The sequence below is a fragment of the Saccopteryx bilineata genome, chromosome 1, assembly GCF_036850765.1.
Source record: "Saccopteryx bilineata isolate mSacBil1 chromosome 1, mSacBil1_pri_phased_curated, whole genome shotgun sequence".
Classification (NCBI taxonomy): Eukaryota; Metazoa; Chordata; class Mammalia; order Chiroptera; family Emballonuridae; genus Saccopteryx; species Saccopteryx bilineata.
The window spans coordinates 352,304,818-352,371,478 of NC_089490.1; the positions used below are offsets into that span (position 1 = coordinate 352,304,818).

The 66,661-nt window shown below is 43.2% G+C and overlaps 4 protein-coding genes across 12 annotated transcripts in view; 3 read left to right on the forward strand and 1 right to left on the reverse strand.

Annotated features, from left to right (window-relative positions):
• The first annotated feature begins 21,984 nt into the window (after positions 1 to 21,984).
• On the forward strand, positions 21,985 to 22,947 carry OR52W1 (olfactory receptor family 52 subfamily W member 1). Its single transcript, XM_066253806.1, has one exon. It carries the CDS (start codon positions 21,985 to 21,987, stop codon positions 22,945 to 22,947), a length of 963 nt encoding a protein of 320 aa, XP_066109903.1.
• Positions 22,948 to 27,207: 4,260 nt separating this feature from the next.
• Positions 27,208 to 31,852, forward strand: C1H11orf42 (chromosome 1 C11orf42 homolog). Its single transcript, XM_066253807.1, has 3 exons — positions 27,208 to 27,279; positions 30,671 to 31,469; positions 31,722 to 31,852. The coding sequence occupies exons 1-3, from the start codon at positions 27,208 to 27,210 to the stop codon at positions 31,850 to 31,852; spliced, it is 1,002 nt and encodes a 333-aa protein (XP_066109904.1).
• A 317-nt stretch (positions 31,853 to 32,169) lies between these two features.
• FHIP1B (FHF complex subunit HOOK interacting protein 1B) lies at positions 32,170 to 57,856 on the reverse strand. 9 transcript variants are annotated; one of them, XM_066250810.1, is made up of 13 exons: positions 57,761 to 57,848; positions 53,554 to 53,664; positions 45,892 to 46,220; positions 45,121 to 45,759; positions 44,611 to 44,769; positions 44,333 to 44,419; positions 43,924 to 44,124; positions 39,897 to 39,976; positions 39,499 to 39,704; positions 38,340 to 39,119; positions 35,339 to 35,517; positions 35,019 to 35,181; positions 32,170 to 32,695 (listed from the first exon to the last, which is right to left on the reverse strand). In XM_066250810.1, exons 3-13 carry the CDS (start codon positions 46,027 to 46,029, stop codon positions 32,334 to 32,336), a joined length of 2,994 nt encoding a protein of 997 aa, XP_066106907.1. In that variant the 5' UTR covers positions 46,030 to 46,220; positions 53,554 to 53,664; positions 57,761 to 57,848; the 3' UTR covers positions 32,170 to 32,333. The 9 variants fall into 9 exon arrangements, with proteins under 9 accessions (XP_066106907.1, XP_066106912.1, XP_066106910.1 ...); XM_066250815.1 differs by lacking the exon at positions 53,554 to 53,664 and having other exon boundaries at positions 39,541 to 39,704; positions 43,957 to 44,124; positions 57,750 to 57,856; XM_066250813.1 differs by lacking the exon at positions 53,554 to 53,664 and having other exon boundaries at positions 43,957 to 44,124; positions 57,750 to 57,856.
• Positions 57,857 to 62,978: 5,122 nt separating this feature from the next.
• CNGA4 (cyclic nucleotide gated channel subunit alpha 4) overlaps positions 62,979 to 66,661 on the forward strand; it is a 6,181-nt gene continuing 2,498 nt past the window's right edge. Inside the window, exons 1-5 of the mRNA XM_066253809.1 lie at positions 62,979 to 63,128; positions 63,261 to 63,362; positions 63,540 to 63,646; positions 63,959 to 64,604; positions 66,318 to 66,661. The exon at positions 66,318 to 66,661 is cut by the window's right edge and continues 6 nt beyond it. Coding sequence (XP_066109906.1) covers positions 63,067 to 63,128; positions 63,261 to 63,362; positions 63,540 to 63,646; positions 63,959 to 64,604; positions 66,318 to 66,661 — 1,261 coding nt within the window. The 5' untranslated portion in view covers positions 62,979 to 63,066. The remainder of the gene's footprint in view (positions 63,129 to 63,260; positions 63,363 to 63,539; positions 63,647 to 63,958; positions 64,605 to 66,317) is intronic.

Consider the following 66,661-nt stretch of genomic DNA (forward strand, 5'->3'; position numbering starts at 1 on the left):
TTTAATACAAGCATACCTATGAGACCTGTTTAATATTGCTGACCCTCAAAAACATTGTAAATAAATGTTATTAAATTTAAAAAACAGATTATATTAAAATAATAATATCCCAACTACAGGAGTTACTCAGATTACAACAGTCTTGACATAAACACTTCAAGTTTACGACACTGACTCCCATAGAAACTTAAAGGAATTGAGACAAGGGTGTTTTGACTTATGCTTCTAGCATTATATACTTACAGAGGACATGGGTGAGCTAGTTTGGTTGCACATGGCAGAAGAATATGTAGTAATGTGGCATATGAGTAAGGGAGTTGGCATCCCCCAGTAGCTTACCTATGCCATTTTGAACAGTTAAAAGTGCAATTGTTCCATTTGTGTTAGGCTACACCAAAATTCGGGTTACATCACTGTATTAGAAATGGAACTGTGTTGTAACCAAAAGACCCCCTGTATATGCTGTTAACTGGAAATTCACTCGAATCGAATGACATAAGTAGGTTGAAAATAAAAGGGTGGGGAAAAAATAAAAAAAATATATACCATGCAAACATTAAAAAAAAAAGCAGAAGTGACTACATTAATATCAGCTAAAGTAGACTTCAAAGCAAACAAAATTCCTAGTAACAAAAAGACAGAGTACATACTGATAAAAGGATGAATTCACCAGAAAAATATAATGATCCTAAGTATATACACCCTAAACAAAAGAACCTCAAAATACATGATGAAAAAAAATGAAAGAACTATACAGAAAAAATACAAATCACAACTATAATTTAGGACTTCAACAGCCTCCTCAGTGTGGAAATTCTAGCTAAGCAACGGATAGAACTACCGGACAGAATATCAACAAGGATATAAAAGCACTGACCAACACCATCAACCAACAGGATCTGATTAATATATAGAAGACTCCACCCAACAACAGCAGAATATACATTTTTTCCCACACACATTTATTTACCAAGATATACCTTACCCTGACCATAAAACAAGCCTCAGTAAATAAATAAAAATTTAAGGCAGAGGTCTAATATATATCATTTTAGATACATATACAATTACACATATATAGTTAGAACAAATGCTTAAAAAAACAAAGTGTACAGTTTGGTCTTTTTTTATATATGTAGCTGACATATAATAAAAACATGAAAAGATGGATACCGAAATGGTAGCAGTGAGTAGGCTTTCTCAGAGGGGCTATCAGGAGTGCTATTTTTCCCTTTGACTTACTTCTACATTCTAATTTTTTCTACAAGAGTACATAATTTGTACTACAAAAATTTTGACGTTTAAGCTTTAGAATCACAAATGTATTCAACTGAAATTTATTGTTAATTCAGGCTATTGTTTTTAAAGTTCTCCTTAATGTATGTGGTAAAACATTTAAGTCAAAGGAAGTATGAGAGCATAATTATATTGACTACTGACTTGGTCACATTATTTATTACTTGATTTATCACTTTATACTACTATTCATTTTCTCACTTAATATTGCTATTTATTGTAGAAACTGGAAAATGTTCTCTGGGGTCACAAACATAAAAATTTTTAAAGATAAAAGTTTAAAAACACTACATTTTAGAAAATTCAATTTTATTTTTTAAGGAAAATGAAACTTGTCACAATACCATTAATATTTTTATTTTAATTAAGCACTATGTAACAGCAACATTATCATGTGTGAGTCCCAAAAAGAAACATGCTTACATCATTGAAATTTATTGGTTTACATAGAAAAAGTTGGGGAAGTTAAAACAGTATAACAATTATTATTATTAATAATTATAGTAATTATTATTATTATCATTAACACTAAATTAATAATGGTTGTGACTTCTTTTGTTGGGATTATAGTGGTTCTATTTTTATCTTATGTAATTTTTCTATATTTCTAAGCAGTCCTGAACAAATTTAAAATACACATTTTAAAAATTCTTAAAATGTGTGATGTTTAATTTTTTTATGTCAATGTGATTGGGCTAAGGGATGCCCATATACCTGGTAAAACCATTATTTCTGGATGTGTCTGTGAAGATATTTCCAAAAGAATTAAAATTTGAATCAGTAGACTGAATAAAAAAGATTTCTCTCAGCAACGCAGGTGGGCATCAGCCAATTCAGTTAAAAGCCTGAATAAAACAAAAAAGTGGAGGAAGGGAAAATTCAGTCTCTCTGAGTTGAGACATTCATCTTCATCTGCCCTCACATCAGCAGTCCTAATTCTCAGGTTTTCAAACTCAGGTCAGGACTTAAACTATCAGCCCCTGGATTCTCAGGCCTTCAGACTCAGAGCAAATTACACCACTGTCTTTCCTGGTTCTCCACAGATCATGGAACTTCTCTACGTCCATAAACATGAGTCAATTCCTATAATAAATCCCATCATTATAGATGAGATAGATGATAGATGATGATAGATGATAGATAGATAGATAGATAGATAGATAGATAGATAGATAATGAATATTTTCAATAAATAATGTTGGGAAAATATATACATTCAAAGAATGAATTTGGACTCTTAGATAATACACAAAATCAACTCAAAGTAGATTAAAGACTTACATGTAAGACCTGAAAACATAAATTCCTAGAAGAACATACATGGTGACCCCTTTACACTGATCTTGGCAATGAATTTTTTAATATGACACCAAAAGTATGAGCAACAATTGTAAAAATTAACAAATTGGATTATATCAAATGAAAAGGCTCTGCACAACAAAGAAAACAATCAACACAATAGAAAGGTGACCTATGGAGAAAATATTAGCAAACCATGTATCTGATAAAGGGTTAATATGAATATATATAAGAAACTCATACAATTCAATAACAACAAAAAATCAACTCAATTAAAAAATGGACAAGTAGACATTTCTCTAGGGAAGACATCAAACAGCCAACAGGTATGTGGCAAGATATACAACATCACTAGTCATTAGAGAAGTGCAAATCAAAAACACACTGAAATATCACCTCGTGCCTGTCAAGATGGCTATTGTATAAAAAAAAAATAATAGATGTTGGCAATTTTGTGAAAAAAAAGGAACTCTGGTACACTGTTGGCAAAAATGTAAATTGGTACAGCCATTATTACAATTTTATGGAGGTTTCTCATAAAATTAAAATTAGAACTACCATTTGATCCAGCAATCCCACTTCGGGACATTGATCCAAAGAAATCAAAGTCAGGATTTCAAACATATATTTCCATATCACTGCAGCATTATTCACAATAGCCAAGATGTGGAAACAACCTAATTGTTCACAACAGATGAAAGGATAAAGAAAATGTGGTAAATACATACAAGAAAATATTATTAAGCCTTAAAAAGGAATGAAATGCTTCCATTTACAACAACATGGATGGTTATTATGCTAAGTGAAATAAGCAGACACAGAAAGACAAACACTTTGTGATCTCATTTATATTTAATCTATATAAATTATTATATTTAATCTATATAAATTTATATTTAATCTATATAAATAATCTATATAAATACCAAAATAATCAAACTCATAGAGCAGAGTGTAGAATAGTGGTTGCTAATGGCTGCAGTAAAGGTAAATGGGGAAGGCAATAGTCAAAAGATACAAAGTTTCAGTTATGCAAAATAAATTTTTTCTGGAGATATACTATTCAGTATAGTGCCTATAGCTAACAATACTGTCTCCTATACTTAAATTTTTCTAAGAGTATAAATCTTCTGTTAAATTTTTTTGTTGTTTTTTTCCGAAGTTAGAAGCGGGGAGGCAGTCAGACTCCCACGTGCCAGACCGGAATCCACTCAGCATGCCCACCAGGGGGCGATGCTCAGCTCATCTGGGGTGTTACTCCGTTGCGGCCAAAACCATTCTAGCGCCTGAGGCAGAGGCCATGGAGCCATCCTCAGCGCCCCAGCCAACTTCGCTCCAATGGAGCCTTGGCTGTGGGAGGGGAAGAGAGAGATGGAGAGGAAGGAGAGGAGGAAGGGTGGAGGAAGGGTGATTTTTTTATCACTAAAAAAATAATAATATTATTATTCATAAAGTGGATTAGAGAAAATTTTAAGAGAAGCTTGATGTGATCTTGAGGGTGGTGAAAGTTTCAATGAGTTTACCACAGGTCCTCAGGTTATGACATAGTTCTGTTCCTATGACAGTTATGTAACCTACCCTAACACAAATGGAACACTTGTATTTTTAACAGATCAAATGGTATAGGTAAGCATACTGGGGGATGCCAACTCTCTTACTCACATGCCACATTACTGCATATTCTTCCACCATGCACAACCAAACTAGTTTACCCACATGGTCCGTAAGTACAATACTAATGGCATAAGCTGAAACACTCACATCTCAATTTTTTTAAGTGTTTATGGGAGTGAGTGTTATAAACTCTCAACATCATATGTCAAGAGTGTCATAACCCAAGGACTCCGTGTATACTTATACTCGAAGTCATCAAGTTATATACATTAAATGTTTTTATCATGTCAATTATACCTCAATAAAGTGGTAATAAAAATGCCATATAATTCACAATCACTTCCAAATAATGAAATACTTATGTAAACTAAAAACATAGAATCTATATGCTGAATATTACAAATGCTAGTAAAAAATCAAAGAAGACCTAAACAAATGGAGAGACATACTGTATTTGTGATTGAAGATACAACACATTAAAGAAAACAGTTTTCCCAAAATTGGCCTATAAACATAAAGCAATCCTATCAAAGTTCCAGAAAGAATATCTTTTTATACATAGCTTATTCTAAAATTTACATGGAAAGACACAAAATCTAGAATAGCTAAAAGGGGGAAAAAATGAAGAATAACACATGAAGAATTACTTTAGCTGAGGCTACATCCTACTATATAGCTACAGTATTCAAAACAGTACAGTATTAGCAGAGGGACAGACATTCAGATCAATATAACAGCATATAGAACTCAGAAATAGATCCACATAAAAATGTTCAACTAATTTTTTACAAAGGTGAAAAAGCAGCTTAACAGACAATGACAATAGCTTTTTTAACAAATGATGCTGGACCAATTGGTTGTTCATATGCGAAACAGTGTATCTTGAATTAAACCCCACACCTTATACAAAGCTTTACTCAAAATGGATCACAGACAAGTGAAAAACATAAAACTAGAGAATTTTGAGGGGAAAGCAAGGAAGAAAAATTTTTGGAATCTAGGTTTATGCCAAGAGTTCTCTAACTTGACACCAAAAGCTCCATCTGTAAAAGGGGAAAACATGATAGGTTGAACTTTGTCAAAAGTTAAAACTTGCTCTCTAAAAAACCCTATAAAAAGACAATTTACAGACTGAGAAATAACCACACGTTCAACAGAAGACTAGTATCTAAAAATATATAAAGAACTCTCAAAACAACATTAAAAATAACAATCTAATTAGAAATTGGCAAAAGACACTTCACTGAAAAAAGATATATAGAGGGCACATAAGTGTATGAAAAATGTCCAATGCCACCAGCTATGAAAGGAATACAAATTAAGACTACAGTGAGATATCAATACCTACTTCTTGAACAGCTGAAAATAGAAAATAATGACAACACCAAACACTGACAAGAATGCATGGAAAATCATTCATACATTGTTGATATGTCCTCTCTGGAAAAATTTGGCAGTTTCTTATGAAACTAAACATGCAGAGCTTCTGGTCAAGATGGCAGCATAAGAAAATGCAGTACTCGCATCCCCCCACAACACATAAAAATTACAACTACAGAAAAACCATCATTCAGAAACCCCTGAAATCTAGCTGAACAGAGTCCTATAACTAAAGATATAAAGGAGAAATCATGTCAGGACTAGTAGGATGGGCAAAGACACAGAATGGACTGGTCCCACACCTATGTGTGGCAGACAAAAATTGGGAAGAATATCTAGACTGCAGCGGTCCCTCCTGAGAAGTTGAGGGGTCCCTGCCCCACACCATGCCCCCAGTTCAGGGTTCCAGTGCTGGGAAGAGACATTCCCATAACTTCTTGCTGTGAAAATCATCAGAGATTGTGTCTGAGACAGAAAGCTGCTTGAGTCCCAGGTATTCCTCTTAAAGAGCCAGTACATGGACTTACTCATATTCACTCACTCTGAGCTCCAGCACTGGATTAGCAGCTCATAGGTGCTTCTGACATACAAAGAGGAACTGAATTGTCTGGCATCAGAGCGAGTCCTAAAGGGCAGCTTTCTCCCAGGCAGAAGTGCTGGCAGAGGCCATTATTCCCTTGCTGAGCCCCTCCCCCTGCAGATCCAGCAGGCAGGCAGCATTACTGAGTCTCCATCAACCTGGCTAAAACTGTTTGTTTCACCCTGCTTATTCCCTGAGACCCCACCCCACCCAACTTGCATACCCATCCAACCTGTTTCCAGTGGTTTTTCTATACAATCGGCCTGTCTTGGCTCATGCTGTGGACTTTTCTAAAATCTGGCCTCAGCATGCCCTATACCTCTTGCTAAGTGGCCCCAGGCCCCACATTAGCAGCAGCTAGCCTTGGTTTGCAGTTTAGCCTCTCCTGGCTACCTCCAAATCCAGCACAGGTAGAAGTCATCTGCAGGTTGCTTTGTAGATCCTAGTAGGGCACAGTCAGCAGCAGCTGACCTTGACCTGCACCTCTTGGAGATTTCAGAGTCAAAGCACCAGCCAACCACTTCCACAAGCAACACAGTCAAGGGGCAAACTCAGCAGGCACCAGAGCCCTGCTGAAGCTAGTCCTACTCTGTAGGATCAACTCCTGCACAGATGATCCTCCACAGTGGTTTCAACCAGTCATCCCAGCTGTTGCCACATCAGCAGCAAGTTTGTCTCAACTACAACAGGAGGGAGTACACAGCCCATGGGGGTGGGGAGATGCATCTCAAATGTCAACTTTGGTGAACAAGAAGCTAAGTCACTGGGCCCTACAGGACACCCACTACATTAGGCCACTCTACCAGGACTGGGAGATATAGCAGTTCTACCTAATACATAAAAACAAACACAAGAGGGCAGCCAAAATGAGGAGACAAAGAAATATCCCAAGTGGGGGGGTGGTGGTGGTGGAAGACAACAGTCCAGAAAAAGAACAAAACAAAATGGACACAAGCAACCTACCAGATGCAGAGTTCAAAACACTGGTTTTAAGGATGTGCAATGAACTTTTGGGAAGAATAGAGAAACTTAGAACTAAAGATATGAAACGTAAAAACAAAGATAGAAGGACATTAGAGTAATAGCAGTGTAAGAGATAACCTTGGTCTCTCCCCTTGAAATTTCAACAAGTTAAAGAGCTATAACTCAGCAAAGGAACCTGAACTGGGCTCACAGGCATGCCTGAAAGTTCCATGCACGCAATCGACTAAAGGTGGAAAGGGTAAAAAAAAAACCAGGGGGCAGAAGATAATAAGCACTCAAAGTCAGGCTCCAGAGAAGGGAGAGGCAGCCCAGACTGCCTGGGCTTTCATCTGCCAGGGCTCTAGAGAGGGGTAAAACCTGGAGTGAGTGGGTCTCTTTCTGCCAGGAGGAGTGGAGAGATTGGAGGGAATTTGGTGTGATACTGAACCAAAGCAGCAGAACATGGGGTCACCGCCAGTGTTCGCATGGTCTGCCCACAGCCCACTCTAAGACAGAGACACAAAAATACAAAGTGTGACCCAGCTGCCCAGATACCACCTTCCTCCCCTCCTGGGTACAGAAAGTGACAGAGACATACCCCACAGCTGAAAAACAGGTGCTCTGTGTCTGGTCCCCTGCTCTGCTATGATGCAGGGAGAGGAATCCCGAGGTCTGAGATTGCCATTGCTAAAGCCATAAAGCCCCCACAACAAGTCCCATCCACCATCACGATTGCAGCTCCACCTCCACCTTTGCCACAGTGGCTTCTCAGGAGAGTTCAGCCTGAGATTTTACAGAGCTAAAACTTTTTATCCAACACCACATACTGGAAAAAGGTAAAAAAAAAAAACCTCTGGAAAATTTTTTGTTCTAAACGTTTTTGTTTGGTTTGTTTTTGATTATTGATTTCCTTTGTTTTTGTGGGGTTTTTTCTTTAATTTTTATTTTAATTTTATTTTATTTTTAAATTTATTTTTATCTCTATTTTTTGTGTTCTTGTTTTTTGCTTGATTTGTTAACAGTACCATTCTCAAATGCCCTCAAGGAAGAAAAAAAGGAATACCATGACTACCCAAAAAAGAGACGCAGTTCAGAGAGAAAATGAAAAATCTCCAGAAAGCAATCTCAATCACTTGGAAACCTAGGAGTTAAATGATAAAGAATTCAAAATTGAAGTTCTGAAAATACTCAATGTGATATGAGAAAACACTGATAGGCAACTTACTGAGCTCAGAAAACAAAATGAGTACCTCACCAAGTAGACTAAAATTTTAAAAACAGAGATGAAGAACTCAATACATGAATTGAAAAACAAGCTTGCAAGTTTAGCTAATAGAACTGGCCAGATAGAAGAAAGAATCAGTGACATCGAAGACAGGCAACTAGAGGTTATACAGAGGGAAGAAGAGAGAAACTCAAGAGTTTTAAAAAATGAGTGAAATACAAATCAAAACTACAATGAGATACCACCTCACACCTGTTAAATTAGCTATATTATCAACAAGACAGGTAATAACAAGTGTTGGAGAGGATGTGGAGAAAAAGGAACCCTCATCCACTGTTGGTGGGAATGTAAAGTAGTACAACCATTATGGAAGAAAGTATAGTGGTTCCTCAAAAAATTAAAAATAGAACAACCATATGAACCAGCAATCCCACTACTGGGTATATACCCCCAAAACTCAAAAACATTGGTACATAAAGACACATGCAGCCCCATGTTCATTGCAGCATTGTTTACAGTGCCAAGACATGGAAACAACCAAAAAGCCCTTCAATAGATAACTGGATAAAGAAGATGTGGTACAGGAGAGAGGACCTGAAGATGGCAGCAGAGTAGGCAGATGCACAGACTCCCAGCTCACACCACCAAACTGGATTATAAACTAATTTATGAACAATCAGCGTGGAAAACCAAATCTGGACTATAAGAACAGCTCTCAAAAACCAAGGAGCAAAGAATAAGCCATAACAAACCTGGTAGGGAGCGCCTGAATCTCCCCTGCTTACAGGAACGGGGGGGGGGGGGTGAGGCTGGACTCTCACTCCAAGGAAAAGAGGAGTAAATACTGCTCACAGCCACTTGCCTGGTGACCAGGGAATGAGGTGTGTTGAGAGGGCCCGATTCTCTTCCAAAAAGAAAGGAGAGAGAGAGAGAGACGGATGGTGAGGTGGAAAGAAATGCAGGTGACGACCAGAAAAGCTGACTCATTCAGTGCTGGAGGCGGCCATAACTGGGGGAGGGGCTGATCCTTCCACAAAGCAAAATACAAAAGTACTTCCAGGTCACAGAGATACAGACATCTCTCCAGCTCCAATCAGTGCAACAAGACACAGCTGAAAACAAGAAGTGGGGAGGAGGGGCATTAACTCAGGTCTCCATGGAGATCTGAGATATACCTCCCCCTACTGAAGCTGAGAAAGCAACCCGCCCCCAGAGAGATTAACTAACAGAAGAGGACTTCAGAGCTCAGGTCACACTCACCGCATTCCTGGATAGTTTCAAATAAGCCCTGTGCTGAAATCAGCAAACAAGACAATCACCTGTTAAGAAAACAAACAAACCAAGACTTCAAAGCAGCCCAAATCTGAATGTGGATTACAAATAATAGCTGATGCCAACCCAAGAAGACCTAGAAATAACACAATTGAAAACTGGAGGCAGACAACACCAAGCCTAGACTCAACCAGCTCTACAAACAAAACACCCAAATACACAGACACAATGAGAAGACAGAGAAGTGCAATCCAAATGAAACCACAAGAGAAACATCCAGGAAATGAATTGAGTGATATGGAAATAACCAAACGTCTGGATGCGGAGTTCAAAATAATGAGTGTAAGGATGCTTAGGGATCTTAGAACAACAATGGATGGTCACTATGAACACCTAAATAAAGAAATACCAAGTATTAAAAAAGGATATAGAAATATTAAAAAAGAATCAGTCGGAGATGACAAATACAATATCAGAAATGATGACCACAATGGAAGGAATTAAAAACAGGATGGATAGAGCTGAAGATCGAATCAGTGAGTTGGAGGACAATTGGAATGAAGGCATGAAAGCAGAGAAGAAAAAGAAAAGAGACTCAAAAAGTCTGAGGAAAGTCTTAGCTCTGTGACAACATAAAGAGAAATAACATCCCCATTATAGGGGTTCCTGAAGAAGAAGAGAAAGAACAAGGGATAGAAACTTTGTTCAATCATATCATAGCTGAAAACTTCCCTAAATTAATGCAGGAGAAACTCTCACAAGTTCAAGAAGCACAGAGAAATCCATTAAAGAGAAACCGTACACCAAGACACATCATACTTAAAATACCAAAGCTAAGTGATAAAGAGAAAATATTAAAAGCTGCTAGAGATGTGCTCGCTTCGGCAGCACATATATTAAAAGCTGCTAGAGAAAAAAAGGCTATCACCTACAAAGGAGCCCTCATATGATGACATCAGACTGCTCAACAGAAACACTTGAGACCAGAAGGGAATGGCAAGAAATATTCAAAGTAATGCAGAACAACAACCTACAACAAAAACTACTTTATCCAGCAAGGCTATCATTTAAAATTGAAGGAGAAATAAAAAGTTTCCCAGACAAAAAAAACCTCAAGAAATTTATTACAACAAACCAATGCTGCAGAAAATGTTAAGGGGCATGGTGTAAACAGATCAAAGTGGGACAAGAATATAGCAAAAGAGGAATACAGCTTTAAAGAATAAATGGCAATAAACAACTACATATCAATAATAACCTTAAATGTAAATATATTAAATGATCCAATCAAAAGACATAAGGTAGATGCATGGATAAGAAAACAGGACCTGTACATATGCGTCTACAAGAGACACACCTTAATACAAAAGATGCACATAGGCTGAAGGTAAAAGAATGGAAAAAAAGATTTCATGCAAATGGAAATGAAAAAAAAGCTGGGGTAGCAATACTTATATCAGACAAAATGAACTTTAAAACAAAGAATATAGTAAGATATAAAGAAGGTCACTACATAATGATAAAGGGAGCAACCAAAAAAAAGATATAACTATTATAAATATCTACGCACCTAATATAGGAGCACCTAAATATATAAAGCAGACTTTGATGGATATAAAGAACGAGATCAACAGCAATACTATAATAGTAGGGGATTTTAATACTCCACTAACATCACTAGATAGATCCTCAAGAAAGAAAATTAACAAAGAAACAGCAGACTTAAAGGACACACTAGATCAACTTGATTTAATAGATATCTTCAGAACCTTTCACCCTAAAGCAGCAGAATATACATTCTTTTCAAGTGCGCATGGTATATTCTCTAGGATAGACCACATGTTAGGGCAAAAAAGTGGTCTCAAAAAATTTAAGAAGATTGAAATCATATCAAGCACTTTCTTTGATCACAATGGCATGAAACTAAAAATGAACCACAAGAGAAAAGCTCAAAAATTCTCAAACACATGGAAACTAAATAGCCAGTTGTTACATAATGAATGGATTAAGAATGAGATCAAAGAAGAAATAAAAAAATTCCTGGAAATGAATGATAATAAGCATACAACAACTCAAATTTTATGGGACACAGTGAAAGCAGTACTGAAAGGGAAGTTCATAGCACTACAGGCACACTTTAAGAAGGTAGAAAAAGCTCAAATAAACAATTTAACCCTGCATCTAAAAGAACTAGAAAAAGAACAGCAAGTAAAGCCCAAATGTAGTAGAAGGAAGAAAATAATAAGGATCAGAACAGAAATAAATGACATAGAGATGAAAGAAACAATACAGAGGATCAATGAAACTAGGAGCTGGTTCTTTGAAAAGGTAAACAAGATCAATAAACCTTTAACTAGACTCACCAAGAAAAAGAGAGAGAGGACTCAAATAAATAAAATTAGAAATGAGAGTGGAGAAATAACAACTGAAACAACAGAAATATGAAGAACTGTATGCCAAAAAACTAAACAACCTAGATGAAATGGACAAAATTCCTTGAAACATACAATCTTCCAAAAATTAATCTGGAAGAATCAGAAAACCTAAACAGACCAATTACACCAAATGAGATCAAAACAGTTATCAAAATACTCCCAAAAAAGAAAAGTCCTGGGCCTAATAGCTTCACAAGTGAATTCTACCAAATATTCAAAGAAGAACTAACTCCTATTCTTCTCAAGCTATTTCAGAAAATTGGAGAGGAAGGAAGACTTCCAAGCTTCTTTTATGAGGTGAGCATAATTCTGATTCCAAAACCAGGCAAAGACAACACAAAGAAAGAAAATGATAGGCCAATATTCCTGATGAATTTAGATGCTAAAATCCTCAACAAAATATTAGCAAACTGGATCCAACAATATATGGAAAAAATCATACACCATGATCAAGTGGGATTTATTCTGGGGAGGCAAGGCTGGTACAATATTCCCAAATCAATCAATGTGATTCATCACATAAACAAAAGGAAGGAGAAAAACCACATGATAATATCAATAGATGCAGAAAAAGCATTTGATAAAATCCAGCACCCATTCATAATCAAAACTCTCAACAAAGTGGGAATACAGGGAACATACCTCAACATGATAAAAGCCATCTATGACATAGCCACAGCCAACATCATACTCAATGGGCAAAAATTAAAAGCAATCCCCTTAAGATCAGGAACAAGGCAGGGGTGCCCCCTTTCACCACTCTTATTCAACATAGTCCTGGAAGTCCTAGCCACAGCAATCAGACAAGAAGAAGAAATAAAAGGCATTCAAGTTGGAAAAGAAGAAGTAAAGCTATCATTATTTGCAGATGATATGATATTGTATATAGAAAACCCTAAAGTCTCAGTCAAAAAACTACTGGACCTGATAAATGAATTCAGCAAAGTGGCAGGATATAAAATTAATACTCAGAAATCAGAGGCATTTTTATACACCAACAATGAACAGTCAGAAAGAGAAATTAAGGAAACAATCCCCTTCACTATTACAACCAAAAAAATAAAGTACCTAGGAGTACATTTAACCAAGGAGACTAAAGACTTGTACTCGGAAAATTATAAAACATTGATAAAAGAAATTAAGAAAGATACAAACAAGTGGAAGCATACATGCTCATGGTTAGGAAGAATAAACATCATTAAATGTCTATATTTCCCAAAGCAATTTATAAATTCAACGCAATACCAATTAAAATACCAATAACATACTTTAAAGATATAGATCACATATTCCAAAAAAGTATATGGAACCAAAAGAGAACACGAATAGCCTCAGCAATCTTAAAAAAGAAGAATAAAGGAGGAGGTATCACACTCCTGATATCAAGCTATACTACAAGGCCATTGTACTCAAAACAGCATGGTACTGGCATAAGAACAGGCACATAGATCAATGGAACAGAACGGAGAACCCAGAAATAAACCCACAGCTCTATGGACAACTGATATTTGACAAGGGAGGTAAGGGCATACAATGGAGTAAAGACAGCCTCTTGAACAAATGGTGTTGGGAAAATTGGACAGCTACCTGCAAAAAATGAAACTAGACCACCAACTTACACCATTCACAAAAATAAACTCAAAATGAATAAAAAACTTAAATGTAAGACATGAAACCATAAGCATCTTAGAAGAAAACATAGGCAGTAAGCTCTCAGACATCTCTCACAGCGATATCTTTGCTGATTTATCTCCACGGGCAAGTGAAATAAAAGACAGGATAAACAAATGGGACTATATCAAACTAAAAAGCTTTTGCACAGCCAAAGACAATAAGAACAGAATAAAAAGACAAACTACACAATGGGAGAACATATTTGACAGTACGTCTGATAAGGCGTTAATAACCAAAATTTATAAAGAACTTGTAAATCTCAACACCAGAAAGACAAACAATCCAATCAAAAAATGGGCAAAAGAAATGAATAGATACTTCTCCAAAGTGGATATACAGATGGCCAATAGGCATATGAAAAAATGCTCAACATCACTAATCATTAGAGAAATGCAAATTAAAACCACAATGAGATATCACCTCACACCAGTCAGAATGGCGCTCATCAACAAAACAACACAGAATAAGTGTTGGCAAGGATGTGGAGAAAAGGGAACCCTCCTGCACTGCTGGTGGGAATGCAGACTGGTGCAGCCTCTGTGGAAAACAGTATGGAGCTTCCTCAAAAAAATTGAAAATTGAACTGCCTTTTGACCCAGCCATCCCACTTTTAGGAATATACCCCAAGAACACCATAGAACGGTTCCAGAAGGAGAAATGCACCCCCATGTTTATAGCAGCATTGTTCACAATAGCGAAGATCTGGAAACAACCCAAGTATCTGTCAGAGGATGAGTGGATTAAAAAGCTCTGGTACATATATACTATGGAATACTACTCAGCCATAAGAAATGATGACATCGGATCATTTACAATAACATGGATGGACCTTGATAACATTATACAGAGTGAAATAAGTAAATCAGAAAAAACTAAGAACTATATGAACCCATACATAGATGGGACATAAAAATGAGACTCAAAGTCATGGACAAGAATGTGATGGTAACAGCGGGTGGGGTGGAGGGGTGAGGAGGGGGCGAAAAAAGAAAGAGAGTGGGGAGGGGGAGGGGGAGGGTTGGGGCACAAAGAAAACCAGATAGAAAGTGATAGAAGACAATTTGACTTTGGGTGAGGGGTATGCAGCATAATCAAATGTCAAAAGAATCTGGAGATGTTTTCTCGGAACATATGTACCCTGATTTATCAATGTCACTGCATTAAAATTAATAAAAATAAAAAAATAAAAAAGAAGATGTGGTACATATATACTGTGGAATACTACTCAGCCATAAAAAATGATGACATCGGATCATTTGCAACAACATGGATGGACCTTGATAACGTTATATTGAGTGAAATAAGTAAATCAGAAAAAACTAAACTATATTATTTCTTTCCTAGGTGGGACATAAAAATGAGACTCATGGACATGGACAAGAGTGTGGTGGTTACTGCGGAGGGTGGGAGGAGAGGGAGGGGGTGGAGGAAGGGGAGGGGCATAAAGAAAACCAGATAAAAGGTGACGGAAGACTTTGGGGGATGGGTATGCAACATAATCAAATGTCAAAATAACCTGGAGATGTTTTCTCTGAACATATGTACCCTGATTTATCAATGTCACCCCATTAAAATTAATAATAAAAAAAGAGTTTTAAAGAATGAGTGCTACAAGAATTGTCTGACTCCAACAGAAAGAGCAATATAAGAATAATGGGTAGCCTGACCAGGTGGTGGCACAGTGGATAGAGTGTCGGACTGGGATACAGAGGACCCAGGTTTGAAACCCTGAGATTGCCAGCTTCAGTGCAGGCTCATCTGGTTTGAGCAAGGCTAACCAGCTTGAGTCCAAGGTCACTGGCTTGAGCAAGGGGTCACTCATTCTGCTGTAGCCCCCCAGTCAAGGTACATATGAGAAAGCAATCAATGAACAACTAAAGTGCCGCAGTAAAGAATTGATTATTCTCATCTTCTCCCTTCCTGTCTCTCCCTATTTGTCCCTCTCTCTGACTCTCTCTCTCTGTCTCTGTCACACACAAAAAAGAATAATGAGTATATTGGAAGAAGAAGAGAGGGAGAAGGGAATGGATAATCTATTCAAACAAATAATTGATGAGAATTTCCCAAGCCTATGGAAAGAGTTAGAGCCCCAAATCCAAAAAGCAAACAGAATACCTAGTTACCTCAACACAAACAGGCCTTCCCCAAGGCACATTGTAATAAAAATGTCAAAAATCAATGACAAAGAAAGAATCCTCAAGGCATCTAGGGAAAAAAAATAACCTGATATATAAAGGACAGCCCATCAGGTTACATCAGACTTCTCAGCTGAAACTCTACAAGCCAGAATGGAGTGAACCCAAACATTCAAGGTACCTAAAGAGAGGAATTACCAGGTAAGAATACTATATTCATCAAAGTTTTCAAATATTAAAGAGAAATAAAAACATTTCCAGATATACAGAAGCTGAGGGAATTTATCACCAGAAAGCTCCCACTGCAGGAAATACTCAAGGGGGTTATTCTACTGGATACAAAGAACAAAACAATACAAAACTACAGCTAAAAGCTCCAAGAAAGTTACTATATAAACAAGGATGATCTGTGACAACAATAACACACAAGGAGAGAGGATCAAGTTCTGAAGTTGCAAAGGAGGATGGTGCGCAGGAGCACTCATAAGGCAAAGAACTCTTGTACATATGAAACTTTTTCTCAATAACCTAACCATAACCACCCATGAAAATAACCAAAACTAAAATACACAGCTTAAAAAAAGAAGAAATAGAGAAAATAAGTATAAGATACCAACAAACAAAACTAACAGAAACACAAAAGAACCAAACAAGACACAGAGCTACCATAAAACAAAACATACAATGGCTATAGAAAATCCTCACATGTCAATAATTATCATAAATGCAAATGGACTGAACTCACCAATGAAGAAGCACAGAGTAGCAGATTGGATTAAAAAGCAAAACCCAATTATATGCTGTCTTCAGGAGACACAGCTAAGCTGCAAGGACAAAAGTAGACTCTGAAAGGTTGAAGGAAGAGGAGGATGAGGAGAAAAGGAAGAGATTTTTAAATGAAAAATAAAGTAGTAATAAATACATATCTATCAAAAATTGTATCTAAAAAACAAGAAAACAGAAATGGACTCATAACTGTGATTGAAAAAAAAAAAATTTTAATTCCTCTTCCATGCCTCACACTGAAGGAATAGATGACTGGGTAAATTAAGGAGGTTTCAGGGTGCTAACCCACTCTTACTGTCTTACAGTGTTGCCTGGGAGACAGGGATGGGAACTATGACCTAAGCATGCAGGAGAACAATACAGTCACTGCCAAATATGGTCAAAGATGGAGTCAGTCCAAAGAAATAACCCAAATGCAGAGGAAGGAGAAAACTTTAAGAGCAGACAATATGATAGAATAGATAAAAACCAGATCTAACCTACTCCGTACTCTTATCAGAATGTGACTTCTACTAGATTCTATTATAACAGAGAGAGAGAACAGTTTCTCTCCCAGCTCTTCTACCTCAGTGCCAGAACATCCACTATTCTAGGGATTGGGGACTCCCAATGCCCCAGAGCATTATGGAATACTAAAGACATTCTCATGGGAGAAATGGGGAGCCTCGGATGGAGGAGGAATGAAACTAGAAGACCTATTATACAGAATGGAATGGCAGGTTTCATGACTTATTCCACATTCCCATAGGATAGTGCCACCAGATTTTACCTTGGGATTATAGAGTCCCTCTACCCCTCCAGAAACTGAGGGAAGGTGAAGCCTGGACTACTGACCCAAGAATTGATACCTAACAATTGAGAGTTTGCCTTAGGAGGTTTCTAGAAGAGGCTTCAGTGTTGAGTGGCACCACTAGGACCCAAGTTTTTCTGATAGGATCTTTTGTGCAAATGGATAATCTACCCTTACACATTGTTGTACATTGGTCATTGTAAGCAGAAAACCTTAGACCAACATGGACACCAGCTGATATTTCAGAAACCTGTTCTATACCAGGTGTTGGTTGTAGCTATATTGGTCAAAGCAATGAGAAAATCAGGATCAGTTCCCAAACAGAGCCCTCTCCTATCTTATTTCTCATCCCAGCTCAGGAGCAAATGAACCCTCCCTCCTTCTTCCACTTCACCCCCAGTTCCCACAGAGGGCTGGCACCCACCTCTGGGGAGCAGGCTCTGACATTAAGACTCAGACGGTCACAGGTGTATTGTCAAATACCCTCTTCTAATGGTCTACATCACCGGAGAAGACCAGACTAGTGATCCCCAACATATGTTCAGAAACCTCCTCTAACGTTAGGCTGGGGCCTGGAAGACCAACAAAGAAAATTTCCTACAAAGTTAGTGATATCCCACAACACATCCTGGATTACTAGAGTGGGAAATACAAAATACAAGAGATTTGCAGGAACTTAATGAATTCAGTTTTGCTGAGCTTAAGGGATGTGTGATTTATCTTATAAACAATCTTTGTACGAAGAGTGCCCAGGATAGGCATATGTGAGCCAAATACTGCTAGTGTTCTCTTGAGGCTGTTTGAATGTAATGGCATTCGAAGGCACATTTTCCCAACCCTCTCCTTTCAGATTCTCAACCCACTGCTCCCACCTCCCAAAACCTCATCTGTTCCTTCAGTGGCTGAGAGCTCACCAACTACTAACAAATAATTGCAGCTCTTTCTACATCTCCCATTTAGCAATCCTAGGACCACCTGCCAATTTGTCTTCTGAACTCCTCCTAGAAAATTACTCATGTGCTAGATCTCAGTGGAAATGTTTGAAGAGGCTAAGAGCAGGGATGTTTGAGCCAGACTAAGCTAGTATCCTAACTCCTAATTTCTAGCTAGGTGACCTTGGACAAGTTACTTCATTTCTTTGTGCCTTGATTCTTGATCGATACAAAGATGGGGAAAATAATTGTACCTACAATTACAAGGAAAGAGCAGCGTCTGTACATAGGATAGTCCAGAGGTCTGTAGTCATTACTGTCGTTCAGAGACTTCCCTGACTCCCCCAGGAAGGGTGAATAAAGGCTTTTGCTGTGCTCCCACCATATCTGGTACTGCCCTGAGTTGACAGTTACTTTAATAGTTTTCACTGTGTCCACTAGACCAGTGGTCCCCAACCCCCGGGCCGCAGACTGGTACCAGTCCATGGACCATTTGGTACCAGTCCACAAAGAAAGAATAAATAACTTACATTATTTCTGTTTTATTTATATTTAAGTATGAACGATGTTTTATTTTTAAAAAATGACCAGGTTCCCTCTGTTACATCCGTCTAAGACTCACTCTTGACGCTTGTCTCGGTCACGTGATACATTTATCCGTCCCACCCTAAAGGCCGGTCTGTGAAAATATTGATATTTTCTGACATTAAACCAGTCCTGGCCCTGGCTGGTTGGCTCAGCGGTAGAGCATCAGCCTGGCGTGCGGGGGACCAGGGTTCGATTCCCGGCCAGGGCACATAGGAGAAGCGCCCATTTGCTTCTCCACCCCCCCCCTCCTTCCTCTCTGTCTCTCTCTTCCCCTCCCACAGCCAAGGCTCCATTGGAGCAAAGATGGCCCGGGCACTGGGAATGGCTCCTTGGCCTCTGCCCCAGGTGCTAGAGTGGCTCTGGTCACGGCAGAGCGACGCCCCGGAGGGGCAGAGCATCGCCCCTGGTGGGTGTGCCGGGTGGATCCCGGTCGGGTGCGTGCGAGAGTCTGTCTGACTGTCTCTCCCCATTTCCAGCTTCAGAAAAATACAAAAAAAATAAAAATAAATAAATAAACAAAATTAAAAAATTAAAAACGAGTCCGTGGCCCAAAAAAGGTTGGGGGCCACTGCACTAGACTATGAGCTCCTGGAGGGCAGCAGGGTCTTGCTATTGCCATTGTATGCTCACCACGAGGCAAGGGGCCAGGCACAAAAGAGATTCAATCAGTTATATTATAATTTGCTCCAAGCAACTGATATATAGGGAACTGAGCACAATGTGATTGCCATTTGCTTATGTGTGATTTCATCTGTGAGAAACGAGGTGACTTTGAAAAGCTGCATCAAGCTGAGCCAAACTGCATAGGAAAATGCAACAAGCATACATGCACACACACAACATTCGTCAGCTGCCTCAGTTCACCACTGGTGTTATGAGACACATGCATCCATATCTGGTGTTACAGCATTCCACCTGATTTCAGATCAGTCTCTCCTACCTCTTCACATTAATTCACAAGCTGCTCCCAACACTGGCTTCCACAGGGAAAACTCCAGGTCTTTTTCAAGGTGAAGTGTCATATTAATTGGTATATTTATGTACTTTCTACTTATTTAATATGTGCTACCATTTTTATTAGGTTCCTATCCTGTTTAACTATATCATTGATGAAGTTTTTGAATGTTGTGCCCCTCCTCCCATTTTTCATGTAAGCCCTGTTTTTTATTGCATTATCTTGCATAGTGTCATGGTTTTTAGGATATGTCTTATTATAGAAGAAAGTCACTCAGTGGACTTGTGGTTGATGGCAACTAATTCTTTCTCATCACCATGGATACCTAAGGCTCCTGAAACTGTAGGAGCCCCTGTGAGTCAGCAAAAGCTGTTTGGTCCAGCACTTCTGTCCCACAATTAAAAGCAATAAATATTCATTGTGATGAGTGGTGGAGATATTGGGGCTCATAAGAAGCACTGCCTCCAACTCTTCCAGTCTAGTGGGTAAAATAACAAATAATTACAATAGAGGGGATGCTATTAAAGAATAAAGCAAGGGCTTCTCTCCAGCAAAGACCTCTCAGAGGAAGTGTTCCTCCTCCCCAGATCTTTCCACTCCCTTAAGTCAGTCTCTTTCCCTGTTGTCCCATCTCCGCCTCTTTACTCTTCTACGTCCTTAGTTACAGACCTATCAGCACTGAGCAAAGACAGAACAGGAAGAGTTGATGTAGCACAGGTAGGAGGGATAAGGGCCCTGAGGGAAGCAGGTAGAACATAAAGAGCCCCACAGGCACGGGTCAGGGCAAAGAGAAGCTGCCAACACACCCTGCTCAGGATCTTTCCCCGGTCAGATCTGGTGTTTTCTTCCTCCATTTATTCATTCAATAGTTACAAGCTTCTGCTGTGGGCAAGATTCTGGAGGAATCGGTTCTACTCATGCTGACGTCTCCAGCATCAGGGATGCTTCTTCCTCCTATGGCTGCTACTCTGGATTGAGTGCCATTTCCTCCCCTGTCACCACTCTCTCTGGCACACCAGGAATGAGACTCTAGTGGGAGCCCCCCTTATGGAATTTAAAAAAGAAAAAGAGAGTTTTCTTTTTTTGCTACCATCTCTCTCTCCATTCTTTCTCAAGGCTCAATTTCAACTCTCCAGACAGTGTTCAAGTTCACTATTTCAGCATCAACTTAAAAGAAAACGTCGGCACCCCACACCCCAAACACCTACGGGTTTCCTCCTGTCATACCAGGCTTCCAGCTTCACTCCAGATTGCACTGGCCTCCTCTTCCTGTTCCTCCCTTTCTCTCTACTCTTCGCTTTCTTCTTGGAGGACTGGTGCCCAGTTTAAAGCTGAGCAACACTTATGCCCACCTGCATTCTAGAGGTGAGGAAGCTGAGGCCCCGAGGTTCTGCCTAAAGATACAATCAGAGACAGGACCAGCCTGAGGTCTGATCCCCACCCAGCACTGGCTTTCTCCTCATTGCCAGAGACAGACTCTGTTTGGACCCTAAGAAACAAAAACATTCATCTCAGCTCCACTCTCGGCTGACTTCCAACTGAAGGGCTCTGACTGTACCAGCCACGACAGAAGGTGACCAACTCCCTTCCTCACTATCACTGTCCCATTTCTCCACCTGCACTCATGGGCTTTCTTTTTTAAAGTATTTTTTTTAATTTTTTTTTTTTTTTAGATTTTATTTATTCACTTTTAGAGAGAGAGAGAAGGGAGGAGGAGCAGGAAGCATCAACTCCCATATGTGCCTTGACCAGGCAAGCCCAGGGTTTCAAACCAGCGACCTCAGCGTTCCAGGTCGTTGCTTTATCCACTGCACCACCATAGGTCAGGACACTCATGGGCTTTCAAGTGCAAAGAATTCTCCCATCCTAGCTGGGTTATGACTTTGATTATCCATTCAAAACCCCAACTAACAAATATAACCCCATAATCCTCCCAGTGCTGCATTACCCCACATGCCCTATGGTAGCTCTGTGCTACTGTGACACCCCAAAATCCCTCCCTTTGTCCTTCCCATCAGGAGTCATGCCCCCATTGGACCTAAAGCTTTGCCCCCCATAGGATGGCAGAAGCTCCACAGCTTAACTCCACCTTCCCATGCCCAGCCTTCTTCCTACTGACTGGCATTCCAGGGCTAGGGTCTGCCCAAGCTTGGCTGACACTGGCCTTTGAGCCCATGTATCTGCTGGCCCTGCTGGGCAATGGAGCAATGCTGGCAATGGTGCAGGTAGATTCCACAATGCACCAGCCCATGTTTCTACTCCTGGCCACACTGGCAGCCACAGACCTGGGCTTAGCCACATCAATAGCCCCAGGGTTGCTGGCTGTGCTGTGGCTTGGGCCCCGCCCTGTTCCATATGCTGTCTGCCTGGTCCAGATGTTCTTTGTTCATGCACTGACTGCCATGGAATCTGGTATACTGCTGGCCATGGCCTGTGATCGTGCTGTGGCAGTAGGGCGTCCATTGCACTACCCTATCCTGGTCACCAAAGCTCGTGTGGGCTACACAGCCCTGGCACTGGCACTAAAAGCTGTGGCTATTGTTGTGCCTTTTCCTCTGCTGGTGGCACGATTTGAACACTTCCGAGCCAAAACCATAGATCATGCCTACTGTGCACACATGGCGGTGGTGGAGCTGGTAGTGGGGAACACACAGGCCAACAAGTTGTATGGGCTGGTGCTCTCACTGGCTGTAGCAGGTGTAGATATTCTGGGCATCACTGGCTCTTACGGTCTCATTGCCCATGCTGTGTTGGGACTGCCTACCAAGGAGGCCCGGGCTAAGGTCTTTGGTACATGTAGTTCCCACATCTGTGTCCTTCTGGCTTTCTACGTGCCTGGTCTCTTCTCTTACCTCACACACCGCTTTGGTCGTCACACTGTCCCAAAGTCCATGCACATCATTCTCTCTAACATCTATTTGCTACTGCCACCTGCCCTTAACCCTCTCATCTATGGGGTTCGCACCAGGCAGATCAGGGACCGTCTTCTGGAAACCTTCATATTTAGAAAAAGCCAGTTATAATGGGCAGTGAAAACAATGGAGCTTGAAGGTGGAGCTGGGGGGACGTTCAGAGAATCTGGGTTCTGGAGGTATGGATTATGTCGTTTGTCCCAATATCTGCACAACTGTGATAATCATTTGACAGATATTTGCTGTGAAGCCCCTACTATGTGTACCACTGGAATGTGAACTTGAGCCTAGCCACATATCCTGCTTAGGGGGAAGCAGGAGGCAGGGGGCTCTGGGTTACCATTAGGAAAAATAAGATCGGGCATTGCTGTGGGATCATAATACACAAGATTTAACTTAAAGAAAACTTCCTTCTTTGCTTCTCTCCATCATCGTAACCTAACCTAAGTCCTCACAAAACGTCCTCCACAGATCCTGAATGTGGGAGTCTGAGTGAGGAACACTGACTCTGGAGACTAGTACTTGTCTGGAATCACAGCCCTCTCTACACCTGGAGCCAGATTGTTTCAGCCAGTCCTTAGGGAGGAGTCATACAGGCTTATCCCCCACCCTCTGAGAATCTGGATAATGTGTCCTGGGGTCCCGGTTCCACACAACACTGATATTTAAAACATTCCTAGTCCAGAAGATCCTCTTGGTTTCGTGTGTTATCACTATAACCCCTACCCCCTACTCCACTGCCAAAGTCTTAAGAGTTAATGGCTAGAGGTTCTCTCCCTGGGCCTGTAGCTTCAGGAGTCAGAAGTCCAACTGAAATAAATTCTGATATCCCAAAGTCATTGTAATCACACTGCCTGCTTGTCTGAGGTCCAGAATCACTATAGTCTCTTACCAATTGGCCCTTTGGTGCATCCTCACCAAGAATGTAGAATTACCAAGTAAAATCCTCATTAGCACATGTGTTGGTGCAATACGATGAAATAGGAATATTTCACATAGTTATTGCCAGAGAATAGAGATAACAGGAAGTGTTGTGATGTTGCTCAACAGGGGATTCACTTTCCATTCCACACTAGGGGAGCATTGCACAAAAGATCTTTCACACCAGCGTGGAGTCCAGAATGAGTATAACCTCAGGCATAAGGCAGGGAGTCATTGTTACAAGGTCATAGAAAGCTGCAGGCTGCACAAGCAGACCCAAGCACTCCAGGGTAACTTTCATAGCCACAAGTATTGGAGTTAGCCATAAAGACCTGAAGCCAGGTATGACAATAACCACTAAGCAGATAACTGGACCACAGTGTGGTATACCACACAGGAGGCCGCAAATCTGTAAAAGCAGGTGGATGCCATCTACAGCAGTGGTCCCCAACCCTCAGGCTGCAGACCGGTACCAGTCCGTGGGCCATTTGGTACCGGTCCACAGAGAAAGAATAAATAACTTACATTATTTCCATTTTATTTATATTTAAGTCTGAACGATGTTTTATTTTTTAAAAATGACCAGGTTCCCTCTGTTACATCTGTCTCTAAGACTCACTCTTGACGCTTGTCTCGGTCACGCGATACATTTATCCGTCCCACCCTAAAGGCCGGTCCGTGAAAATATTTTCTGACATTAAACCGGTCCGTGGCCCAAAAAAGGTTGGGGACCACTGATCCACAGGGACACATGGGGTCTCATCGGGCCCTTGTTTCAAGGAATGGAAAAGGGAGTCTAGAAGCCATGGTTTTCAGAGGTATTGTCACACTGAAACCAAGTGGAAGAGGAAGAAATCTACACTTTTCCTCAACCCACGTGTGAGCTCAGTTTCATGAAGTTCTGAGTTAAAAAGCCCTCCAATGATTTTGTAGATAATTGTGAAAAAATTCTAATCCTAATGGGTCACTGGTCTTTAAGATGTCCATATCCTTCTCTTAGGGGTTCCTCTTCAATAAATTTATCCTGACAAAACAGAGATGTCAACAATGATGTATGCAATAAGATATTACACTATTAAAAAATGTAGGTGACAATCCTATGTCACACATACACAAAAGCACACCATTTTTGCCTTTCCCCTGTGATGCAGAAAAAGGAAATTACAGGCAGCCAACGTTGATAAGCAATGAATTCTGTCACCCTCCCAGCACAGGAAGCCTCTCTTCTAAGGCACTTTCACCCCTGGTTGTGCACAACTCCCCAGAGCAGCTGATTCCAAAGCTGTGCATTGTTCACTGTAATAACTTTCTTCCTTGCAAGCCAAAAATCCACCCCCTTGGATATTTGTATATTGTTTTGCACTAAGATTGTATTCATACCTACCATGTGATGTGTTTAGAAGGTTTTAACAGCATTCTCTTGCTCCTCACAACAACCTGAGAGCAATTATAAACCCATAATCTCTTATTTACAATTCCAAAATTTTAAAATCTCTGAAGAAACAAGTTTTTTCATAACTGTGGCCCAGAACTTCACCTGAACCGTTCAGTTATTTATATTTATCTTAGTGTGACTGTTCATATATTTAGCTGCAGAAATACTGATGAGTTTGATTATAGGGCACTGCCCTGAATCTCACGGGGGTATGTCTCTGTACCTGTGCATCTGTCTCCTTCCACTCAGTTTTGCTCGTCTGTCTCGATCTTGTGTGTGTGTCTCTCTCTGTCTACCTAACTCAGAATTCCTTTTCACAGGCAACAGAGGTACTAACCATACACCACCAAATGATCTCTCCTTGTAAACCATAATTTAAAATATGCTAATGGGGAATCAGGAGGAAGAGACTTGGTTTCAGTTGTCTCAACAGGAAATGGGGTTTCTGATTTGTTCTATTGAAGCTTTTGTCTCATCCCGCCCATTTCCTCTTTACTCCAACCACTGCGCACTTCCATCTAGAACGCACCCCTCCCATCACACACTCAGGTGAGCACAAGGAATATGTTAGGTCTTCCCTTCATCCAAAGGAACTACTTACTGCTTAATAGCAAAAGCTGGAATCAGGCAGACTTGCACTAATTTAATCATTCCAAGCCTGTTCATTCACTTGCAAAATGGGGAAATAACAGTACCTGCTTCAAGAGGTTACTAAAAGGATTAACTAAGATAATGCTCTCAAAGTGTTTGGCACATAAGAAGTCAACAAATATTTGATATTAATTCCTCTCCCAGGCATAGGTTCATGCCCATTGTCAAACCTTTGCCCAGGACCTGGCACCCACAGCCCTAATTAGCTGTCTAGGGAGACCTGCCCAGTGATATCTCTTTTAGGAAATTTTCTTGGCAACACACTCTCCTGCCTGCCAGACCCTTTCCTGTACCCCATCTCACACCACCTCCACCAGCACAGACGATGGGATAGCTCCACATGCTGAGCCAGGACAGGGATGACCCTCACACATGAGGTCTTCCTGGGCACACAAAAGACTGCAGAGGTACTCGAGAACTCTCTACATAGAAAAGGGGCAGAATGGGAAAAACCACTCCTTTTCCAGAAAGAGCAAGAAATCTCTAGACATACACAAGGGGAAATCACATACAGATTAGGGCTGTAGTAGGGGAGAGACAGCCCAGGACAAGGAGTAGAGCACGAAAAAAAAAAATCCACAATTTACCTGGGTAATTCCAGCTTCCTGAAAGTTCTCTCCAGTTACTAAGGCAACAGAACCCCAATTACATTATCCTCCACACTGTCACCATTTGGTATGGTACACACCTACACATATACCTGGTTTTCACTGCAATTGTAACTCACTTGCTAATAATGGGTTTCAACCAGGCTGCACATTAAAATTGACTGACGTTTAGAAATCCTGATGCCCAGGCACAGCCCAGACAATTAAATCAGAATTTCTGGGGCTAGGATCCAGGCATCAGTAATTTTTAAAGCTCTCATTCCAGAGCATGTCCAAGACTGAGAACCACTACTTGATTCTCAGTTTATGTTCTGATCTATACTTCTCCCATGTGTTTCAGGACCCCTATGCAACCTCGCAAAGATGTCACCTGAAGGTGACAAGATAGCAAATTGTTCCAAGGAGGCTGCCGAAGGGAGAAGCGACCTGATCCTTTTTTCTTAATAAACCACACACACACACACACACACACACACACACACACACAGAATTATACATAGACACCCTAACTGGTACTTAAATTTTCCTTCCCTAAAGCAGAATAGATAGGTGACTCAAGAGAATGGACTCAGGCTGTGAGAACAGTGAGGCTAGGAAAGTGACTGCCCTCTCCTCACCCAAGGCCCCATCACCGGGCAAGATCTCTATGACCTCATGCTGTAGGAGGTCAGAGCCTAAGGCCAGGCTTCACCTCCCTGGGCCGCTTGGGTTTCCTGCAGCAGCCACTGCCCTGCCTAACCCCTCCCATACCCCACCATGTTGGTTGGTACCCCCCATCTGATAACACTGGATGAAGCTGATGCCACATGGACCCTCATCAAAGATAAGGTTGGTAAAGTAAGAGGGGTAAAGAGAAAGTAACAAAGTATGACCTAGATAAATCTGAGTAACTTATGAATAAGGAAGCCTGAAGGTAATAATAACATTTACTCAGTGCTTGCTTATGTGCCAGGCACTGCACTGAGTGCTTTGCACAAACTGTCCAATTGAATCACAATTGCAAAAACAGTAAGAAAGTTTCCTGGATTGTATAGAGAGCTACGAGAGCAGAGAGGAGAAGTACTAAGTCAGGGAGAGGCGGGACTTAGGAGGTCAGGAAGAGAGTGACATTCCATCTGAGCATGTAGGAGTTATTCACACACAGAGGGAAGAGGAATAGCTGGCACATGAGCAGTGCTTAATACACACCTTGAATGAGTGGTGGGTAGGTAGATGAACAGTGTACTAATCACAGGCAGGAGAGGAAAATGAAAAATGAGGACTGATAAACAGCAAATAGTCCTCTATAGTAGGATTCAAAGGATTAGTGGTAAAAACTGAGATCAGAGTTATAGGGGCTAATCATGAAAGGCCTTTTAAGCCTTCTTTATCTTTGACTTCTTCATGAATATTCCCTCCACAGAAAGAAATTTGGGCTTTGAGCCAAATACATTGATTTCAAGGAGCAATCAGATCTCAACTGTATCTGAGTTGCAGGTAGAAAATATTTATATATCCCACCAATTCTAGATGGCCACAAATTTCTGAGGTGAGAATTTAGTGATCTGAAGGAGAGTGGAGTTAAAAGTACTTGTAGAAGGCAGCACCAACTTTAAAACAAGCATCTTAAAGTAGTACCTACCATATTTAAAATCAGTCTTAATGGTACATAGCTCCCATTCAAAATAGACTAGCTGCTCATCGCAAAGGTCAGCTTCCCAAGAAAGCAGAAACATGAGAGGCAAGGTCCTCCCAAGTAAGTAACTGGTTTCAGCAGCATAAGTTAGTCCTGGACTAGACTGATCAGAATTACGGAGAAAGTAAATGGAGTAGTCAACTATTAGAAAGTTACACAATCTCTGAGTGTCAGAAAAACTCCCAATCCTATTTAAACAGAAAATTGTCTGGAAAGTGAGGGTAGAGACATGCAGGATAAATCACTGGTTGCAGGACAAATTCAGGGAGTAGGACACCTTTGAGTGACCTAGTTTATCTCTATCCAGAACTGCTGCTTATTGAGCACTTTGTACAGCATTTGGCTAAACAGAAGGTGCCTTAAGCACTCCTCATTCAGAATTCGCCAAGGTACATCCAGGAAGATAATCATCCACCATCACTGTCCTGGGCTAGCCCTGGGAGATCTAAATTTGCAGGCCTCTAAGTTCCATAGACATCTACCTTGAAGTAAAAGTGCAGTGGGAACAGGCAGTGGTCTCAAATGGTGAACCTAGGAAGAACAGTCACCCTATAGAATAGAACTGAGCACCTTATTTTTCCTATTTTAGGATAATCACTCAGGTTCTCAAAGGTAAAAAAAAGAACTTAAACCTCCATGGCAAATTCATGTCTACATTCTGAGAGTCTCCAGCTACCTCAGGATTCAACTTTTGGCAGAAACCTAGACCATAAGAACCAGGTGTTTTAAATGTCACATCCCTGTTAGAGGGCCCTCTTCTAGAGACACTCCCATTTGTCTTATTTGCATAGACTCCTGGGCACCATTGGAGCAACTAGGGTAAGATTTTTAAGTTATGCTTGGTGACTGTGCTTTCATTGTCATGGGGCAGAACATTCTACACAGAAATACCAACCCACCAGTGCTCTGCCCTCATCCCTGGAAAACCCAACTGGCCTTTCTCTGAGCCCTGTTCCTCTGCCTGATACCCCCACCCACAAGTACGTGTTCCATGTCTCAATGAAGCAAAGGAGAAGAAATGCTGGGAAATTTTTCCATGTAGAATTTCCACCAAGGAACAGCACAAGTTATTTCCTTGGCTAGGTTTTCAAATTACCTCAGCTTGTCCAAAATGAACACAACTCCATCAGTTAGCTACCCTCTTCTTATACTAGCAGGCAGCACTGCCAAACTATATAGTAAAAAGCAGATCAGCCTTAAGGGACCATTGGTGAATTCCATGGGAAGGCCAGCCAAGGCAACAATGCCAGCAGTAAGGGCATAGACGTATAGATGTTGGGGGCTAGAGGGGGAGAGTAAAGCACACGGCATTTGAAGAATAGAGCTCTAACATGAAAGGGGCCCAAAGAAGACATTTTATATGCTCCCTAGCAGGACATGGAGCCAGAAGCCTCAGTCAACAATACCCTAGGTGAGTTATCATATCTAACTACAATTACTAGAGAGGATTTTACAGGGTTTCCCAGTTGTTCATAAGGTTAAACTTTCCAGAATTGGGTTACCAAATCTAAAAAGGCCAGATAAAAAGACAAAACCAAGAGAAACTGGAATCTCTGAAAGCATATTAGAACTAGCATTACAAAGATGAGGCCTCAAATCCCTAAAAGAACTATCCCCCGTAGCTAGGGCAGAAGGTGCATATTCAGGGGTGACAGATGTGTAAGAATGGACATTACAAACCTATTTTTCTACACCCATCTAACCAATCACCTAAGACTAACCTTGAGGAGTCCTTTTCCCACACCTCTTAGGAGACCAAGTTCCATTAATTCTATAACCTAAGTATCTTCCTCCATTATTTTAGTTGAGGGGCTCACCATGTCTGTCTTGTCTGGAGTATTATAATACTCTTTACTAATTTTTCTCTCCTTATTTTATGCCTTCTTACTCAAAATTAGCTTTTAAAAATGCGTATCTGATCTTGCCCTTAACCAGAGGCCTTCAAGTGGCTTCCTATTGTCCTCAAGGTAAAATTCCCATCACTTAGCATTCACACAGGCCTTTCATAATCAAGTTCCTGTGTGCCTGTCCCTCCTAATACCCTACATGTAAACAGTATGAAATTTCATGTTCCTGAATGTACCCCTCTTAGTTTATAACCTCAGGTTTTGTTTTTTTCATTAGCTGTTCCCTCTTCCTGGAATGACCATTCATTCTACTATATGGCTAATCCCTTCAAAGTTCAAGTATTACCATGTAGAAATCTTTTGATCCTCTTCTAACAGAGACAAAGGCTGTTAAATCATTTCTAATCTCCTCCACATCTTGCTATTATTTTAATTAGCTGACTACTGTTTATATTTTTGTCTTCTTCATTACACTGAGCTTTATTCAGACAAGGATAAAGTCACATTCTTTTATGTATTCCCTGTACCTAGAAGTTTGGCACATAGTAAACGTTTAAGGTTTTGCTACAGGATAAAACTGGGAAGCATGCAGGAAGTAGGACTTTCTGAGCACATTGTGACAGTGGGAGGGTCAATCTAGAGTAGGCTACCAGAAAACTCCTGATCTAACCCAGTTCCATAAACTGGCCACCTACAGGTGATCGAAGAGCGTTTTGGGGCCACTGTGGTGGCAGTACCTTTCCTGTCGGATGCTGCCTGCTATGACCTTCTGGGTGTGCTAGTGAAGCAGTCCCGCCCAGGACACACCCGCCTGGCTTTGACAGGTCGGCAGGGCCGGCGGGCGCTAAAACCAGTGGGACCGCTACCGAATCTCCTGGAGCAGGTAGGGTCTGAGGGTGCCTTTGCCCACTGCACTCGGGAATACTCACCGAACGGCCGAGCAGATATAGCCTATGAAGAAATGCGACTCTTGGATGGGCAGCCCTGCCGGATCCACCTACATATGGGTGGCCTACGCAAGAAGGTGGCCTTCCTGTTGCTGCCGCCAGGGCAGGTGAGCCTACAGAAGACTCTTCCCTGGCTCCGAAGCACCCACAGCATCTACGTCATCTACCAGGTCTTCTCCTGTTCCTGGATGCAGCTGGGGCTGCTGCCTACAGGCCACGAACCCCAGATGCTCCGGTTACAACGGTCACTGCCTATTGCCTTCTCATGCCTCAAGTTTTCACTGCAGCCCAAAGGAGTGCTGGGACCACAAAAGGCCCTCACTAAAGACCCGCTGCTCCATGGGACCAACTGGGTCAGACCCAACCTCAACATCATGCCATCTCTGGCACCCCCATTGGTCCCTGAGGATACTCCACAAGCTGCTGATGTGCCCCCACCTGTCCCAGCCCCATCCACACCACCTCCCCAAGAAGGGAGAGAGGGCAGACTCACCAGAGTTTCCTACAAGGGTCGAAACCCATTCCGAAGGGGGCCCCAGATGCTGTCAGGTATTACTGGGGAGAATGAAGATAAAAGGGATGGGACAAGGTGGAGGGAGAGGGCATGAGGAGTATAGCCCAGGAATGTGATGGATACTCATACTCTGAGGGGGATGGAGTGAGAGCCAGGACACAGGGGACGGTGAGATGGAAGCATGGTCTTGGTGTGGGGGTGGGCACAGCAGAGAACCAGAGGGTGGGACCAGGGAGGCAAACAGACCAGGGCATGAGTCAAGCTATAACTATCCCCAACCCTGGCAGAGAACTGGCTCTTCAGCCCCCGCAACCCCCCACCAGGAGCCCAGGGTGGGGGCCCCGGGGACCCCGACCGGCACTCCATGTCCCTGCCCCTGCTGCAGGGTCTGTCCTCAGAGTTCGACAGCGACGACTGAAGCTGCAGGAAGTGATGCAGGGGGAACGGCCCCCAAGATTTGGCATAGGGATACTAGTCCCCAATAAACATCAGCTGCTGCTCCCCCAAACCATTCTGGGCCCCTACCATTATTTCCTGTTGGGGTCTGGAGAAGGTGGAAAATCCCTACTTTTATTCCTAGGCTTCATGTCCCCTCATCATCTAAGGGAATAGAGTACCTTAAAACCTTGGCATCAATTTTTTCACAAGAAAATATCCCTGACGCCTCCCCATCTATGTACAATCTTTTTGAGACCCAGCCCCAAAGAAAAAAGGTGGGAAAGAAGAATGAGCACAGAATAGAGATTTCCCTTTTATACATATTGCAACAAGTTCTCCATAAAACATTCATCTCAAATAAATTAAAAAGTCTTCTTGCCACTCCCTCCAAACATAAAAAGGAGCCTGTAACCTGGCCCCAACCCAGGCCATTCAAGGCCCTGATTGTCCATGAAAGAAAGTTAAGGATTGAGGGGCCCGAAGCCTGAGACCAGAGGGACATCTCCCTCCTCTGAAGTATCCAGCAAGAAAGGCGAGGTGACAGCATGGGCCTGGGAGATGGCAGCCAGCTCCTTGAGAAACTCGGGGAAAATGACTGCACAGTAGACAGCATTCTTGACTCGCAGAGCCTCACCTTGGCGCTCGGTGGCCCCACCCCGGGGGGGTAGAACCGGAGTTGAAGCCCCAGGGGAACCCCCACCTAGGCCAAGTCCTGTGCCATCTCTCCCAGGCTGGTGAACGAACTGTGCTGCCTGCCGGGACCTGGTCGGACTGTGTGCATGCCGCAGGAGCAACTCCCCCAAGGACGGCCTCCGGCTCTTCACTGCAAATAAACAGGGGTTACTGTGAAGGTGCATAGGTCAGGCAAACTCCCTCAGTCTAAGAGACAAAATTTCCCCACCTCTCTACGTATATAGACTTCTTGACTAGGACTTCAACACCAAAATGCTGCCTCCCCAACCTTCTTCCTTCTATCCAGCCTCCCCACTCAGCAAACCATTATCTTCCGTCTTCGCAGTCAGTCACTTCAGCCACTTCGTTCCCAGCCAGGATCCCTTCCTTTTCCACGCCCCCTGACCCTGAGGGATTTCTTACCTCTCCTCTTTCCAATCACTATGCCATCACCAACCTATTTCTCCTCAGTCCATAACATGCCTTTACTTCATGCTTCCTATCACCCTTCTGAACGAGTCAACCACTTCCACCTTCCCCTGCTTATCTGTATCATCTGACCCACATCTTCTGCCCCTTCACAGATGATGTATGTGCAATCCCATAGTTCAGTGACCATCATTTCTGTCATACTCCACTGTCTCTCCAAGATCTGCTCCCTGTGCCACTTCACCTTCTACAAATCCCTCTCCTTTATTCACCAAAGCCACCTTCCCACTGGTGTGGCCAGACCTTATGGCCAGCTTAGACTCAAATGAGCCACTTAAGATATTGACCTACTTCCCCTAATTCTTGGTTTAGATTCCTGGCTCCAGACCTATGTCCACATCTAAGGCCTACACTCTAGGGATCTAGTCTCTAGATCATGATATGGTACCCATTCTCTACCTCCAATATTGGCTACAGAGTGATGCTAGACAGAGCAATTAAATTTGGTATTCAGAACTTTTCACAACTAGGTTCATATTCCTCCAACCTCTTCTCAAAACTCTCTAGACTCCACCTTGCTTTTGCATCCACACCTGTCTGCTCTTCCTGGAACCCTCCAAGCTCTTGGCATGCTTCTATAGCCTCCCTGCCTTAATTTTGCTCTCCTTACTGTTTTCATCCTTGGCTTAATTTCACTATCCCCATCTCTTTGAGAAATCTCCTCTGATACGCCCTCCACTGATTTCCCATTTTACTACCCTAATTTCAATGTGTCAATAACTTGTTTTATATGTCATCTACCTCGCACACTAATCTGTGAGCTTAAAGTGCTTGAACTCTGTCTTAGTTACCTTTGTATCCCTGGGCCCTTCAAAGAGAACACAGTACCAGGAATGGGGAAGCAAGAAATATTCACAGTACTAGACCATCAGGAAACCATCAGGTCTTCTGGTACTCTTCCCAACCCATGTACTTTTCTCCTTAAGCCCCATCTTACATCTGCTCTCTTACCCTTGGCATATTATTTTGCATCCTACTTTGATTAACATAGGATGACTTCAATTCCCTAGCTTTCCCTTCTGTACCTATCCAAAGTTCATCTTTTCCTGCTGGTCTGGATCACACCACTTTTGGGACCTTGCTCCCTTGGTAATGACATCCCTCTAGTCTCTATAGACTGTCAGCTCTTGAAAGGCAGAGATCTCATCTTCTACCTCCCTGACTTTCCTGCACCAAAAATGATATACAGCACATACAGCAAGTCCTCAGATAATTGTTGATGAAAGATCTAGATTTAAAAGTTGGTCATATTTAGCTCATCTTTCTTCCTTATTCCCCACAACCACTCACTAAACTCTGACAATTCTTCCAACCCATTTCTATCATATCAAATTCTTCCTTTCTATTTCCATTATTCCAATTCAGGCCTTAAAGGTTACTTCCTGACTACTTGCCCTAACTGCATTTTCTCCTAGTTCTAATTCACCTAGCACATGAACTAATAAACTTATCTCTTCACTCTCAAATCTAAGAACCTCCAATGGTTTCTCACTACCTAAAAGGTCCCAACTTCTACCCAGCCCAACTTCTACTTTGAGAATCTTCTGCTCTAGTTAAATCTTTCAGCTTTACTACCAACTCTTCCACCACTTTCCAAATGCCTTACTCCAACTAAATAGTTCATACTGTCCCCTAAACAGAGGAATAAGGCCATCCCACTCCTTTCCCTACTCACAATCTCTCAAGACCCATGTAGAATGCCATGTCCTTTACCAAGCTGCAACAGTATCCAACCTAGACATTACTCTGTCCTCTTGCCAGTCCCCAACTACTGAAGCAGTTCTTGCTGGTACTGCTAATTTGGTTCTTAGTAGACAGAAGTATATAATCTGTTGACCAGAAGCCTAAGAACAAACACCAAGATTCAATTTTCTTCAAGTTCCCAGTTCCTAGCACAAGGCTTTACCCTTAATAAGTGTTCAATTAACCTAGGCTAATTAGCTGTGTAGAGAGGGTCAGGAGAGGGGTGGTGGGGTAGGACTCACCCAGAGCATCGGAGCGGCGAGGAGCAGGTCCTGCTGCAGGGCCCTCAGCCCAGTCCAACTTGCCACGAGCAATGAGGTACTTCTTGGCTTTAGAAAGCAGTGCCGGGAAGTCCTCCTGGGAGGCCGCAAAACTCTCAATCTTATTCTTCACAGAGCCCAACACCTACAAAGCACAACTTCATGACATTTCTCAGTAGTCTAGACTGACACAATTCTCTCTAGTCCCAACGGGCCTGTTCCCAGCCCCCCAGGGCCACTCCAGCTGCAGACCTGGCCCATCATGGAGCCTGGACGCACCCATGCATGCATGCATCGCACACCTGCAGCAGGGACTTGACACTGGGCTGGAAGACCATGTTGGTGTTGAGCAGGAAAGAGCGGAGCAGGGGCTGGGGGTGACAGGCCAGCTGGGCCACCAGCCCTGTCAGCAGGAAGTTGACATAGACGGAGTTCTGCAGCATGTTCTCAAGTTTGGCAAAGAGCACAGCCATGAAGGGGCCTGGGGAGGTGGGCACAAGGATACAAGGCCTGAACACAATGCACATCGCATGCATTCTTCCCAAAAACAAAAGACCCCCACGACTAGATGAAAATTATCTGTCAGACTCTGGGTATGTTTAAATATCCTGTAACTACCTGTTCTGGAGAATATAAAATGGCAGGCACCACAGGAACCCATAAGAGTCCAGATACTAACTACACATACTTGAGCTGAAGAGCCAGATCGTAAGCTCTGGAGTCAGAAGACCTGGTTTCAAATTTCAGCTTTACCCTTTACTAGTTATTGGATGGATCAAAACTCTCCAAGCATAGTTTCCTACTTGGTAAAATATATATATATATATTCACCTCATAAGGTTATTAAGAGGATAAGAGAGAGACTAATATAAAGCATTTAGCCCAAAATCAAGCAAATTATAAGTATTCAAATAACTATAAGATACATAGTACTGTATTTTGCAGTTTTTTTGAAAGCTTCATCCGAGAGGCACAACAGAAGAAAGCAGTGAGAAACTGATTACAACCAAAAAATAGAATCAGGTTGCACACAGAACAAGGGATAACATTAGACTTGGGTCTAAAAGAAAGCAAGAAGAAAGTGTAGCAAAGGCAAAAAAAGGTGACAACATGGGCCAACTTAAAGTCAGGGGAGAAACCTATGGAGGACCAAAAATTAAAGCAGCTCTCTTCCAGAGCTGGGAATCGAGAAGATGAAAAAGTTCAGAGCCAGAGAAAACCAATTCAGGGCAGACTCTGGTGAGGGAGAGGACAAAAAAATTAGAATGGCCCACTGGGAAAACTGGTCTCAAATGAGCCAGAGCCTTAGAACCAGCACTCCAGACAATCACAGTCTGACCAAGGACCTATGGGGGAAAGGAGTGTGCCTAAGAACTGCACTATGAATTAAGACAGGAGAACATTGAAAGGCAAGAAGCAATAGATCCTGTAAAAAAATTCCAGAACATTCTCCACTCCAGATGCACATAACTAGCCTTAGCTCCAAAATAACTCTAGCTTAACAGGGTCCTAAAATACCTGTAATTCTGTCCTTTTTTTCTTCTCACTTCCTGGCACTTTCTTACAAAAGAAAATTCAAAAAGCCCAGATGACTTTACAAAGAAGTAAAAGGACAGAGATTAAATTAATGCTTCAAGAATGTGGTAAGACCACCTGACCAGGTGGTGGCACAGTGGATAGAGCATCGGACTGGGATGCGGAGGACCCAGGTTCGAGACCCCGAGGTTGCCAGCTTGCATGCGGGCTCATCTGGTTTGAGCAAAGCTCACCAGCTTGGACCCAAGGTCACTGGCTCGAGGAAGGGGTTACTCGGTCTGCTGAAGGCCCACGGTCAAGGCACATATGAGAAAGCAATCAATGAACAGCTAAGGTGTTCAACGAAAAACTGATGATTGATGTTTCTCATCTCTCTCCGTTCCTGTCTGTCTGTCCCTATCTATCCCTCTCTCTGACTCTCTCTGTCTCTGAAAAAAAAATGTGGTAAAACCAAAAACTGTACTTTCAGGGTTCATTTTAATAGTTCACTAAAAGAATGTGGTACCACTTGCACACCACCTTCTGGTGGTGCTGAGCGGTAAGAAGCAAAGCAAAGACTAAGTAAATAAATAAAAAGATATATTTTCTATAGTTTGCAAGAGGAAGTAATCATGACCCCAGAGCAGAACCCCCGATGCTGTGCAAGCAGGATCGCAGCATATCCCATGCCCAGTTAGAACATGTACTAATCAAGGCACAACAACTTGACTACAAACAACCGGAGAAGGGTGGTTGCCATGGTCAACTTATATGCCATGCACTCAAGAGATGATAATCCTAGTAAAAAGCGACCTTGTGCTGAGTTCTCACAATGGACCAGCATCGTGGTGATTTACATGTGGCAATGGCATAGATAGGGCCTTAATTCAAGGTATATCCAGTCCAAAGCACTATACTGCTTCCCACAGGTGTTTCTTTTTATTTTTCTTCCCCCTCACACAGGGTGTGGAGTAAGAATAAGAACCAGCTGAGGGCTGGGTTGGGTAGAACTGGCTCTCAATGCAAAACAAAGAGGAGTTAGCTCAGCCACTTAGGTCAGGTCTAGCTCCAAGGGCACCCTTGAGGGACCAAAAGAACTCAACTGAGGAGCTCAGAGCCATGCTTTGTCATCTTCCCTAGAGAGGTATTTCATTCTTCATTCCTTATTACTGCCCATAAATCCTTAAGAAAGTCTTACTGGACAGTCATGGCAACCAACCATATACAAGGACAGGGAATAGGAGAAACTTGAAATTGAGTCCTTCTGTGAAGAGAATGGGAGAAAGGAGGCCAGAATTGAGTAAGGAAGAACACCAAAAGAGCTGATCGTGGGCCACAGAAGAGCTAAGACCCCAACAGATATATAGTAGGAAGAGCATGGAACAACATGGTTTACAAAGAGGTGCCTCATACACAGGACAGCAAGTATGTCTTCCACATGGTTCAGACATATTGCTGTGATTCACCAGGAAACACCAAACAGAAAATATCCTGATCACAAACCCTAGGAAATAGCCAGAGCGGGTAAGAGGAACATGCAAATAGAATAGGCATACAAGGCTCAGACATACATCAATTCTCAAAACAGCACAAGCATGGAAGATGTACACACAGACACAGAGTCACACATATGACATGATATGTATCTGGAAAGAACCCAAGCAAAATGAATGAGAAGCTCGGCTAGTATACAGAAATGATACCACCAAGAAGTCTCGGAAACCAGCACAAACACGTTGAAACATGCAAAGAGTACACAAAGGAGAAGGCCTAGGGTAAGTAGCTTACCAGTGAAGGGCTGGCTTGGCAGCTGGTTGAGAGTCCGCAAAGGGCTGCTGAGGAAGGGGCCAGGGGGCTCAGGGGGACAGGTGAAGCTCTCGTAGGCCTCCTCCTCCTCAAGAGGTAGTGAAGGCTCTAGGGGAGGCTCTGAGCTAGCCCCCCCATTGCTCAATGCCACCTCCAGATCCCGAAGCTCCTGCCCAAAGCCCTCTAGGCCTGCCATGCCCTCAGAGGTACCCTCTAGCAGGTCCCCAGCTCCCTCCTGTGGCCCCCGACGAACTTTCTTGGCCCCCTCAGGCCATGGTCCTGGCATCCCATTGAGCTGAGGAGAAGGCAGGTGGCCGGGGCCCCCTGCTGCACCCACAGGCAGTCCTCCATTCCCCGCCTCCTCCTCCTCCCCTTCCCCTACATTGTCCCTGCCCTCCTCAGGCAGCAGGCTGCGTTTCTTAGTCCGGGAGCCAACAAGACTGGGCTCAGGAGGGGGCCGCTCGCCATCATAGGGAGCAGACCAGGTACGGCAGGCTCGGACACAGCGGTCCACACCACGGCGCGCCTCACGCAGATACTCCAGGTAATTGTCTTCCAGCTCACCAGGCTCCTCTGCAGGGCTGGGCCGTCGGCCAGGGCTGGAGGCCGGGGAAGCAGCAAGCCCTGGTGAGTGAGGGGCTGGGGCTGGGGACTCAGTGCCACCTAAGCTCTGCTGTCGCAGGAAAAGGGCCAGACGAGATGGCGTAGAAGGCCGGGGTACCGTTACCACAGAAGAGGAGTCAACACTTGGGCTTCCAGGGCCTGCAGATGGGGGAAAAACATAAGAAGGATCAAAGACATAGAGGTCCAGAAGGAGGGCTAAGACACCTAGAGAAACAGAGACAGAGCAATGCGACAGGAGAAACATGGGATCAGTTCAGACAGCTGACTTTCCATCCTCCAAATGAAGCTTTTCCTTATCCACCACCCCATCTCACCACCACCAATACCAAATAAACAACCGAAACAGGAAGAATACTGACTAGAGAGAAACTAAATTTGCTCAGAAGCTAAATTTCTTTGGTGCAGTTAAGGATCTATCCTGAAAGACCCCTCACTGACTTCCCCAAAGATAGAATGCCACTCATGGCCACCTCCCTCCCCCACAACTTATTAGGCTCCACTAGAATCCAGGCCATACCCGTGGTATCCTCCCTTCTCCCTGACTCTCTGTTAGGCCCACCTCGTGCCCACGAGGCATGCTCTGGACGGGGTGGGCTGGGGGCACGATGCCGACAACAGCGTGGGATTAGGGAGAGAAACTTGTCCGCTGCTCGTCCATATAGATCCACATCACGCACAGCTGGCTTCTGGCTCAGCATCACATGGTTACATGGGACAAGATACCTGGGAAACACAGCAGAAAAGTGACACAGGATAGATCAGGAAGGAAGGGCTTGGGAGAGCATCAGGTCAATGGATGTGGCTCCAAGAGTAGGGAACCACATGAGCAACGCCAATATAACCCATTGCCCCAGCAATGCACAAGGCCCTAAGGGTTCAGGACCCGCCATCCCTCAGCCCTAACCCCACAGGTACCTGAGAACCAGCTGCAGCATGACATCCTCACAGCTAAGGTTCAGTAGGGTCCTGAAGAGACTCAGAGAGACCATGCAGAGCTGGGGGAGGATGGAGGGAGTCACTATAAGAGCTCTCTAACCTCCAAGATGTTTACCAAATGGGAACCCCCCTCCAAGCCCTAGGTCCAACCAACCACTCCTAGAAAAACAATGTGCACAGGGCCTGGCACACAGCAGTCATTCAATAAATGATCACGTAATGTTCGTGGGCAAGACTTCACTATTAACAGATAAGAATAAACCATCTGTCAAATTCAACCTATTTCTGTAGGCCATACAAATGTCAGCCAACTCTCTAGCTATATATACCAGTCAGCAGAGATTCCAGCAATACTTAAGTGGAATGAATACCCATGAGGACTGAATAAATGACTAACAGAAGACAATAACATGGTAACCAGGTGAATGCCTGTCAGCAGAGACTGTAGCAGCACAGTAACTGAGTGCCTACCAACAAGAAAACAGAGGGAACCTGGAGGAATACCAGCTGGGAAGTGGGCTGGGCTGTAAACAGGAGTCTGAGTCACCTTTCCAATACCAGTGTTATCTCTCAGAAGGTGGGATAAAGGAAAGCTCAAAGGCAGCTGACAGGAAAAGGAAAAAATAGGTGGGTCCACAATAGAGGAAACCTTTTGTTTTAGAAAAGGAAGAATGGTAGTTAGCCTCAGGATAGACTAAGAGAACAGACGCACACAAGCTCTCGTGACTCCTCTGAATCCCCACAGCACTTTCTAAAAACTTAACCTTTATGGCAAGTATGTCAGATACCTTGAGCTCCCTGAAGACAACTATTGGGTCTCAGTCTAGGGCAGCGATTTTCAACCAGCGTGCCACAGAATTTTTAAAACATGCAATATCTGATTAGTCAGGGTCATTGACCTCTTTTCCCTTAAATTGTCAAATAAAGAAATTACAACAGCCAAATACAACAATAGCTGTTCAGTGTGAACTAATAAAAATCATACCTATTTTTTTGTCAGATCGTTAAAAAGTATGTATTTTCAGTGTGCCACAGAATTTTAGTAATTAATTTGTATGCCATAAGAGGAGAAAGGTTGAAAATCGCTCATCTAGGGCACTACCTGCACAGTCTAGGTGCTTGTCATTTACTAAATGAGAACTAAAAGCCAGTCATGGTGGGAAAAAAGTGTCACAACAGTTCACATTTTAAAGAGCACAGGTATTTAGGAGATTTACCATAAAGTGTGCATTTTAACTGGCAATGAAAATATTCACATTCACTGAAAGGTTGTGTGATAAGTAGAAAAATGCCCCTCCCTCAATATGTCCAGGTCTTAATCTTCAGAAACTAAATATTTTACCTTACATGGCAGAAGGGACTTTGGAGATATAATTAAGGTTACAAAATTTGACATGGGAAGTTAATCCTGGCTTATCAAGGTAGTCCCAATCATATTACACAACTGCTTAACAACAACAAACTTTTCCTAGCTGGGTAAAAAAAAAAAAAAAGAAGAGATTTGAAGCATGCGAGGAACTCAATCCACTACTGATGGCTTTGAAGATAAAAGAAGGGGGCCATAAACCAAGAATTAGTTGGCCTCTAGAAGTTATAAATGGTCCTCAGCTGAGAGCCAGCAAGAAAACAGACATTTCAGTCCTATCACTACAATGAAATAAATTTTACCAAGAACCCAAACTAGCAAAGAAATGGATCTTCTCCTACAGCCTCCAGAAAGGAACGTAGCCCCACCAACACTGATTTTAGCCTGGAGAGATCATGGAATACATGACCTACAGAACTAACTGTATAAGAGAAAAAATTTGCATTGTTTTAAGTTACTATGTTTTTGTTATTTTGGTATTACAGCAATAAGAAACTAATACAAGTGTCCAGGTACACACACTGGCCAGCCAGCATGATTTACTTTAAGCCACAAAAGAGGCTACAGAAGTTACAAAGTCAGGCCAAGAGAATCAAGCTTAAAAAGGCCAAACAGTGGAAAGGAATGCATCTGCCAGACCAACACAGGCATCCTGAAATCAGAAGAGATCTGTTTCTTTAAAGAACCAGGAACCAAGAAGAAATACCCCAAGAGTATAAAAGGTTCCTCAGACCAGGGAACCAAATGCGAGACTAATAGAAATATATGCTAAAGACTGCAGATCTACATAATGGAGAATCAAAGAAATTAGGATAAGATTAAGACAAAAGCAAGATGTATAGAGGCTAGCACGGTGGGGGGGGGGGGGGTCAACCCCAAGAAGAAAATCAGCTGTCCTGAAACATAAACAGGACATTTCCTGAGGTCAAATAAATACAAGACCATGGTCTAATATCACCATAATGAGAAATAAAAATTTTTTATATCTTTGTAAAATTAAAGCTTTGATATCTATTCTCTTTTGGTTTATACCAATAACTTTTAAACAAGGCATGTATCATGATTTTACCCAGCAGAGTAAGAGCAGACTATCTCATACATACACTCACTTAGCTATTCAGAAACCTCACCTATACAAAACATAGCCATCTACCTGGAACCCTATTACCAAGTACCTCAATTATCTAAGAGTTTTCTACAATGCTTAGAAACCCAAGAACTTGTTTTAAACACAAAGACCCAGAGAACTCCAATTATTTGTAATAAAAGAAACAAAAATGGTTCCCGAGCCAAAATAAATGTCCATGTCTAAACTAATGCTTTATTCCCCCAGAAAGACTTCAGGTCTTTATTACTTGTTAACTATTTACTTCTACTTTATATACATTCGTATTAAAGTCCAAACTTCTTACCATGTTCTACAAGGTCATGAATGATCTTACCTACTTCTCTACCTTCATCTCATTCCCTTATTCCCCTTGGCTCACTACACCTCTGGTCACACTGGTCTTTCATTTCCTCAAATACATTAAGCTCTTCTCCTTTTGTTTTCATTGCATGTTGCTCCCTCTGCCTAGACCAGGGGTCGGGAACCTTTTTGGCTGAGAGAGCCATGAACGCCACATATTTTTAAATGTAATTCCATGAGAGCCATAACAACAACCCGTGTATGTTATGCATTATCCAATAAAAATTTGATGTTGTCCCGAAGGACAGCTGTGATTGGCTCCAGCCACCCACAACCATGAACATAAGCAGTAGAAAATGAATGGATTGTAATACATGAGAATGTTTTATATTTTTAACGTTACTATTTTTTTTATTAAAGATTTGTTTGCAAGCCAGATGCAGCCATCAAAAGAGCCACATCTGGCTCACGAGCCATAGGTTCCCGACCCCTGGCCTAGACAGTTCTCCCATTTCCCCCTCATGACCTTTAAGTCTCAGCTCAATGTCACCTGCTTAGAAAGGTTTTTGATTTTGCTTTGTTTTTTTTTTACCACCATCTTATTTTATTATCACCCTGTTTGGTTTTTCATTATAATTACCACAATTTTCTACTATTTCAGTACTGTGTTTTCTTTATTTACCTCCTCCATACAGGAAGCTCCATGAAATCCTCAAACATGTCTATCTTGTTTACCATTATACTCAGCACCAGAGAACAATACAGCACATAGTGAACATTCAATACAGATGTTCAAGAGAAAGAATGGATGTAGGTAGGTGGATGGATGCCCCAAGTTATAACAGTTCAAATGCAGAAAATCTAAAGGGGGGGGGGGGGGGAGGTAAGCATACCAGTAGCAACTGGGTCAGCTATCAAAGCACAAAACCTGAGAAACTGATCTTGAGTCACCACAACAGGCCAGAGCACTACATGGCTGAAAAGAACCTCATGTCAATGCTACATCACAAGTGTAGCAAAATGACAAAAGGTTAGAGCCATGATGAGCAGCCAAGTTATCCAGAAAAGGAAATTGTGCTCTAGAGTCATATATTACAAGAGCAGGGGCATAGATTAAAATCTGTACCCAAAATAGTTAAAAGTTAAATACTAGAGTAAATACTGGAGACGAAGGGTAAAGAAGGGCGGAAACACCCCCCCAAAACAAAACTCAGAGAGAGAAGATGGCTCACCCAAGTAAGCCAGGACAGAGGTAGGGGCCATACCCGGGAGTTGCTGCCAATACGGGCAACGAGTGTGTCAAGGATGGTATGGGTGTCATGCCGGTGTAACAGCAGAAATCGCAGGAAGGTACGGAGCAAGGCAGGCTCTGAGATACTCCGGAGGAAAAGTTCCAGATAGGCCGTACTGGCGATCATCTCCTCCACAGAGGTCTAGACAAAGGGGAAGGGAAAGTTTAGAAATTTAGGGCTTCCCTGCACATATACTGAGTCATTTTCCCTGAGTTTTACAGAGGAACCAGGAGCAGAGAGGGGAAAAGGGAGGAGTACCTAGCCCACTGTCTCCCACATTGGTCTTGGCATTAAAGTTGCCACCCGTCAGCCTAATCCTCTATTCTGTCTTGCTACCCATGACTCTCACCTTGTGCAGAGCAGGGCCCATGACAGGTACCAGGAACCCATTATGGATATAATCAACCAGCTGCTTCTGCACCAGAGGGTGAGCCACCTGTAGGGGTGCGAGAAAGAGGAAAGGATTGTGAGGGGGACCACTGTCTGAAAGGGAGTCAAATGGTACAACACAAGTAGGCAGCCTACCCCCAAGATGAGAGAATAGTGGAACTCCGGGGAATGCACCTCCTCCCACCCCATACCCCTAGAATGTCCAAGGACCAGACCTCCTGGGAATCCCAGTCCCACCTGAATGACTGCATTGCAGAACTCTAGAGAACTCATGAAGAGTGCAAGGGCTGGCACTCCCAGCCAGTCCTCCCGTCGCAGACAGTGCCAGTCATCACCTGGAACTTCAATCTTTCGGGGCAGTGATGAGTACAGGGCACTCAGCCCTGTGGCCAGCACCTGGGGGCCATCACCAAGGATAGGTTACCAAAAACTCAGACAATATGAAAAAGGGGCACAGGGGAGCTACAAGCCCAGAGTTTTGATTGGAGTAGGGGGAAGAGCTATTACCTGAGCAGATATTTAGCTACCCAATGTTCTAGAGCATCACCAGGAACCTTGGCCCATGAAGAGCCTTAGTACCTGCCCTATCTACCTAAGCCCATGTTTCATCCCCACCCCAACTCCCAGCACTACTTTCAAACCCAGGGGGCTAGTTCCTGAGGAGAAAGCCCAGATACACAGACCCTCTACATCTCCTGTCCAATGCCCACATACCATACCCTAACCCCCATCCCAGGAGGTGCTGACCGGGCAGAAGTAAGAGTGATCTGCGATGTAGCGGCCCACGGTAGGGCTCCCAGCTGACAAAGCCATAAGCAGGAGTAGAGCATCACGGGCCTGCTGGCCCAGGGTGCCCTCTCGGTGGACAAAAGGAACAAGGCGAGAAAATAGGAGGAGACGGGGGGCAGCTCCAGGCTCAGGAGGTGGCTGCAGGAAGAATTCAAGCAATGAAGGCTCCCGGGCCAGACACACACACAGCTGGCTGAGAAGTAGCACCAAGCTTTCATCCAGTGCTGGGCTACTGGGCACAGGGCGACCACAGGCATCCAGCAAGGTCAGCAGAGCCTCACGAACTGGACCATGCCGCAACAGTGGCTGACGAGCTTCGCTCACCAGCATCTCAAATAGTTTCAGTTGTTCAGCCCGCCGTTCCTCAACCCCATCCCCAAGCTCATCCCATTGAAGCTGCCATGCTAACACACGGGTTAGCAGATCCTCACGCAGAGCAAACTCCAGAAGGGGCCCAGGGGCAGTGGGGGATGCAGGGACTGCGCGATCCTCTGCCAGCAGCGTCAACATCTGGTAAGTATGGTTGCGCACTGCACTGAGATCATCTGCACCCCCTGGGGCTGCCCACGGTCCTTGCCGCTCCAGGATTCGCACCACCTGGGGACACAGGACAGAAGACAAAAGGAATCTAAGATGGTAAGGTGACTAAAGGGGACACTGAGAAAACACAGAAGGTTAGAAGAATTCAGGGAAGCAGTTGACTAGGTCCTCCGGCATATAGTCTCCTACCTGGGACCAGTGATTCTTGAAGACCATAAGGCAGGTCTCAGGGTCAGCCATGACAGGGGTCTGCAAACTGGCCCCTTGAGGCACACGGTGGCCAGGGCCCCGGGAGGCCAGTCTGCTCAGCCAGTTCATCCTCTCCATGAGGCAGGCTGGGCAGGGCCAGTGGCCAGAGGACCAATCTCTGAGAATTTGCCAGCTGGAGGCTTTCTCCACTTGCGTTTCCAGTCAACTTCATCAGGTCTGTAGGAGCCAGTAGCTGGCCATGGAGCCAGAAGATACGCCAGGCTGGAGTGGCAAGCCCAGAGGTTATTGACCAGTCCAGACTTGCAAATCTAATTCAAAAAGAGATATTGAAAGGGATCAACAGAAGTTTGCAGCTCTCCACTTACCCAGCAGGAAGAACTCAGAACCACCACTCCAATGAAAACCACACACACACACACACACACACACACACGTGCGCACACATACACACACATACACATACACAATCAGCATCTTTAATTTAACATGTCTATAACAGACCTAATTTCTACCACAAAACCTACTACTCCCCCAGCCTTCTCTATCTCAATATATATCAACATTCACCTACATGCTCAGGCTAAAATCCTGGATATCATCCTCATTTCTTTTCCTGACTTCTAACACCCAGTTCATCAGCAAACTCCATCATCTCTACCTTCAAAACATGTCTCACTACTACAATAGCTTCCAATCTGGCATCCATGCCTCCAATCTTGTCCCCTGAGAGTCTATCCTCCACACAGCAACCAGAGTGATATTTTTAAAATCTAAATTATATTATATCTCTACTCTGCTGACTATCCTCCAATGATTTCCTATCACACTAGTGATTATCCAAATCTTTACCTTGGCCTATAGGGCCCTATATAACCTAATCTGTATAAACTCGTACCATCTTCCTCCTCACTCATAGTTTACTCATACAGCCTTTGTGAATACTTCCCCATTCCCTCTGCTGGAATGCTCTTCTTCTCCTGATCTTCACGTTACTCACATCACTCAGTTCTTTTCAAATGCCATCTCCTAAGAGAGGCCTCACTTAACAATTCTATCTAAATAGCACATCTTCCCACCTTTACTCTCTAGCTTCCTAATTTTACTTTCTTAATAGTTTTACTACCTGAAATTATTTATTTCTCTATGTTCCCCCCTGGAATGTAAGCTTACAGAGCACATGGTTTATCTGTTTTATTTACTGTTGTATCCTTAGTACCTAAAGACTCAATATTTGTTGAATGTATATATGCTTGAATGAATGAATGACCCAATCTTAATCTGCCTCCAGCCCTCTGGCACTGCTGAGGAACAAATTTTGTTCTGCTTAACCAAACACAGTTTTCTCCCTAGAAGCCCACTAGTAGAAAATGGGCAAAGAGATCATTATCTGAATACTCCTAAAAGGTGGAAATGCAAAGACAACCCAAAGAGCAAAATAATTTTCATTCTACCAAGGAACACATGAACACTCTCCCATATACACACATATTTCCACTCCTGTCAGATACATACAACACTCACTCCTGGGGACAACACTCACTTCTGTGGACACCCTCACTAAAGAAAGGGGAAGAGTACCAAAACAGCTGTTGCCTCACAGTTCCTTCTCCATCACACCCAGCACCCCTCTCAGAATTATTGTCTTTCAAGAAAGTAAAACTTCAGAGGAAAGGTGTGGTTCCATTGTCCTTCCTCTTTATACTCAACAAGGGTTAAAGAAACCCAGAGACCTGGCAAAAGCCCCACACTGCCATACCCTGCAAACCCAAATACTCTTCTGTGACCATTACCAGTTCACAACTAAAGAAATGTAGCAATTATGTTTAAGGAAACCTTCTATAGAATAGGAGACAGTCTTATAACAGGTGGGACCAGTCCTAAATAGCAAACAAACTTCACTCACTGATTAACTCAATGTATACCCACACAGATAAAGTACTGGGCACGGTGCTACATAAGCACTAGAAATACAGGATGAGTTAGAACTGCTGGGGGAACACAAACAAAAACTCCAGTATTTATTATAAACAGGTATTTACAAAAGTGTCACAAGGGCATAAAGGAAAGTAACTAATTCTGCCTGGGAGATTAAAAGAAGATTTTAGAAAGGTGATATCTAGGCCCTGGCCGGTTGGCTCAGTGGTAGAGCGTCGGCCTGGCGTGCAGGAGTCCCAGGTTCGATTCCCAGCCAGGGCACACAGGAGAAGCGCCCATCTGCTTCTCCACCCCTCCCCCTCTCCTTCCTCTCTCTCTCTTTCCCTCCCGCAGCCAAGGCTCCATTGGCCCAGGCACTGAGGATGGTTCTATGGCCTCTGCCTCAGGCGCTAGACTGGCTCTGGTTGCAGCAGAGCGACGCCCCAGATGGCCAGAGCATCGCCCAGCGGTGGGCATGCCGGGTGGAACCCGGTCGGGCGCATGCGGGAGTCTGACTGCCTCCCCGTTTGCAACTTCAGAAAAATACAAAAAAAAAGAAAGGTGATATCTAACTTAAAGCTTTAACAATAGATACTGTCCACAAAGAGAACAGAGGGAAAGGCCTTCTTCATATTAAAAACAGTATGTACAAAAATATGACACTCTGAAAGAACATGACAAATTTGAAGAACAGTTGCAAGTTTGGTGCAGCTTACAGACTATCCAGAGAAGAAAGATGCAATATTGAATTGAAGGATAAATATGGGTGAAGGTTATAAATATCACTAAATATCATGCTAAGGAGTTTTGATCTCATCTATGGACACCCTGGAGACAAAGGAAGTTTTCAAACAAAGAAATGACAATATATAAAATTTGCCTTTAAAAATATGTCAGACAGCACTATAAGGTGGAGGAGACAATGGCAGTGGACAATCTGTAAGAATCTGTTTCAACAGTCTGTTTTAAAGAAGAAAAAAAAAGGATAGCATGAATTAAGGTAGAAAGGTAAATGTGAGATTCACCTCTACATTAGCATGGCCCATACTGAAATTATTTACACCTATAATATCTCTGCCATTAACATATATCAAGCTCTTTAACAGAAGTGACCATATCACTCATTCTTCCTTGAAATTCAGTGGTAACATAATATCTGGCATTCAAAAATGCTTGTAGAACTGAATGATAATAAATTTAAAATAATTATAACAGCTAACATATGGCATATTGAGTACTTACTATGTGCCAGGCTCTATTTTAAGTACTACATGTAACCCTGACTGGGTAGCTCAGTGGATAAAGGGTTGTCCTTGTGCGTTGAGGTAGCAGGTTTGATCCCTGGTCAGAGCACATACAGGAAGCAACCAATGAATGCACAACTAAACAGAACTAAATGGAACAATGAGTTAATGTTATTCTCATTCTCATATTCCCCACCTCCTTTAACTCTCAAATAAAGGGGAAAAACAAACTTTTAATATATGGGCCCTGGCCAGTTGGCTCAGTGGTAGAACATCATCCCGGCATGTGGATGTCCCAGGTTCAAATCCTGGTCAGGGCACACAGGAGAAGCTCCCATCTGCTTCTCCACTCCTTCTCACTTCTTAATCTCTCTCTCTCCCACCCTACTCCTGCAGTCATGGCTCAGTTGGAGCAAGTTGGCCTCAGGCGCTGAGGATGGCTTCATGGCCTCTACCTCAGGCACTAAGAAAAGTTCAGTTGCTAAGCAATGGAGCAAACACCCCCCCTCCATGGGCAAAGCATCATCCCTAGTGGGCTTGCCAGATAGATCCCAATCAGGACACATGCAGGATTCAATCTCTGTCTCCCCTCCTCTCACCAAATAAAAAATAAAAAATGAAAGCACCACACATAGTATCTCATTTAAACTTCATAAATATCCTAAATGTACTATTATCTCCATTTTACAATGAAAAAGATCAAAGCCTAGCCTGACCTGTGGTCGCACAGTGGATAAAGCATTGACCTGGAATGATGAGGTCATCTGTTTGAAACCCCAGGCTTGCCTGATGAAGGCACATACAAGAAGCAACTACTACAAGTTGATGCTTCCCGCTCCCTGCCCCACCACTCTGCCTCTCTCTCCTCTCTCTATTAAAAAAATGAAATTAAAAAACAAAAAAGAAAGTCAAAGCCTAGAAAGGTTAAATTGTCAAAGCTAGCTAGCTAGTAAGTGTGAGACTGAGATGCATATGTAGACAATCTGCCTCTAGATTTAAGCTACCTATAAGATAGAAGAAACAAGACATGGCAAATGAATGTAGGATAAGAGAAGGCCTTAATATGAAGTACAGGTGACTTCATAAAAAGATAATGCCACTAACAGACTAGGAACACAAAACAAAGGGAACTGTGTTTTAGAAAGAGCATGAGTACCATTTTGGACATGCTAAGTTTTGACACACCTATAAGATATCCATGATGTCCAGAAAGCAAGTAAAAATATTAAACTTGAGGTCAAGAATGAAATCAAGACTAGAGATATAAAACCAGGAGTCACCACCTTATAAGTGGTAAATGAAGCTATGAAAGTAAGTGGAATCATCCAGAGATCAGCAGATCACAAAAAAAGCTAAGGGTGACATCCTGGGGAAAACCAAGATTTAGGAAAGCAAAGGAGAAGACTTTAAAGAAAACCATGAAGGTAGCTATAAATGGAAGAAGAAATCCAAGAAAGAGTGGTAATTTAAAAATCAAAGGAAAAAAAGTTTCAAGAAACTGGAGGTACCCATAGTGTAAAGTCTACAGAGAGATTAAGTAGAATAAAAACTAAAACTCAGCTAGTTTTAGCAAAAAAGTTTTAAACTTAAGAAATAATTGCTTACAGAATGACTAGGAGCCAAAGACAAGTAAAGATGCAATTTCAGGAAAAGTCAATAATATAGGAAAGGATGATGTTAGTCAAATAAGTTTGTAAATATGATGTATATGTTTGCTTGCTTTTGCATTGGGTGTGGGAGACAGGCTGTAAGCTCGCAAGGTCCTTATAGCCTATGCCTTTCCCACCCTTTTAGTACTAACATCTTTTCAACATCCTTTTAATACTAAGATCCTCTCAAAACTGAGCTTTTCCCCAACCCCTTGACTGTTGCATGACGTGGAGTAGTGCACTCTTATGAGGAATCCAATTTATAGCTCAGATGAGTGGCTTTGTATCAGAGACTTCCTTATTTGTATATTGGTTTAAAGCAGGGGTCGGGAACCTATGGATCGCAAGCCAGATGTGGTTCTTTTGATGGCTGCATCTGGCTCGCAAACAAATCTTTAATAAAAAAAAAATAGTAACGTTAAAAATATAAAACATTCTCATGTATTACAATCCATTCATTTCCTATCACTCATGTTCATGGTTGCGGGTGGCTAGAGCCAATCACATCTGTCCTTCAGGACAACACCAAATTTTTATTAGATAATGCATAACGTACACGGGTCATTGTATGGCTCTCACGGAATTACATTTTAAAATATGTGGTGTTCATGGCTCTCTCAGCCAAAAAGGTTCCCAACCCCTGGCTTAAAGGCTTTAATTTCTACACTATAAAACAAGGCAGACCGGGGGCACTCTCACACAGTTTCTGTCATCAGCATTGCAGAGGAGGGGCAGCCAAGAAGGCAGAGTGCTGAAGGAGAAGCCAGTTTATACAGAGTTTGTGCAAAGAGAAGGAGATGGGAAACAGAGGTGACAAAGGTTGGTGGAGCCTTTGAGTCTAGGAAACTAGGATGAATCAGTAGCTTTGGGAGCCCTGAATGGAAAGAGAATACTGTGTGTATTTCTTGCCCAGCGGGTACGAGCTAGGGTTAAAGGTAATGGCCCACCAGTTCTTGGCTCCGCTGTTTCATTACTATCTGTCCCAATCAAATGCAAACCTGCACGGACAGGGTGGCTGTGATGGTGGCCGAGGTTACTGGCTATTCAGATGAAAATAAGGCAATAGTTTAAAGAAGCTGGGAAAGGCAGTGGGGAGTCAAGAGAAATAGTTCTTTTGGTTTGGTTCAGGTTCGGTTCAGTTTGGTTTTAGGATGGAGACCTCAAAGGTATTTGTCAAGTGAGGGAAAAAAGTCTGAAGTAAGTAACAAGTATGAGTAAATAAGATACAAATAACTGACAAAAAATAAGGTACTATATAGGATTAGTCTGAGAAAAGGAAGGGAGGTCAACAGTAATAAAGGATGGGTGCCACTTCAGGTAAATCCAAAATCACACAGAGAGTCCACTAATATCTACCACTACCACCCCCACCCAGCTTTCCCTCTGTCACCCACCCAAGACAGTGAGAGTGGGGGAGAAGAGAAAGGGTGAGAAGGTGGTAGAACCACAGAATGGATGCTCAGCCTTTCACAAATGGTTTCGTAAACCATATAACACAGTCACTCAGACTAGGAACTATTAGTAGCAGGAACACACCAGAAAAGGGACTTACCCATCTGCACAAAGTCCCATGCCTACAGTCCCAAGTAGGCATGGGCTGGAGAAAACAAAGCCAACAGCTGAGAATCTGGTAAGAAGTGTCCTGTTACTAGTCTTACTAGCCCTGCCCTCTCACTGTTCTTAGCCCTGAGATAATGCATCATCCTTGTTGGATTCCTTAAACTCTGCCCATATCTCTGTACACATTGTCCCTTTATTAAGTTTTTCCCAAACCCAATTTGTACAATCTGCTACCAGCGAAGACCCTGATGGAGACAAAAGTATTACTGTTTAGAGACCTCTTTCTCAATCGCATCTCTTTGAGGACTGAAAACAAATAGAGTTAGGGCGCCTTAAGGTCAAACAAAAGAAACAAAGATAGGATGAGTTCTGGAGTCCCTCAAACAAAGGCTTGAATCTCATTTCACCATTTTCCAGCTAAGTGACCTTAAAATAAATCGCTTCACACACTGGAGTCTCAGTTTCCTCATCTCTAAATTCTGATAAAAATAAGTATTGTTACTGTTTTAGGAATTAAATAAGATAACCTATGTAGCGCTCCAGGCATAAAGCAGGTGGCTCTGTAAATGATATTTGCCTTTCCCCACTTCCCACTCCTGATCCTGTCTGACCCAAGTGCCCTCATCTCTCACTGAATAGAAAGATCTAACCTGCCATGACATGTCCATCCTCACCACCTCACACTCATACCCAATCAGCTGAAGGCCAAGCACCCAGTCTCAGCAAAGTGAGGCATTAACATGTCCAGAGCTAAACTGCCTCCAGCTTCTAGAACTCAATTCCAAAGATTAACAAACCTACCTTGCATTATACCTGGAGTGCCCACTTCTGCTCCACTGCTTGACCAACAAAGAGCACTGCTTGCAGACTCAAGAGGGACTAATCTCCACTACCTTTCCTCACTCAAGAGGGACTAATCTCCACTACCTTTCCTCACCCCATCCCATCTCTTTACAAAGACCTCAAGGATAAGAGCCAGGCTAGAATCAGTTCTCAGAATCTAAAAGTCAACACTTAACCTGGGTCCTGTTCACATACTGCAAAAATCATAGCTTGGTGGCCCTTATCACCTAGTCAGACTTCTTTACCCTGTTGACCCTGCAAAGTTCAGAACAAGTCAAAATAGATTGTGGAATCACCACCCTATTACCTCCCATAGTAAAGTCTAGAAAAAAGTAGACACCCTCTTACAGATTTACCTTCAGATTCCAGCCACAGGAAAAAAAAAAGGAGATAATCTTTCAGAGACACAAAAATCCAAGGTATGCACTCACCTTAGGGCCCAAAATACAGCCTTACAGGCACACTTAACAAGAGCGTTCACCAACGTCAGAACAGCAAGCACAGGACAGGAAGTCGCTCAGCCGCACTTATGAACCTTTGCCCTGGGAGAGGCAAAGAGAAAACAGGAGCTGGGGGCAGGGATACACTTGCTAACACCTACAACTAACAGGAAGTGACCAGAATGACCTTCTAAGAACAGGTAAGTAAAATTGTAAGGCTTCTCTCCCTAAAATGACTCTTCCTAGGCAAGATGACTGATACTGATATAAGAGGTATGGATGGGCTGTTACCCTAATAGTGAAAGTAGAAAGAGTGGATTAAAACCTTATAGGAATACAAAAGCAGAGAGTGGAGAAGGACCACCTCAAAGAAGCCTACCAACCTAGAGCTCATCTTACATATCTTGACTATCCCTCAACTTATATTGCAAGACAGACTCACTATCTCGCCTCTCCCCAGCACCACCTCTGCTTCTTACAGGGAATCCTCTCAAGACTCCAGCAGAGCCCTTGGAACTCACATGTCACATCATAACTCCCATTTCCTACAGTGAATCCCCAAGTCAAACACGGTTATGTCTACCCTTTTTGGATGAGGGTGACAAAGATGCCCAAAAGGAGGTGAGGCTGAACTAGATATTAAAGATGAGGCAAGTTCATTGTTCAGAGAAGAAAGGGCATTCCTAATAGAGAAAGCAGTTATTACCAATATTTCAAGGCCCCAAAAAGTAACAAGTTTGTTAAGAACTGTAAACAATTTATTCAAGCTAGAACACAGAGTAGGGAGTGGCAGGAGATGAGGCTGGAGAGTTGAGGCCAAATGATGCCATATTAAAGAATTTGGATGTTGTCCTACAAACACAAAGAGCCAAAACTTTGTAAATCGAGGAGTTCCATGATCAGATTTGTATTTTTAGAAAGATCATTCTAGGAACAGACTACAAAACATAAGCTTGAAGCCAGATTGTTGGGGGGGTAAGGAGAGTCCAGATGAGAGATGAAGAAGAATTAAGGTAAATTAATAGTGAAGTTGTAGGAGTGGAAGTAAAGAGAAGAGAAATAACAGAAAAGAAAATGTATTAAGATTTTAATGACTGATTAAACGCAGGTGGTGAAGGAGCAGAAAAAATGAAAGATGACACCCAAATCTTTGCCTGGACTGAGATGGGGCATAAGGTGCAAAAGCAGGCTTTCAGAGCAAAGACAATGAATTGTTTTGAACACGTTAAATCTGAGATATCTTTGGAGCTGTATAGTATATCACTAAATATATAAATATATTGTATAATTGGAACATAGGGAAAGGCTGAGACTAGATATAGAGAAATAATTACCTCATTATGCTATATTTTTATATTTCATATTCTCTCTCTAAACTGAAATTATTTTCTCATGTGTCTATCTTTCCCAGCCAGATTGAGAATTCCTTAAGACCTCAGAGGATCATGTCTTATCTTGCTATCTCATAAAATGTGAGCACTACAGGGCAGACTATAAGCTAAAGAAGTATTTGCTAAATGAATAAGTGAATTAATATATGAATGAATGTATTTTTTTTCTCAGCACTTAGAAGAATGCCTGGCACTAACAGATGTGGAACAAATGGTTCCATACAACATGTTTCTATCTCATGTCATCATCCTCATCTATGTTTCATCTTCTCACATCTATCACTGAGATACAAGTCATAAGTCAAAACCCATTATACTTAATGTACCACTATTCTATGAAGAGTTCAGTAGAGCAAACGATAAGCTTACCAAACCCAGTGCTTTCTTCAAAATGACCAAGAATTTAAACAATCCCAAAGAACCCTCTGACATGTGACTTGACTCATCCTATCACTATCATAATGTGATCCACATACTGTGTATACCTGTTCCTATGTCACTGACACAATATTAAGTAGACCCTCATCCCTATCTCACCCTCAAACCATCTTTCATCTTTTAGAAATAGGACAAATGTAAATCATGAAAAATACTTGTTTTTAGTATAATGTCCTCCATATCATCACAACCCTCCCTATACATCATGTGCCTTTTAAAGGTCCACATCACCTTCGTTCTCTATTACAAACTTTCTTTCTCCAAGTCACTCTTAGGAGACCAAAACTGGGTTCCACTTTGGCACTTAATCACTATGTGACCTCTGGCTTCTGACTTTTATTCCTCATCTATAATAAGAAGTACTGCCCTTGCCTAATTCATAAGATTATCTATGTAAATCCAGTAAAATTTGAGATTGCAATGTAAAACCTATGCTGTCCCGATATCAGGAGTTCTACAGAATTACTATATAAAGATGTATTTCCTCAATGTAATACAACAACCACATCATCACTCTATAAATTCTTGGAATTCATTAATCAGTAGAAATATTTTTTAAATATTAAAATATAGGGTTACTTCTTATTTTGATAAAAAATAAGACTATTTCCTTAAATCCATCATTTTTTATCACCATTATTTCATCAGTGGGAGAGCACTTTAACACCAAAAGAATAAAAATAATCTCAAAATAAATTTCTTCATGAAAACTCATGTTTCATCCTTCCACCTTGGATGGATAAAAACTTTATCAAGGACTGGCAAAATCCTTGGCCCAGTGTTTATGAACCACTGCTTTAAACCCTGTTATGAGACATAGGTTCTATAGGGTCCTGACTATGTGGACAGGTTGCTGCATGAGATGAGCGGAGTGGCAGGAGATGAGGCTGGAGAGTTGAGGCCATATGCATACCTGTTTGGTATGCAGAGAGAAGCAACGAAAACATATTATGGGACAGAACAGTAGCCTGTTCTGACGCTGAGTCGCTGGAACAGAATGGGAACTTGGGCTGTCCCCATTCTCAGAGAAGGATCTAGAAAGGCCTAGCCTTTCCTGATGCTGGGGAAGGTGTCTAGGCTTTGTGGCAGACTGTCAGCAGAGGAAAATTTATTGGTGTGAAAGTGGTTATTATCATTGAGGGCCAACCCAGTTTTCCAGGACTTTCAAAATTTCCATGTGCATGTGGGTAGGAAATGGAGACCTGTAAAATGCTAAAAAATTGAACCCAGTATCAGGTTGTGAAGGAAGGAACCAACTGCAAAAGTACAGGAGAAGACATTGAGGGTGGTGGAAATGTTCAATATCTTGAAAGTGGTGATGATTTCACATATGTAAACATGCCAAAACTCATTAAACGTGTACATGGTAAATATCAGCAGTTTATTAAACATAAATTTACCTTAATAGCTTTTTCTTGTTGTTTAATTTAACTGTAAGTATATTAGAGCAAAGCCTTTCTGTTTGAGAACCTAAATATAGGGCTGTATATAACAATCCTTCCATAAAGTAGAATTAGCAACTGAACGTGGTTGATCCAATATATATGACAAACATCAGAGCCCCAAGCTCAGCACAGGTGAGGAGCAGCAGAAGGGTGAGGTTGTGCAGAAGCAGGTGGAGAGAAAAATAGGCAATCCTAGCCCAAAAACCTCCATGAGAGGCACCATCTTCAAGTTTGCAGTCCCAAGGAGGAACCTGAGGGAACGGGGATCCCCGTGATTATTACTCTGTTGAAGACTAAGCCTCAAAAATTATTTCATAGTGACTTTTTTTTTGTCCTGCAAAATATGTAAGGCCCCTGGGGGCAGAAGTGCCAAGTGCATGACACTTTCACCCAAGCTGTCCTACTCCATCTAGAACTACTGCTCTCACTAGCCAGAGCAAGCCACTGAAGGAGGCTTCAGAACCAAGCTCTCAGCCTTAGCCAAGTCTCACAAACCTGAGCCCTTCCTCCCTTGCTCTGCCCTCAACTCCCTCACCAATTCACCACTGGCCGGCATGCACACGCCTTCGCCCTTTCCTCTCCCCCTCCCCGCACGGGCCTTGCCCCCACACCTGGGTCCCGGGGCTGAACCTCCCCCGCCCACAGGAGCCCCTGCACCTCCTGTTCACAGGTCCTGCCACTTGCCCCCTCGAAAAGCACCGCAGCCCCTCATACAAGCCAGTTCCTTACGTGCCCACCCACCTTTAGGCTCTAACCCTGCTGCCCTACCTGAGGCACTCACACCCGGCCCCTCGCCATATGCCAGCCCCTAAACCTGTCCCCTCACAACCTGTTCAGTCACCAAACCCGGGGCCATCATGGCCCAGTTCCTTATTCCCTCACGCAGTCCTGGGGCCCTCCGGCCCATACTTGCCGTTCACTCACAGAACACCGACCCTGACCAGGCCCGACCGCCACAGCGCCGCTAGGTGAGCTCAGGCCGCCGCCATAGCTCCTCAGGAGCACCAGCCGCGCCCCGCCCCGCGCCCCACGCAATCCGCGCCCCCGCGCACCACACGTAACCGCCCAGAGACGCACTACTGGGCAGTGGCGTGCCAGCTCATTGGCTGGACCCGGCCAAGCCAGAGCGTCGATGCCTGTTTCCTGGCAACGATCGAGCGCAGAGGCGGGGTCGCCGACGGCCTTCCGAGAGAGGAGTACCGCCTCTCCCCAAACCCCGCCCCTTCGTGCTGTGCGCCCCGCCCCTCTGAAGGACTTCGGTGTGTCAGAAGGGAAGACCTCTGGGGAGGCGGAGGCGCAAGGGCTAGGGGCGGAGCCTAGGAAGAAAAGGTCGAACCAGAGGGCAGAAGGCGGGACCTAAGGAGGGCCGCGACTTGAAGAGCAGGGGGAAGACCGGAGCCCTGGGACTCAGGGGAGAGACGGGGCTCAAAGGAACTGACACAGAAGGGAACTGGGCCACAGGTCCTGGCGGTGCTTGGAATAGAAGGGTGGGCGTGGGAGGGGCAGGGCGAGCACGAAAGAGTAGGTCGAGGCGGGGGATCAGTGGGGGGGAGGGGTCTGTAGGTGGGCGGGGCCTGTGGAAAAGCGGAGTCCTAGATGATTTTTTGCCCCAACTGAGCACAGGGCTCGGATAGTCCTTGGCGATGACCGCTCCTCTCAGCTACTCAACACTTGCTGCCCCGTGATCCCTTGGGCACTGCCTTCTTATTCAGTCACTCAGGAACAGAAAATTAGCCCCTCCACATCAGGCGGGATCCAGATCAATCAGAACCGGCTTCTGCATCCAGACATTTCAGCTCTTTAACCAGACAATTGCAACAGTGTAATAAATGCCATGGAGGAACAACACTTAGCATGATTTGTGTGTATAGAGGCTGAGGGAAAAGAAGGACGCAGCGACCTAGGGAAGACTTCCAGGAGAAGATGATGTCTGAGCAGTCTTGTGAAACAAGCTACAGTAGGATAAAGTAGGAGATATGGAAGTTTCAAATAAGGAGTGTAGTGTAATTGAAAGAACTGTATCAAAGTTAAGTCCTTGGTTCTAATATTGTACTCTGGTTATATGAAGATGATAAGGAGAACGTAGGTAAGAGGTTTACAGGAACTTTCTACTGGTTTTGTAACTTTTCTGTAAGCCTAAAATAAGTTGAAAATAAAAAGTATTTTAAAAGAAATGGAAGTTTCAGCCCAAAGGATCAGCATATAGCAAAGCAAGAAAAAATGAACATGTCAGCAGTGCTCTGGGAGTTACAATCAGTACGACATGTCTGGAGCCTAGGGAACAGGTAGAGAAACACTGTGAAATGAGGCTGAAGATGTGGACAGAGGTCAGGTACTAGAGAGCTTTGTTGGCTATGTTAAGGAACTTAGATATTATCCTTGCAATAATAGAGAACTGTAAAAGAATTTTATACATGGTCAGATTGGTAAAGTTCCAAATAAGAGTTGTGAAGATGAAGAGAAATGGACGTGGACATTAAAATAAGAGGAAGGGTTAAAAACTGGTGCCTACTTTATATAAGTTCAAACATAGCCAAAATTAAACTGTGGTATTAGAAGTTACAATAGTGATTACCCTTGGAAAAACATTACCAAGAAGCAGGCAGAAGAAGGTTCTGGATATGAGTGCTGGTTATATGAGTAAGTTCACTTTTGTGAAATTCATCAAAGGTATAATTAGGAAATGTGTACTTTTCTAAATGTATGTTCATTCTGGTTATTATACTATGTAACAAACCATCCCAAACTTAGCAGTGCAAAACAATATTTTATTATGCACAGATATTCTGGGAATTCGAACAGGACACAGTAGGAATGGCATCTCTGTTCCATCATGTCTAGAAGCTAAAATGCCTGGGGGTGACTTGAGGATGGTGACTGGAATTATCTGGAGGCTTCTTCATTTATATGTCTGCTAATAATAATAAATACTGGTTCTAGATGTTTTGGTTGAAAGGCCAGAGATGGAGATTATAAGAGAAAAACCAGGTGAGGGAAGATAATGAGTTCAGTTACAGACCCAATGGGATGAAGGTGACTGTGGGGTGTTGGGCAGATAAAATATATTATGCTCACTTTGTTAAAGATAGCGCTGCCCACATGGAAGCCTGTCGCCCAGGTGATTGCTTAGGATGGGCGTGATTTTGTTAATATGTGTTGGGGGAGGGCTTTTGCGCCAAAAGGTTTTAAAAGGAAGTGAAATCACATTGTTCCAGGAGAAGAGGGATTATGTTCTAAGAGGAGCCCATGCTGTAGGAGAGCAGAGTAAAGGCTACGTGGAGGAGAGGAGAAGCAGCTAAGATGGTGGAGTGCTAAGGGAGAAGCCAGTTTGTGCAGAGAGAAGGAGATGGGGAACAGAGGTGAATGGGGCTGGTGAGCTAGAAACTTTGATTTTAGGAAATTCGGGTAAGTCAGTAGCTTTGTGAGTGCTGAATGAGTGTGTTTTGGAGCCCAGTGTGTGTTTTTACTTGCCCACCAGGTGCAAGCTAGGATTAAGGATGATGGCCCACCAGTTCTTGACTCTGCTGTTTCATTACCGACTGTCCGAATCAAATGTGAACCTGCATGGGCCAGGCAGCTGTGATGGTGGCTGTGCCTACTGGCTTTACATGAGGTATCCAAGCAAGGACATCCAGTGAGCAATTAGTGGTATAGATAAGTCTGCAACTAAGAGAGAGTTCTTGAAAGTCACCAGATGAGACAAAATCCTGTATGTGACCGAAATTGGCCAGAGAGAGTTGGAAGGATGGAAAGAGGGAAGGCCTAGGACAGTATCCTAAAAGACACCAGCACAAGGAATGGGCAAAGAGGCTTATGGGAGAAGCTAAGAAGAAATAAACAAAACCAAGAAATTATGGTGTCACAGAAGCCATGAGAAAAGAGGATTTCAAAAATCTAAAAATGTTGAGGACTATAAATGTTTCTTCCAAGAAACACTCCAAAAACACAAATCTGATCACATCACTTAACTTTGCAGAACACCTCAAAGGTTTTCCATTGCCTTTAGATATAATCCTAAATTTGTAATATGGCTGACAAAGCTCTCCCTGAGCTATCCTCTGTTCACCAGTCAGCCTCATCTCTCACTACCAGCCCCTCAAGTTCTCTTCAAAAACCAATAGAAGTTCCCCCCTCACCCATGCCTTTGCACACTCTATGCCAGGGGTCCCCAAACTTTTTACACAGGGGGCCAGTTCACTGTCCCTCAGACCATTGGAGGGCTGGACTATAAAAAAAAACTATGAACAAATCCCTATACACACTGCACATATCTTATTTTAAAGTAAAAAAAAAAAACAAAACAGGAACAAATACAATATTTAAAATAAAGAACAAGTAAATTTAAATCAACAAACTGACCAGTATTTCAATGGGAACTATGGGCCTGCTTTTGGCTAATGAGATGGTCAATGTCTGGTTCCATATTTGTCACTGCTAGCCGTAACAAGTGATATGATGCGCTTCCAGAGCCATAACACGTATGTCCCGCATCACCGGAAGTAGTACTGTACGTGAGCGACGCCTTGCTTTGCGGTGCCGCCACATACAGTACTCTCACTGACCACCAATGAAAGATGTGCCCCTTCTGGAAGTGCGGCAGGGGCTGGATTAATGGTCTCAGGGGGCTACATGGTGCTCACGGGCCATAGTTTGGGGACCCCTGCTCTATGCAGTTTGCCTCTGGTGTTCTTCACCCTCCCATTTCTATACTCCTACTCATTCTGCAGCACTTAGGCTCAGTTAGGAACCTTCCTATGTATTATAATAGCCCTCTGAGTGCCCACCTAATAAAGTACTTGTCAGATAGATAGATGCATAATTACGTGTTTACTCAACTATTTCCCCTACAAGACTATGAGTTTCTAGAGGGCAAAGAGTGTTTCTCGTTTACCAATATTATACCAATACTTAGTATAATATTGGCCTGGCACATAGCAGGTGTTCTCATTATGACTGCACTAAAAATGATAGTAGTAAAAGGGGCATGAAGTTGAGGGAGAAGATTTAGGATTTTTGTTTGTTTTGTTATGGGAGAGATTTTAGTATATTCACTAAAAAGGAAATGAAAGAGTTGGAAGATCTAGAAAACACATGGAATAGGTGGTGGGATCAGGTACTAAAGGTAACAAGAAGGGAAAGGGGCAAAGACGCCACAAGATGGCCTCCATCCCACTCATCCAGCAGGAATTAGATAAGGTGGGTGTGGGTATAAAATAGGGTACAGATAATGAAAACAGAACTCACATCTGATGTGACAAACATTTGTCCCTGGAGACAAGTTCAATACCTAACACAAATGAATATTTATTTTTGAATTATTATTGCAGGCAGGTGCCTTCAATAAATAGTTTTTAAATGAATAAATAATGAGATTCAAGCTGGGAACTTGCACTGAGGAAGGAGGGGCAAGGCCCCTCTTCCCTGAGAAGGAAAAAATGAAAAGAATACAAGGGAAAGGAGCCAACAGGGGTAACCAAGTCAGCCAGTAATAAATTAACTATATCCCATAGTTATAATATAAAGCAAGAATAGCAGGATCTGTATGTAACTATGGCCAGCGATCTGGAAACCCCTTCCCCCTTGCTGACCCCACCGAAACTTTCCCTCCCCTTTTCTTGAGTCTTGGAAAACCTTAAACAAAGAAATCACATGCCCATTGCTTAGATACTATAAAGGTATATAACCCATAAGAAAATCAACTTCAGGGAGCCTGTGTTTTGGAGCTGTAAGTCCCATGTGCTCCATCGGCTTTAATAAATACTACTTCCTTCATCAAATTGTCTAGACGTTTTTGTCCTCCTTTGATTCCTGCAATAGCACAAAGTAAAACAGAAAGAATGCCTGGACCTACCCTGTCACCAAGTTCTTCTAACTAGAAGACCCCTCTGTAGTCCAGTTTGGTATTGGAGAGGGCAGTGTAGAGACAAGGCCCAGCCTTATCTCTGAGGCATGCACCCCCACCTTCTCCAGGGACCTCATTAGAGATGTTTAGTTAGGCATGTGTAAACCCAGGTCCTGGGAGACAGGGTGGGGCGCTGGAGCCACACTGCCTCTTCCTCTTCAGTAGAGCTGGCCCTAGTTGTGTTGCTAAGATCTTCAGAAGCCAAAAACAGAGGAGTCACAGCTAGAGACTAAGGGCGGCCTCTCCCAGGCAATAGCTCCCACCTCTCGAAATCGCCTACCAGCAGAGGCCCTGGATATCTCACACCCAGGCACCAGGCCATAGAACCATGAGCCAGGACAGCAAAGTGAAGACAACAGAGTCCAGCCCGCCTGCCCCACCCAAGGACAGGTGAGAGATCCTGGTCTCCTGTGTCAGACCTGTCTGCCTCACTAGATGGAGCCTGATTTCTCTTGGTGCCTCCCATCACACCTCAACATTGAATGATAAATAAATGAAACACAATTTCTCCTTTGCCCACAGGAAGAGGCTACCTGTCCTGGACCCATCTGGGGATTACTACTACTGGTGGCTGAACACAATGCTCTTCCCAGTAATGTACAATCTCATCATCATCGTGTGCAGGTCTGGCAAGATCCTAAGGGAAGGGCTTTAGCAGAGACAAGGGCTAAAGAGGGGGTAAGGCCTGGGGGAGCAGTGGGGTCTAAGCGAGGGTGCAGTGGGGAGTGCTCAGTGGCTTGGGGAGACTGCCTCACACACCGAGGCTGCCTCTGAGCCAATCCTTTCTTCTCTGCCACACAGAGCCTGCTTTCCTGACTTGCAGCATGGTTATCTGGTGGCCTGGTTAGTGCTGGACTACACCAGTGACCTGCTGTATGTACTGGACATCCTGGTACACTTCCACACAGGTCAGTGAGTCCCAGAACTGACCTTTTGTTCCAAGTTCCCTTCCTAAAGAGAGTCTCTTATTACCAAGAAAGTGACACGCTCCCTGACAAAACTTTCACGTGCCTCTATGTTTGACAACCTTCCTTACACATACCAGAAACCCTGAAGCAGCATTATAGTTGTCCCCATGCTCTCCTCATGACTGCCTCCCTGCCCTGCCCTGGCCAGCAGACACTTACCCTTATTACTGGAGCAGGCAGGCCTTGACTCAGCCCTATACCTGACCCCATCTCACACCTGACCCCATCCCTTCCTTTTCTTCCTCTCACCAGGATTCTTGGAACAGGGCATCCTGGTGGTAGACAAGGGTAGAATTGCAGGTCGCTATGTTCGCACATGGACCTTTTGCTTAGACCTGGCTTCCCTGGTACCCACCGACATTGCTTACATGCGGCTAGGCCTGCACACACCCACGCTAAGGCTGAACCGCTTTCTGCGTGTGCCCCGCCTCTTTGAAGCCTTTGACCGCACAGAGACCCGCACAGCTTACCCCAACGCCTTTCGCATTGCCAAGCTGATGCTCTACATTTTTGTGGTCATCCACTGGAACAGCTGCCTCTACTTTGCCCTGTCCCAATACCTGGGCTTCGGGCGGGATGCCTGGGTGTACCCAGACCCCTCACAACCTGGCTTTGAGCGCCTGCGGCGCCAGTACCTCTACAGCTTTTACTTCTCCACGCTGATACTGACCACGGTGGGTGATACGCCGCTACCAGCGCGGGAGGAGGAGTACCTCTTCATGGTGGGCGACTTTCTGCTGGCTGTCATGGGTTTTGCCACCATCATGGGTAGCATGAGCTCTGTCATCTACAACATGAACACTGCAGATGCGGCTTTCTTCCCTGACCACGCGCTGGTGAAGAAGTACATGAAGCTGCAGCATGTCAATCCCCAGCTCCAGCGGCGAGTTATTGACTGGTGAGGGTGCTGGGGAACCAGACCAAGACAGGGAGAGGTGTATTGGATAGACTTTAAAGCAGTGGCTGTGTTCTTGTTGCCTGGTGGGCCAGGAAGGCAATCAAAACATGGCATTCATTGGTGGGAGTGGGGGGAAGCTCACTGGATAAGGCTTGGGAAATGATGTCTCCCACTAATCGGATCTGGACTTAGGGGACGGGTTGGGTTAGACCGTGCAGGGGTCCCCAAACATTTTACCCAGGGGGCTAGTTCACTGTCCCTCAGACCGTTGGAGGGCCACCACATACAGTGCTCCTCTCACTGACCACCAATGAAAGAGGTGACCCTTCCAGAAGTGCGTTGGGGGGCTGGATAAATGGCCTCAGGGGAACGCCTGAGACTGATAAGGAGAGAAACTCCTGCACAGGGAAAGATAACCTAGAGCAGTGGTAGTCAACCTGGTCCCTACTGCCCACTAGTGGGCATTCCAGCTTTCATGGTGGGCGGTAGCGGAGCAACCAAAGTATAAATAAAAAGATAGATTTAACTATCGTAAGTTGTTTTATAAAGATTTATTCTGCCAAACTTAGTGAAAATCTGACATAAAGTACTTGGTAAGTAATTATTATTATATGCTTTAACTTACTGTAACTCTGCTTTATAAATTTTATAAAGTAAAGCTACTTCCCTACTTTATAAATCACCATTACTGTGGAACCGGTGGGTGGTTAGAAAATTTTACTACTAAAAGAGATACAAAAGTGGGCGGTAGGTATAGAAAGATTGACCACCCCTGACCTAGATGATGGGAACTGCCACTGCCGGGTAGGGCTCAGAAGGCCCTGGAAGGCAGAAGAGAGAAGAGCAATCCCCTCAGGGAATAGCCAAAAATATAATGGTTGACTATCTCATGGTAGTTCACCCTGTGGGCTGAACAAAAGAAAGTGTCACCAACTCTAAAGAACAGAAGTCTTTAGAGAAAATGGGGCTTCCCTAACCAGATAGTGGATAGAGCATTGGACTGTGATGCAGAGGACCCAGGTTCAAACCCCCGAGGTCACCAGCTTGAGTGCAGGCTTACCTGGCTTGAGCGCAGGCTCACCAGCTTGAGCACGGGGTCGCTGGCTTGAGCGTGGAATCATAAACATGGTCACTGGCTTGAAGCTCAAGTTTGCTGACTTGAGCCCAAGGTTGCTGGCTTGAGCAAGGGGTCACTCACTCTGCTGTAGCCCCCCCAGTCAAGGCACATGTGAGAAAGCAATCAATGAACAACTAAGAGGCTGCAACAAAGAATTAATGCTTCTCATCTCTTTCCCTTCCTTTCTGTCTGTCCCTATATGTTCCTCTCTCTGACTCTCTCTCTCTCTGTCTCTGTCACACACACACAAAAAGAAAGAAAATGAAGTTTGGTGACTGAAGTGGATATCAGATGGTACAAGATATCACTGATTGGTGGATGGGGTAAGAACTGACAGGAGATAAAAGGTGTCTTATTCATTGTCTGCTGGTGGAGGTTTTCAGGCCCCAGGTAAGGGGAAAAAGGTCAAAACATATCTGTGACCAAAGGAAACTGTGGACTGAGATATTCATCAGCCTATTGTCAAGTATTCCCATGACCCCGTCAGATCTCAGTGTAGTTGGGCTCTTGGCTGAAGCTGAACTGAACCCTGAAAGAAGGGATGGAGGGAGGCACATAGGAAGCTGGTGAGGAAGTAGTTCTGCTGTTGTCTCCAGGTACCAGCACCTGCAGATCAACAAGAAGATGACCAACGAAATAGCCATCTTACAGCACTTACCGGAGCGGTTGCGGGCAGAAGTGGCTGTGTCTGTACACCTGTCTACACTGAGCCGGGTGCAGATCTTCCAGAACTGTGAGGCCAGCCTGCTGGAGGAGCTGGTGCTGAAGCTGCAGCCCCAGACCTACTCACCGGGAGAATACGTCTGCCGCAAGGGGGACGTTGGCCGAGAGATGTACATCATCCGCGAGGGCCAGCTGGCTGTGGTGGCAGATGATGGTGTCACACAGTATGCTGTGCTTGGTGCAGGGCTCTACTTTGGGGAGATCAGCATCATCAACA

Excerpts from the sequence above, each read along its gene's own strand:
- FHIP1B (XM_066250808.1), bottom strand. The coding sequence starts at position 46,029 with ATGGAGAGGATGAACTGGCTGAGCAGACTGGCCTCCCGGGGCCCTGGC. Across the intron at positions 44,770-45,120 it reads ATCACTCTTACTTCTGCCCG|GTGCTGGCCACAGGGCTGAG; the intron begins GTCAGCACCTCC and ends GATGGCCCCCAG. Across the intron at positions 39,977-43,923 it reads CTCTGTCCTGGCTTACTTGG|CTCTGCATGGTCTCTCTGAG; the intron begins GTGAGCCATCTT and ends ATCCTCCCCCAG.
- OR52W1 (XM_066253806.1), top strand. The coding sequence starts at position 21,985 with ATGGCAGAAGCTCCACAGCTTAACTCCACCTTCCCATGCCCAGCCTTC.
- C1H11orf42 (XM_066253807.1), top strand. The coding sequence starts at position 27,208 with ATGTTGGTTGGTACCCCCCATCTGATAACACTGGATGAAGCTGATGCC. Across the intron at positions 27,280-30,670 it reads GGACCCTCATCAAAGATAAG|GTGATCGAAGAGCGTTTTGG; the intron begins GTTGGTAAAGTA and ends GGCCACCTACAG. Across the intron at positions 31,470-31,721 it reads GGGGCCCCAGATGCTGTCAG|AGAACTGGCTCTTCAGCCCC; the intron begins GTATTACTGGGG and ends CAACCCTGGCAG.